The sequence below is a fragment of the Oreochromis aureus genome, linkage group 3 (genome assembly GCF_013358895.1).
Source record: "Oreochromis aureus strain Israel breed Guangdong linkage group 3, ZZ_aureus, whole genome shotgun sequence".
Lineage (NCBI taxonomy): Eukaryota > Metazoa > Chordata > Actinopteri > Cichliformes > Cichlidae > Oreochromis > Oreochromis aureus.
The window spans coordinates 91337852-91409940 of NC_052944.1; the positions used below are offsets into that span (position 1 = coordinate 91337852).

Sequence of the window (72089 nt, forward strand, 5' to 3'; positions counted from 1 at the left end):
ATCAGGTTTGATGCAGAACACCTGATTGTTCTGTAAATAGTTTGAAATGTTTGTTTAAAAAACGCCTTGGCAGCATTTTTAGGTAAACAGCTGCAAAAAACTTTGTTGTTTGCAAAACTCAGTAACTTTTTTGAAGAAGTAACTATATAATTAATTAATTGCATTGGTCATTATATACTGTATTTTGCAGACAGAGAGTTACAGGACTCTCTCCCAGACCACAGACTCATACTCATAATACAAGTCAGAGCTTTATAAAATAAATAAATAAATAAATAAATAAAGTTGTGTTTTCAAAATTGGAGTTCAAGTTATTTTTACTTCCAATAGTGTTAACATACTACACAGGTCATGAACAAGATTTTTTTAAATTTTCATTGTAAGTGGGCTAAAGCAGTTAATTAAAAGTAGTCTAACATAAATGTAAATGCTGTAATTTCATTATTTTAATAAACCTGAACTTAAACCTAAAAATGTAACTTGGATGGATTCGATGCTGGCGTGACCACAGTGCACACGTCTGCTGTCGCTCACAGTGATCCAAGGGATCGCTCAGGGAGTTTGTGTGTTCGCTCAGACACATGAAAAATTAGAGGGAACATTGCTTGTCTTTCTTCAATGGCTTTGTCTCTAAAAAGATTACACTTTTTGAGTGGATGTGGTTTTTTGTGGATTGGGCACTGGCGATCCGGTTCCTCCATTTTCTTTGGACTGAGAATATTCTGGTCCGGCTCTACCGTAATGTCCATTTTGTGTGCTGACACCGTAGGTTTGCGACTATATGACCTCAGTTTTTCTGTGGGAGAAGGGACGTGGGTGTTGGCCTTGGACATAGCAAAGCTTGGGTCATTCCTCATTTTCGCTTGCCGCTGGACAAATTGTGTGAAAACTGAGAAAGGAGGAAATGACACACTACGAGTCTCCTTGCACTGTGTTCCTACAGTTGTCCACCTTTCCTGTAGGTTGAAGTGAAGTTTATCCACTATTTGCCTGACTCCTCTGGCTGTGTCCAGGTAAGCAAGTCCTGGGAGTGCACCATCTTGTTTAGCACACTGTAGCTCCAATAAGATGTCACTAAGTTCTTGCAGCTTAACATTGTCTTGTGAGTTTGGGAAAGTCCTCTACCTTTTTTAAGAGTGCGTCCTCAATAGCCTCAGGTGAGCCGTAGCACTCTTCAAGGCGTTGCCAGACCATCTTCGCACCTGCAGCAGGATTGAGGGTGTGTACAGCACGAATCCGCTTAGCCTGTTCGGATGATGTTGGACCCAACCATTTCGTTAGCAAGTCAAATTTCTCTCCTGGAGACAAATTTAAGCCTTTGGTTGCGCTGATGAATGAAGTTTTCCATGCCCAATAGTTTTCAGGTTTGTCATCAAATTGCAAAAGACCTGTGCTGACTAGTTCTTTGTGAATTAGGTATTTTGCAAACTGTTGCGTTTCACTTGATTCAGGTATGCAGTTGTTAAGGTTGGGGGTGTGCTTTGTGGAGTTGGACCAGTACATGTCAACTACACATGTGTTCACTGTTTGCTCCTGTTTCCTTTCTCTGTTTACAGGTGGTGGTTTCGTTTGAGTGTTGGTCATAAAGGGATTAGTTATTTGTGTACTGTCTTGTACATCTACTTCATTTTCATTCCCTTTAGGAAGCTGTGCTGGGTCGTGCTGAGTGTCTGGGAAGAGTAGTTCACATTGTTGTTGAACATATCCGTTAGTGCGGTGCACTGTACTGGTAGGCTCAACTTCCTCACAAAGTTCTCTATAGAGCTCCCCGCTTTGAATCTCTGCTTCTTCATAGGCTGAGGCCTCTGCTTCAGCTGCGGCTATTGCTTTTTGGCACTGGAGGACATGTAGATGAGCATCCAGTTCAGCTCTCTGTTTCATTGCATTGGCTTCCTTTTCAGCGAAGGCCAGTTGAGCTCGTGCTGCTTGAGCTTTGGCGTAGGCCCTTGCAGCTGCAGAAGCTGTTGATGAGGACGTCCGTTGAGACTGCCTTGTCGGCTGAGACTGTTGCTGCATTGTAATTGGTTGAGTGGCGACGTCTGGTTGCTGTTCACCACCGGCTGCTTCGTCTAGCTCTTCAGCAGCGTAGTCTTTTAGATAATTTCTTCCTGAGCATAGACTCATGTTGCTTAAAGTAGCTCTGTATGCTTGAATCCGCTGAGTAGGCGTCTTTTTACTGTGCTGCCCTCACGACACGTGACCATGTGAAGCTAGACAGCCAGCGAACAAAATAGACGAGATCTTCCACACAAGGCTTGCTTTTCTTGCTTTTAATGAAGATCCTTTAAAGCCTTATCTCTCTCAAGGCTTCTCCTTGCTATTTCTTATTTGTAAAAAGATGAATGTTTTCCAAGGTACAAGTGTGTAGGGCACTTTTAGCGTGTACATGAGCTTATTCACTGTTTTAATACTTCCGAAGCACTTCTCACAGCATTCAGGGAGAAAATATGTCAAAGATAGGTTAATGATCAGAGCGCTCCCTCGCTCCCATTTCCACACATACAATACAAAGATCACTTGCGATAACGATGTCTCACTCTGAGCAAATTTCGAACCCACACATTTTAACTGTTTTTAGCATGAATTACTATAATATTTCCAAGTTAAGCTGCACAGCTTTTGCATTGTCATCATTTTTCATCAATTCTTTAATATCATGTGTTAACCATTTAATCTTGTTAACATGAGACTTTCGCTCTTTCTGCAAAGTTTCCATTTTAAAAGCAAGTGCTTTAGCCGTCAATTTTACAGATCCTTTTTCTTCCAGTTCATGTTCTTTTATTTCACTCATCGTCACTTTTTCAAATGCATCAAAACAACATTATATTCCACAGCTTCAAAGATAGATCACAGCTGTCGCGTGTTCAGAATATTGAGGATGAGAACAAAACAATGAAGTCCAGAAGAGCTTGGTCAAACAATGATTTTAATGAACACACGCAGCGTGGGGAGATGTACCCTGCAACATCAGCTGTAGATCTCCGCCCAAAAATACACAAGACAATCGTTTTATAGCATCAGGGTTTGTTTTCTGACGGCCACTCATACATCGTCACATGGATGAGTTTCAAAACCACAAATGTTCTGTTAGCAACCTTTAACACAGTTAGAAAAGAACATTCTCTTCCATCTCCACGTCTGCTGCCCTCAGGTGAATGTATGGCTATTCACCCTATGCAGCGAGCTTAACATAAGAGGAGATGGTTCCAGGAACGACAGGACACATCGCTTTGCCTTTTGTCTTTCACTGAAGACCGTTTTTTCCTCTTTTAATTTGTAAGACTGTGAACATACAGTAAAATAATATGCAAGCGTCAGTATCGACATATATGCAACCAAAAACAGAAGTTAGCAACATAGCTTTTCTTATGCTTTGCCTTCACCATAAACATCTTTCTTTACACGTTCAAATACCCTTTTAAGTAACATGAAAGTAACAAATCTTACAGAAAATAAAGCTACACATTGATTACTTACAGATTATGGTTCAACAAACTCCCCAACGATGTAAACTGGGCTTAAAGTTGTGCAGGCTGTTTTCTGCTCCATGCGTTTTCTCCCACTGCCTGTGCGAACTTTTTCTGCTGCTTACAACACATCACCAAAGGGGGCAGTGTAGCGCACACCAAACAACCAAAGAAGAAGCTACAAAAATCAAGGGGTAATACTGCCCACTGGTGGGACAACTGAGAAATGCCCCAGCCAAAGAAACCCAATAAAGCAACAACACAGGGGCAGAATACTCCCCGCCTGACATCCGTGGAATGTCATACTCAACTAACATGTAAAAAGCAAGTGACATACAATGAAACAAAGTTTCCGCTTTTAAGTACAAGCCTTAGACACCAATAGCACAACCTCACTTATAGGCCTTATGTAGCACCTTTGTTCACCCTTGCGGAAAATCTTCACCTCTATTTTCCTTACAAGCCCATCCTCACTGGGAAAGGTTTTGGTGATAAGTCCAAGTGGCCAGTTGTTCCTATGTTCAAGTGTCTCTCTTAAAAGAACAACATCACCTGTTTGTAGGCTAGGCTTTACTGCTTTCCATTTGCGGCGGTCCTGAAGTCCTGAGATGTATTCTTTTTTCCATCGTCTCCAGAAGACATCAGCGAGGTATTGTACGCGCCTCCATTGAGCTTTGAACAGATCACTGTTTCCAAACTGCCCTGGTGGGATTGGTGGGGTCGCAACCTTTTGCGTGAGCAGCATGGCAGGGGTAAGGATGACTGGGTTATCTGGATCTGCAGAAACTGCTGTTAACGGACGAGCATTCACTATTGCAGTGACTTCAGCCATTAAGGTCACCAGGATTTCATGGGTAAGTTTTGCATTCCTGTGTTCTAGGAGCATTGCATCAAGGATTTTGCGCGTGACCCCAATCATGCGCTCCCAGGAGCCAGCCATGTGCGACGCATGTGGGGGGTTGAAAAGCCATTTGCAGCCAGAGTCTTCCAGAAAGCTGTTTAGTTTGCTGTTGTAGCAGCCCTGTTTGTCAATTTGCAGCTCTTTGCAGGCACTCACAAAATTTGTCCCACAATCGGACCTAAGAAGTTTGACTGCACCTCTGATGGCAAAAAAACGACGCAGGGCATTGATGAATGACGACGTGTCCATTGATTCTATAACTTCAATGTGAATGGCCCGTGTGCTCATGCACGTAAATATGACTGCCCATCGCTTTGCGTCCGCTTGCCCACCACGCGTTTTTCTGACAGTGACAGGCCAGGGCCCGAACACATCAAGCCCTACATGTGTAAACGGAGGGTCAGTGGACAGCCTATCCTCTGGTAGCTCAGCCATAATCTGTTCCTGCTGTCTGCCTCTTAGTTTTCGACATGTCACGCAGCTGAATATCATTTTGCTTATTGCTCTTTTTCCTCCCACAATCCAAAAGCCTGCAGCTCTGACTGCCCCTTCAGTAAAATGTCTGCCCTGATGGCATACTTTCACATGGAAGTGTCTTATAATGAGTTGGGAAAGGTGGTGTTTGGATGGGATGAGAATAGGATTTGTTTCATCCGAAGTCAACTGTGCTCGCCTTAGTCTCCCACCCACTCTGAGCATTCCATCTGTGTCGAGAAATGGGTTCAGTTTGCTAAGTGGGCTTGACCTCTTGAGTGGCATACTCTTTTCAAGCTGTCTTATGTCATCTGCATAGACTTCTCTTTGGACGGTGCGAATGACAAAGATCTTAGCTTGATCAAGCTGCTTTTCAGTTAAATGCTCACTACAGCTGTGCCAGCCCTGGCAGGAGCCTTCTATGTTCTGCTTAAAGGACTGAACAATGTGTCGGAGTTTAGATATAGCTTTCAGTAGTACATTCCAACTTGAAAACCTTTCGAATCTGGCACTACCGAGAACATCCTTTGCAAGAGTGGTAACACAAGTAGTTACCTCATGACGCAGTTCGTTGTCAGTCTCTGGGTCTACAAGATCAAATGACTCTGCCTGAGATTGACCTGTTTCTGACTTGGTAAGGAATGCGGGTCCACTGAGCCATGTGGAGGTAGAAAGCTGCTCAGCAGGTAATGCGCGCGTGGCATGATCAGCAGGATTTAAGTGAGTGGGCACATAATGCCACTGGTGAGCTTGTGTAGATCGCCTAATGCGTTCCACTCTGTTGTGCACATAGACATAAAAACGCCTTGTTGTGTTGAAGATGTAACCGAGGACTACTTTGGAGTCTGAATAGAAGCTCACCTCATCAACTGTGATGTCCAGCTCGTCCACGACTAACTCCGCCACCTCGACAGCCAGGACCGCTGCACAGAGCTCAAGTCTGGGTATGGTAATGTCTGGTTTTGGGGCAAGCCGTGCCTTGCCAAGAAGGAAGCCCACTTCATTATGACCATCTCTGTCTGTGAGTTTAAGGTAGGCAACAGCAGCCACTGCCTTGGTAGAGGCGTCGCAGAAAACATGGATTTCCTTGGTTACTGCTGCAGAGAGTGGTATTGAGGTGAACATTCTGGGAATCTCAAGTTGTTGTAGATGTTTGAGGGAGTGTTTCCACTGTTGCCACTGTTGTAATTTGTCTTTAGGGAGTTCAGTGTCCCATTCACTAATGTCAGTGGAAATGTCTCTGAGTATGACCCTGCCCTCTACGATGACAGGGACAGCAAAGCCAAGTGGGTCATACACACTATTAACGACTGACAATACTCCACGCTTAGTGAAGGGCTTCTCATTGATGATTATCTGGAACCTGAACAAGTCTGTAGACAGGTCCCAGCCCAAGCCCAAGCTTCGCATGGGTGTCTGCCCAAGGTCAAGGCCCTGCATGTCAGCTGCAAGGTCCTCACTTGGAAAGGCGTTTGTGATGGTAGGACAGTTGGATGAGATTTTATGCAGGCGTATGTTACACTGAGCCAGCATCTTCTGAGCCCCACAGAGAATGTTGATGGCCTCATCAGCGGAAGGAAATGATTTTAGTCCATCATCCACATAAAAGTGGCGTTCAATGAACTCTCTTACATCATTGCCGTGTTCTTTTTCTCCCTCCATCGCTGTTCGTTTCAGTCCATAAATGGCCACTGATGGGGAGGGGCAGTTCCCGAACACGTGGACTCTCATCCTGAATTCCTGTACTTCTCCATCCAGATCATGGTTTTTAAACCACAAGAAGCGGAGGTAGTTGCGGTGGTCTTCTCTGACAACAAAATTGTAAAACATTTGCTCCACATCGGCCATGACTGCGTATGGGTCGGACCTGAAACGCATCAGCACTCCCACAAGAGTATTATTGAGATCTGGGCCTTTTAGTAGCACATCATTGAGAGAAACATTGTTGTATTGCGCACTTGAATCAAAAACCACCCTAATTTTTCCTGGCTTCTGAGGGTGGTAAATGCCAAAACTAGGGAGATACCAGCATTCTTGCTCTGGAGCTAGAGCTGGAGCTGGTTCAGCGTGGCCCTTACTGAAAGTTTTGTCTAAAAACTCAATGTAATGGTCTTTCATTTCAGGTTTCTTTTTCAGCGTTTTGCGGAGCGACATTAAGCGACTGAGGGCTTGGTCCCTATTGTTGGGTAAACGCTGTCTGGGGGAGCGGAATGGGAGTGGAGCTACCCAATTGTTCGCCTCATCTTTAGTAAAGTCTCTGTGCATAATTTCCAGGAACAAGGCATCTTCTACTGAAAGAGCCGTTTTGTCATCATCTACTGTTTGCTGGAAAATGTGTCTGCCTAATTCCGCTTGTGTCTTCTGGAATGTAGGACAGCTTTCTGTGTATTTGTCTTTGATATAGATTTTGTTTTCACAGGGGCTAAAGAAGGTAGGACGCCCGTTACTCAGAATGTCTGTCTTAAAAGAGTTTACTGTGGGCTTGTGGGCCCCCGAGAGGCAGACATCACCTACAACCACCCATCCCAGATCGAGGCGTTGGGCATAAGGTGCACTGTTTGGACCATTTACCTGACTGCGAACCTTGTGAGCTTGGATGATGTCCCGGCCCAAGAGGAGGAGAATGTCCGCGGCTGGGTCCAGAGGAGGGATCTGTGGAGCGAAAAGCGTGTAGATGAGGGTGAGCCGACACAGCCTCCTTGGTGGGTATCTCATCTCTATTGTCTGGAATGTGATCACATTCTGTCAGTGTGGGCAGCAACATGGACACTTCTCCATTTACATCCTGAATAACGAAATTAGTTGCTCTGCGTCCTCCAGCCTCTGATAAACCTGCACATGTTTTCATGGTGTATGGGAGCATAGTGCCTTTCACATTAAACATGTCGAAGAAAGCAGACCTGGCTAAGGATGAGTTGCTTTGATCATCCAACATGGCGTACATCCTCCTTTTCTCTTCAGGGTTTGTGCGGGGATACACGTCGACTAAACAAATCTTAGAGCAGGATTTGCCATTTAGACCTGGGCCACACACCTCTGTGCAAGCAGTTGTGGTTACAGGGCTTGAAGGGTCAGACTCCCCGCCATGGCTTTGAGGCGGGAGGTTAGAGTCCTTGGTTGCCCATGGAGGTGGACCAGCATGCATGGCAGACACGTGAGCATCACTATTACATTCCGAGCATTGGATAATGGCTTTGCAATCTTTAGCTCGGTGACCTGTGGAAGAACAACACTTATAACAAATAGCATGTTCTTTGAGGATGCTTTTCCTTTCATCTAGTGTTTTTGACCTAAAACCCCTGCATTTGGCAAGTGAATGGGGCTTGTGGTGAATAGGACATTGTCTGTCTGGGTTGAGAACTGATGTTTGAGCCGTGACGTTTGTTTGACTAATATCTGTTCTGTTCACTGCAACCAGACCTCTGTAATTAGTTGGTTTCAACCATGGCTTATCAGGTTTTGGAGCCACTATGTTTGAACTTTGTAACATAAAGCTAGGATCTGTTTTCATTTCTGCATAGTCATTTATGAACTGAACAAAATATGAGAAAGGTGGGTAAACTGCACCATTGTCCTTTTGTATTTTGTCCCTGTTTCACCCAGGACTCCTGGAGTCCGTGAGGGGAGCTTTTCCACTATCGGGTTTATCCCCCTTGGGGTGTCCAGAAAGCTAAGGCCGGGCAGATAATTTTCACTTTGTGCATACTCTAACTCCAACAGGAGATCTGCAAGCTCCTGCAATAAGTGAGTGTCCTTATTAGATATTTTTGGAAAAGACTGTAAGCGTTGGAAAAGTGACGCTTCGACTACCTCTGGAGAACCAAAACTTTTATCTAGACGTTGCCACAAACGCTGAAGACCTGCGTGTGGGTTGTTCACATGGAATGCCCTGATCCTCAGAGCATGTTGTAGTGACTCCCCGCTGAGCCACTTGGTGAGGAGGTCAAGCTCTTCGCTGGACTTGAGGTTGAGGCCTTCTATGGCGTTGCGGAAGATGGACTTCCAGGACAAGTAGGACTCAGGACGGTTGTCGAAAACCTTGAATCCTGCTGTCAGCAGATCACGGCGTGCTAGATAGGCTGTGAAATCTGAGAGTTCAGTCTGTGGAAGCATTGAAGGTTTAGGCTGGGTTGAAATGACAGTTTTTCTGTGTATAGGAGGGGACTTTGGTTGCTCCTGATCTACAAAACCAGCGAGACGTTCACCTGAAGAGGAGTCAACTGGTGGTTGACTCTGTCGTAGATGCTGAGCGTCGTTATTACCGACCAGTTGTCCTGTGTCAGGCTTTCCGTCTTCATTAACTACCAAGCTGCGGTTAGCGAAGTGAGCGTTCACATAATCTTGAGCGCGTCTGATGGAAGGAGGCGTCTTAGAGGAGACTCCTTGTTCTGTGAGGTCGACGGCGTCATGCTCCTCATCGGCTGCCGCTTCCAGGACATGAGCTGCGGCGAGTGCTGCTTCAGCCTCACCCTCCTTCTTCAGAGCGTTTAGTGTTGCCTCGATGCGTGCCTTCTCAACCTCCATGTCGATCTGGCGTTTGGCGTACTGTGCTCTGGTGCGGGCGGCTTCTGCTTCTGCTCTGGCTCGGGCTGCAGCTTGACTGGTGGATGAACGACGCGAAGAGCGTGAAGAGCGTGAGTGGCACTCTGACCGGACCACCATCTGGGAGAGAGGCGGTGAAGCTTCAGGCTGAGACATCTTGGGTGCTTGTTAGGTAGATAATCTTCTTACTCTGCTGCCCTCAGGTGAATGTATGGCTATTCACCCTATGCAGCGAGCTTAACATAAGAGGAGATGGTTCCAGGAACGACAGGACACATCGCTTTGCCTTTTGTCTTTCACTGAAGACCGTTTTTTCCTCTTTTAATTTGTAAGACTGTGAACATACAGTAAAATAATATGCAAGCGTCAGTATCGACATATATGCAACCAAAAACAGAAGTTAGCAACATAGCTTTTCTTATGCTTTGCCTTCACCATAAACATCTTTCTTTACACGTTCAAATACCCTTTTAAGTAACATGAAAGTAACAAATCTTACAGAAAATAAAGCTACACATTGATTACTTACAGATTATGGTTCAGCAAACTCCCCAACGATGTAAACTGGGCTTAAAGTTGTGCAGGCTGTTTTCTGCTCCATGCGTTTTCTCCCACTGCCTGTGCGAACTTTTTCTGCTGCTTACAACACATCACCAAAGGGGGCAGTGTAGCGCACACCAAACAACCAAAGAAGAAGCTACAAAAATCAAGGGGTAATACTGCCCACTGATGGGACAACTGAGAAATGCCCCAGCCAAAGAAACCCAATAAAGCAACAACACAGGGGCAGAATACCACGGCAGGTGCTTCCTGTCGCTGCCAGACGGTCGCTTATCGTCTGGAACATCAGGCACACATTCTCTAACAAACTGTTCTTTTGCAGGCACAATTTTGCAGTCACAAGCAAAATATGATTCAACTTTCACCTATAAATGAGTTTACCTACGGTGTGTGTGTATATGTCGACCTCACTCAAACTCTGTCTTGTGAGAAGAGAGGCCAATTTTCATGTACCTAATAACCTAACTAAAACTATATATATGTAATATGTTGAATAAATGTTTTAATCAAGAACCTCTATTAAAAGCTTAATCAAAAGATATAAATGAATAAAAGATAATAATGAACAACCTGGTTCTTCAAATAGCATCCTCCAAACAGCTCCTCAAAATAACTTGCACTTAGACTCTGCTGTAGTTTCACTTTCACAAGCACGCTCTGCAAAAGCATGCGTTTCCTGTCAGGACTTTGGCATGAGCTATACTCAGAGTTGAGCCTTTCTTTTATAACCCAACATAATCAGCATATACACATTTAAGATTATAAAAAGCATTCAAAAGCATTTAAGATTATAAGTTGAACTCAACAGTTTAAAGTGGTTATCACTGCACCTGTAATAAAGGTTAATATGATGCCAGTATGTTTAAACATCTGAATGCAATATCAATGCTGTAGATTATGTTATTAATGCAATTGTAATGATGATGATTATGAACAATAGCAGTAAAATATTTCCCTGATCCCCACACAGCCTATACTTTCCGTCCATGCAAACCAATGCACAGCAGCGTCACAGGCTGTCAAAACCAGAGCAGCGTCCTCCAGCTTGCCAAATCAAACACATGCACACACACAAATGCATATCAAACTAATGTCCCCAATGGACAAGCGGTGACACTTACAAACTGTGTTCAAAACATCCAATAATACACACAGTGAATCCGCGTGTCCTACACCTTCTGAAGTGTATGTTGCGCTGCGTTCCACCGTGCCTGTGTGACAGTGCCGTTTCCAATTACTCATTTGAGAACTTTGTCCGCCCATCTGAAAGCTCCGTGACTCCAAAACGAATATCCAAAATCCTCACTCTACACCTGAGCCATAGATCACACCCTCCACCTCAATATACACCACAGTTTTCTCTGGTATGTAAATGAGATCAGGAGGAAATCATTATTATTATTATTTAATAAATGCTTACATTAATGTGGGCGTATTTGTTTTCATATCAGAAATATTAGTTGAGTGTTTTTAGTATAAAATGGTGAAAGTCCCTCTTTTTGCTCCTCCCCTCACCTGTGGATGGACGGTGCTGTTACCGTGGTGACAGCTGTGAGCTTGGATGTGTTTCAGTCCTGCCTGGTTATCACTGCAGGAATCTTTACTTTCACATTTATTACAGTTAATAACTCTGTTTGATTTTTCTGACTCATGTATTATTAACTAAACGTATCCTGATACACACAGAGATGGATGAGCAGAGGTCACATGATGAAAGAAAAAACATGGAGTCTTTTGTTTATTTAGATATTTATTGATGGATGCAAACAAACCCTGACACTGAACCATCGTCTAGCTTTCACAGAACAAACCTGATCACATGACCTGTGAAGCTGACGCAGACCCAAACAGTGAAAAGCTCCATGGCAACAACAACAAACAGCCTCACATATGTTAACAGAGGCTGTTAGAAGCACAGAGTCTTTACAGTCTTTCTCCTGTTTGGACACAGATCTCTGCACATCTTCATCACAGTTACTCACAGATGTGCAGAGTGTGTGGATATCAAAGCTAAGTTTCCACCATGTTTGTAGTCTGTACTGGGACTCATGGAGCATCTCTCTATGAGCACTCAGTGCTTTAAACAGTGAGTCCTAGTTTAACCAGCAGCCTTCACACCACACATCACACAGACATGGAAACTTCAAACCCTCACACTGAAGACACCATAATAAATAAATAGATTGTGATGAAGATGAATAACTGGAACAGTTTTCTGTGGTTTATTCTGTTCCTGTCATAAATAAGAGTCTGGCAGCACTTTGCTCTCCTTCCACATGTTTAAGGAGGAAGTGAAGAAGAGTGAGTGAGTCGTCTTCCTCTGTGGGTCCAACATCAGGCAGCAGCCACATATTTTTAAAAACCCAGCACACTGCTTCAGAAACACTGAGTCGAGGTTACCAGAGTCATGTGATCAGTGAGGTCTGAAGCTGGTTCAGGACCACTGTAGCTAAACAATGCTAACATGTGTGACTGTATTGGAACAAACAGCTACTGAAGTTACAATTCAGTGAAACTGACATTGATCCTAGACCAGGGGTGGGCAATCTTAGTCCACGAGGGCCGGTGTCCCTGCAGGTTTTAGATGTGTCTTCGAACCAACACAGCTGATTTAAATGGCTAAATTTGCTCCTCAACATGTCCTGAAGTTCTGCAGAGGCCTGGTAACGAACTAATCATGTGATTTTAGGTGTGTTGACCCAAGGTGAGATCTAAAACCTGCAGGACACCGGCCCTCATGGACTGAGATTGCCCACCCCTGTCCTAGACAGTCGGCTACATCACTGGCAGCCTCTGGCTTTTCCTCACAGGAGGCTCGGCTGGCAATCAAACAACTAACTAACCAACATATGGATCCTGGAATAATGGGAGCTTCCATCTTTAAAGGACTGAAGAGGAAGAAGTTTACAAGGAATCATTTAGAACAGTTTCAAACATCAACTGATTGAATCCATGAATCTGAAAACGTGTTTCTGAGTGAAATAGACTAACATGTACAGACTGAACTGTTCAACAGTCAGAGTTTCTCTCTAACAGAAGGACACTCTTTACACTCAACTCAGCACAGAGACACTGAACCATATTGGATTCCTGAAGCCTTTACAGTAGCCCAGAGTCCAAACCCAGGATAAAGAGTTTGAGTGAATGTGGTGTTGAAGGTGTGGAGGTGGATCAGAGTGTCAGAGGAGAATCTGTAGAAGGACAGAGTGCCAGCAGGACAGTCCACATACACTGCTACTCTGTTAGAGACAGAGGAGGAGGAGGGGGATGTTAGTCTGTTATTGTGCCTGACAAACTGAGGAGCACCATTAAAGCACTAAAGACTCTACGACTGATCATTGTGTCCAAACACACAGTTATTACTGCCTCCTTTCCTTCTGATTATTCTGTAACTCACTGATATATAAACACCTCCTCTCCACTCGACCTCCCAGTAACAGCGACCAGTCAGACCATTTCTACACAGCAGCTGTTCAACATCAAACCTGTCTGGATGATTAGGATATAACTAAACCTCCTCCTCCTCTCCTTTTAGAGAGAAAGAAACAGAGAGAGAGAGTGCAGGACAGACAGACAGGTGACAGTCTCAGGTGTACACACTGCTACAAAACAGCACAAGAGAAGGAGGATTTAGTGTTTGTGTTATTACGAGTGCTAAACAAGAAGAGTTCCCAGATGGTCCAGTGGACACATGTGTGACTCCTGTGATTAAAGCATCTTTCTTTCAGCTTAACGAGTGAACCGTCAGCTCGTTCAAACACACGTTAAAGTCCGTTTGGCTCGACACCACCGAACAGAGGCAGCAATATAACATAGCTAACATTAACATTAAAACGAGACGCCAGAAACAACAACATAAAGAAAGTTATCACACCAGTACCTCCTCTTTAACTCCAACCACCCTCTGGCACACAGATTTGGAGTAATCAGGACCCTACAACAAAGAAAATGTTCACTCAGAGTTCATGTGGACTCTGAACCGTCTCACAGTCAAACCATCAATCTGGAGTCCTGATATGAGATCCTGACATGAGAAACCAAGCAGGAAAGAGAAGGGAGAAGGAGAAATTGCGACCGCCTTCGTCAAGAGCAAGAGAGAGAAAAAAAGAAATTCTCAATTAAATCAAAGACTATAAATAACACATAATTGTGATGAAAGGATGAAAATCAGGTTTTAGTCACTTTGAGTGTAAATGTCACGGTCCCCGTGCCTCACCGGCTGATTCCGCGTTAGGCAACATGTCTTTGTTTTTGTTCTCTCTCTCTCCCTCTCCCTCTTTCCCCTGCCGCGGCAGTGCTCACTGCGGGCTCCGCCCCTGGCCCACGCACCTGTGCTCTTCATCACACCTGTCGCTGTTTACTGCAATCAGAAGGGTCTTTTAAGATGGCAGACCTACACTACTCGTCGCTGGAACGTTGAGCCACCCGTGTTAGTGCTTCAGCAATCTGCCTAAGTCTGTGAGTTTCTCTGCGAGCTAGAGCTAATCGGATTTTTCTGTGTGTGTGTGTGCGCGTAGATTCCCCCCGGACCCGTCCCTGTACCCCCGAGTGAGCGAGAGGAGCGACTGGAGGAAAAGGAGTGGGATTGTTGGCTGAGAGAGCGGAGTGTGGTTTTGGACCCTTTCCCTTCCCCTCGCACCCTGGAGCCCCGGACCCCTTCCCCAAGCACCTTGTATATATATTCACCCAGTGACACCACTGTAAATAAACGCAGTTTCTGCAAGAGTCTCCTGGTCTGCGCCTGAGTCCGTTTACAAAACCGTGTCAGTAAAAAGGAAACAAACTGCATCCATTTGTGCATCTTGCACCAGGATCCTCCTCGTCTCTCCGACAGTCAGGAAGTTCAGTTCTGCTCTGTTCTCATGAAGCAGCAGGAAGATGTGAGGCTCAGAGTGAGGACCGAGTATAGACTGATGGCACACACTCAGCCTTTTGTCACTGCATGCACAGCTTTGAGTCATGTGACACTCGTGCACTCATGTTGATCACACCTCTCATTGCAGATAAGTGAACTCTCCCAGGGGCAATGATCACACACAGTGGTGTGACAAAGGCTTTTCACTCAGTCATTTCTTACTGTTTTTAATCACACAAATGTTCATGTTAGACAAAGATAACACAAGTAAATACATCCTGCAGTTTGAAATGATGATGTCATTGATTAAGGCACAAAGGTTATCCCAACCTACCTGAGCTGTGTGCAAGAATAACTGCCTTTCTGCTTAAATCATGAATTAACTGTGATTAACCACATTTTTTTTTAAAGCTGAGTTCAGTTTCACAAACACACTCAGCCTGATTGCTAGAAGACCTGTTGGATCAACAGACTTATCAACTTCTACAGAACCCTTGTGAGAAAGTGAACAGGCTGAAAGATGTCAAAAAGCAACACATAATGCCACCATCTACACAATCAGCTGACAGAGTCACAGCTGTCAGTCTGGACAGGGTTAAAAGCCATTTCTAAGGCTTTGGGACTCTGTTGAACCATGGTGAGAGCCATTAGACACAAATGCTGAAAGTGTGGAACAGTGGGGAACCTTCCCAGGAGCGAGTGGCCACCAAAATGACTCCAAGAGCACATCGACATCCAGGAGCTCACCAAGAGCCCAGAACAGAAAGAAAGAACTGCAGGCCTCAGTTAAGATCATCATTGAACAATAAAAAAAAGAATCCATGGGGGAGTCCAAGGAGAAAACCACTGCAGACCAAGAAGAACACAAAGAATGGTCTCACATTGTCCAACAACATGTTGATGATCCCAAAGACATTTGTGAAAGACTCTGTGGACTGATGAGACAAAAGCTTTCTGACAGGTTTGAGTCCTGTTACATCTGAAACTAACACAGCATTTCAAAAAAGGACCCTCATACCATCATGGCAGCAAAAATACTCACAAATACCACAACAACTACACACAATTCAATTCAATTTTATTTATATAGCGTCACATCTCAACAAAAGTCGTGTCGGCGCTTTATATTGTACAGTAGATACACATGTGACAAATGTACGATAACAGATCATTAAGTGTCGGCGGGGTGCAGCGTGGATGTTACTGTATTTTACTTAAGCTTAATAATCAGAATAATGCTCTGATCACTTCAAATAAATGAACTCATACATATGTTGTTCTCCACCTTTTTCTTTTTTTTAATGCCTGTCCTGTTTGGTTTGCCATCAGAATTATTGTCTAAAGGCGAAGAAAGATGCCCAACGGATTTACTTTACCAAATGGACCATCCCAGCCTTGCCGTAATGGTCCATCTGATTCACCTTTTATTGTTTATTTTATTTTATTTTCACTTGCTAAATACGTGACAGACTGGGGAAAAGAAAAGGGAGAAAGAAAGAGGGAAAGAAAAACAGCGGGGAAGAGAAATGTTGATAAAGGGCAAAAACCAAAAACCAACAAAACAAACAGACAAAAAAAATACATATATCAATCACCTGGATCACCTGTTGAGAAAGAAAAAAGAGAAAACAAGCCAAAAAAAGAGAGAGAGCAATATAATAAACAACATCATCACGATGATCTATGTGAATATAACAATACATACCAAATATTAAATATTATTTTGCAGCACGTAAGATCGACAGCGCACAGTGTGCTTTGAGGTAGGAGCCAAAAAGGGTGTAGTTTGTGTGTGTGAGCACCTGTGAGCATGAGCGCGCTTGTATTTAAAAGGTTCCTTCATGTAATGATCGGCTAGAGGGTGTGGGGGGCCACTGCCCCGTCCTCCAGGGCATGAAGCAGGTATGGAGGAGATCAAGGCTCCACACATCCAGAGGCCCCCAGAACACAAGAGACCAAGGAAGACCAACAGAGGGGCAGCCGCGCCACTATCCCAGAAAGAGCTGAGGAGAGTCCCAGATGAGGGGTCACTCAGCAGCCACGGAGCAGAAGCCAGGGGGGGTTGCAGTGACGTGCCCGTGAGCTCTGCCGGCAGCCAGCTGTGCCAGAGTGACCGAGCCCCAGGCCGAGAGGCCGAGGGCACCCCGCCCTTGAAGGGGCCCGAGCGAGCTCCAGGCTCCAGACCCTGACAAGCAGCCACCAGGAGTGAGCCAGTGCGTACCTGGATGCGTACCCATCCCGTCTCCATCTTTTCCTTAACCAGACCAGACCCTGCAGGATTCACCTGAGTCTCCCAGTCCTGGACCGAGTTTGTAACCAGGAGGATCCCAGGCCTGATTATTGTTGATGTATCATAAATATTCTTGTTTTATTTTCATTAAATAAGTATGTGTAAAAATATGTGGATTCATGCTTGTTTGCTTGTTCATGTTTGTTTGAAATGAGATGGACCTTGTTTCCTTCTTTCCTTCCTTTTTGTGACCTCTGTGCTTCATCTGCTGCTCTTCACTCTGTTACTTTGGACTAATTTCATTCACACGACACGTTTGATCTCAGACTCAAAGAAGGAGCAGCATCCTCTCTCCAACCTGTTTCTCCATCTTCTACAACACCTGATTCATTCCAGTTTCTCTGCTTTCACTTTGATTCATGTCAACATGAAGCCTGAACGTCTGTGATGAACACACTATAGGCATCATTGACATATTTCATCATTTAAAAACACTTCCTGTCACTGTGGTGGTTACAGTGACATCATGCAGTTTGTGTTTTGACCTCCAGGGAGCGACAAATCAGCACAGACAAAGAGCTCCATTCAAACTTTGCTGCCATCAGTAATAATTCTTCAAATATAATCATCAGTGTCTGAGCAGTTATGATATCAAGGACAATCTAGACATGTGTGACAATACTGAACATGTCACATGACACACCTTAAACATCATGTGATCCACTCTCAGTGTTGCGACTTCCATCCACAAATAAAGATGCTGCCGGCTGAGTTGGTTTTGAGCTGTGACTCGTCTCCAATAAGCCAAATTGAGCCCCACTTGAGTTTGTCTATTTATTTCAAAACAAAAAATAACAGACTTTTCGCTTTCATTCAAACCAAATAGTGCATCTATGAACTTATATCATTGAGAACAGGACTGAAAGGTGACGTCAAATGACATGCAAAAACCCACTCACCCAACTTCTCGGTTGAGAACGCCAGCATCAGGTAAATACACGTGAACACATCCCCATGCAGGACAATTTAAACACCTGCGCCACCATAACAAATAAAAACATAAACATTCTCTTTGGCTTTTAGTCTCAATCCTCTAATTTCATTCATGACTGGTTGAAATAAGCTTTGAAGAAACATCAGTTTAGTGCTGACATATTCAAACGCTGCAGGAAGAAGAACAACAAAGTGATGACGGATGTTTGTGTTTCAAACAGGAAAACCTACAGAAATAAATCACAACCTGCCAGAGGTTGGGGAATTTCCGAGGTTTAATGAATGCAGCACAGTGTTTCGATGCTCCCGAGTGTTCTCAAAAGCCGCATTAGGCTCAACGTTTACTTTCACTTCCTGAAAGTGGAGCTTTTTGTTGGTGTCTGTGTGTGAAGAAACAGTAAGTTTGCTTTGTTTCCTCCTTTAACAGTTTGTCTTTAGGAACTTTACTGTTTCTTCAGCTCATGTTTGCTTCCTTCACACAACAAACTGTGTGTGTTTTTATTTCCGGTCTGTCATTTAAATTCAGTGTGTAATGGTTTCTTGGCTAACTTTAGCTGTGTGCAGCTTAGTTCCAGCACAAATCTGCCGCTCCACAGTTCATGGTAACGGACTCAAAGCTGGACCAACGAGGCCGAGTGTGTCCACCATTCTGAGCTACGTTCCTGTTTGTGTACTTACAGGCTGTATCCCAATTCAGGGTCTGCAGCCTTAAAGTGGCCTTGTGCGGCCCTTGTGGCCTTAACGATCCACAAGGGCCCCATACTCAAAGACCGCTAAGGCCGGAAGTGCGAGGCTTGTGAAATGGGACGGTTTAGATTTTTAGAAGAGCTTGATTTTTCTTAGCCCCTTATTTAAGTTATGTCTTGTTTAATGAACCTCACTTTTAGAGATTTTATGATCCCCCTTGTCTCCTTTATTTCTGTTCCTTGTTTTTCTTGTTTTTCTGTTTTTTTCTCATTCTTTTTTATTGTTATTCATTTATTTATTTTATTTTTGTATTGGTTATTCATTTTTTATATTATTATTATTATTATTATTATGTAGACGTGTGTGTATAAATGTGTGTGCTTGCATATGTATGTATGTATGTATGTTTACTTTCAGTCATTGTCAATTTCATTGATTTTATTGTGGTGTACCAACTGTACTGTGGCAATGATGTGTATTCCTCTGATTGGGAGAAAAGAATAGGGAGGTGCGATTCTGTTCTGAATGATTCAATATGTCGCTTGTCTCTTTGAGATTGTCATTGTTATTGTTCTAAATAAAGTTCATTTAGAAAAATAATAAATGGGACGGTCTAGCCTCCCTCGCGCTGCTCAGGTTGCCTAGCAACCATGATACTAAGCACTGGAAGCCTTGCATACAGCATTGTTTGAAAGAGATGAAGGAGAAAAACTTATGTTCGTTTTTGTTTGTTTGTTTTTATATGGGCTTTGTTTGATTTGATCAGTATCTGAGGCTGAGACCACGGGACTGTAAAATATGATTGTTGGGCTTCATTTCTGTACTGAACAGTCATTTTAAGACTAGCTAGTAAATAACAATTAGCTAATGTTGTTCATGAGACTAAAGTCATCTCACTTTGGTAATGCAAATATAATATGGCCAATATTATAGTTATTATTAGATTATTATGATATATTACAGCAGTGAACTTGAACTCTGTGTCAAATACTGAGCTTCAGTAAAGATTCAAGTTGCATTTATTTACGATTCTTATCACCTTAAATCTTCACTCAAAGACAGGTTTATTTGACAGTGTACAAGTAGATATAACGGACAAATATTGTTATTTTTTTATGTTGGCATTGCTGAATTTGGCTCAATGCTTACATATATGTGTAAAAAGAAAATGTACGAGCTGTGATAACTGTTTCTGATAGAATGAAGAGTAGACTGATTTGCTAAATATTCCTTTATTGGGTGAGAAAATCAGACCATGTCATAACTGCTTTAAGTCATACAGAATAGATATCAGAGCCTTAAACAGGCTGACTTCTGCTAAATGGGTCAAACTGGACAGAAAGTCTACAAACACATAACATCCTTATAGAATATGATGTAACACTATAAATCAACTTACCTCAGACTATATAAAGCATATAAACAATTACTGCAATATGATGCAACAAACACAGCAGTACTACTAATCCAAAATACTCAAAGCTTCATAGAACTGAAACAAACATTTATTTTTAGCTCCATTCTGCTGCTGATACATACTTTAGGTTTCTGAATATTAAACTTGTTGCTGCCTTTCATAGTGTGTAACTTGAAGGCCCTGAGTACTTTCTCCCACACTGAAAACACTGGGATGATAAAATTATTTGAACATTACCTCATAAGACTGATTCTGGACAGACAATTAGTTATTTTAATTTTTCTAGTAGTCCTTCACAAACAGGGAACAGTCTGTCTATTCTCTCCATCTATTACGAGTGCTAAACAAGAAGAGTTCCCAGATGGTCCAGTGGACACATGTGTGACTCCTGTGATTAAAGCATCTTTCTTTCAGCTTAACGAGTGAACCGTCAGCTCGTTCAAACACACGTTAAAGTCCGTTTGGCTCGACACCACCAAGCAGTGGCAGCAATATAACATAGTTAACATTAAAACGAGACGCCAGAAACAACAACATAAAGAAAGTTATCACACCAGTACCTCCTCTTTAACCCCAACCACCCTCTGGCCCAGACTTGGAGTAATCAGGACCCTGCAACGACAAAAAATGTTCACTCAGAGTTCATGTGGACTCTGAACCGGCTCACAGTCAAACCATCAATCTGGAGTCCTGATATGAGATCCTGCTTCAGGTGCTTAAGTTTGACTCTGAAGTTTGTTAATGAAGGATCAGAGTTCACGTTTGTTCTCCAAAATTAATGGAGGATATTTAAACTGGATTAAACTGAATTATATAATCAATTCCCTTTTCGCCCCTGTGGTCTATCCCCAAGCTGGGGTCTTCTACCAGAGGCCTGGGAGCTTGAGGGTCCTGCACAGTATCTTAGCTGTTCCTAGGACTGTGCTCTTCTGCACAGAGATTCAATTCAATTCAATTTTATTTTATTTATATAGCGCCAAATCACAACAACAGTCGCCTCAAGGTGCTTTATATTGTACAGTAGATCATACAATAATAGATACAGGGAAAAACCCAACAATCATATGACCCCCTATGAGCAAGCACTTTGGCGACAGTGGGAAGGAAAAACTCGCTTTTAACAGGAAAAAACCTCCAGCAGAACCAGGCTCAGGGAGGGGCGGGGCCATCTGCTGCAACCGGTTCGGTTAGGAGAAGGAAAACAGGATAAAGATATGCCGTGGAAAAGAGACAGAGATTAATAACAAGTATGATTCAGTGCAGAGAGGTCTATTAACACATAGGGAGTGAGAAAGGTGACTGGAAGGGAAAAACTCAATGCATCATGGAAATCCCCCGGCAGCCTACGTCTATTGCAGCATAACTAAGGGAGGATTCAGTTTGAAATATAATCTTAAAAGAAGAAATGGTGTCTGTCTCCCGAATCCAAACTGGAAGCTGGTTCCACAGAAGAGGGGCCTGAAAACTGAAGGCTCTGCCTCCCATTCTACTTTCAAATACTCTAGGAACAACAGGTAAGCCTGAAGTGCGAGAATGAAGTGCTCTTATGGGGTACTATGGTATTACAAGGTCATTAAGATAATTGGGCCTGATTATTTAAGACCTTGTATGCGAGGAGCAGGACTCGAATTGGGGGAGCTCTCTGATGTTGTTCCTGGGATCTGCTGGAGTCACTGCACCTAGTGCTCCGATTACCACTGGGAGCACTGTAAACTCCACCCTCCACATATTCTCGAGCTCTTCTCTGAGCCCTTGGTATTTCTCGAGCTTCTTGTGTTTTTTCTTCCTGATGGCTCTTTCATTGCTACACTGCTACATCTACCACTATGGCTGTCTTCTTATGTTTGTCTGCCACCACGATGTCCAGTTGGTTAACAACCACCATTTTGGGCACTCCGTCTCTGGGCTGGGGCCCTGGCCGGGCCTCGGGGGCTTGGGTCCTGGTTGGTGTGTTGCCGGGGTTGTGGGCGGGTGGGTGTATGGGGGCCCGGCCCTGGCGCAGGGTGCCGCCGGTGTATCGAGCCACCTGGGAGGCTCTTCAGCTGGTGGGGGAGGCTGTTACATCTTGCAGGAGCTTTCCTCTCTTCAGAAACTCTCTCTGCAGGAGGGGGAGATACAGGAGAGGTGGAGGAAGATCTCATCCTGGGCGTCTATTGTCTTGTGTAGTCTGGAAGATGAGTGGATGATGGGGTGGGTGCAGTTTTCTCTGTGGTTGGGTCAGGTGGACTGTCCCGGGCTCTGTGGGGCCGGGCGGCGCTGCTGCACTGGGCCCCGGTCCGGATGGGCCTGGGCCCCCTTTCCCTGGCGGGTCGCAGAGTATGGGGGTGCCTACTGGGGTCAGCGGGGAGCTGGCCCCAGGGAGGGGTCACTGCCCTCCTTCCTTCCCTCCCCATCTCCAGCTGCCTCCCTCTTCCCGCTCCACCACAATCACCCACACATGCAGGGCCTTGGGGTAGGGGTGTGTCACCAGGGTGCAGGGGAGGCATCCCCCCGCCCCCCTGTCCCCTTCTGGCTGCCTCTGCCTCAATTTTATCTCACAACAGGTTTGGAGTCTTCTCACACCTCCGTTCTCTGCGGCCTGCTGGAGCGGGGGGGCTAGGAGGAGGAGTTGGCCGTCTGACTGGGGTCTGGAATGTGGGACCTCCCTGCTGCTGCGGAGTCGGGGCGGTCTGCTTCTCCCCACTGCAGGGAAAAGGGTAACACCACCTGGGTCTGGGTGCAGTTTCCCCCTCCAGGGGCAAGGGTACCTAGACCCGGTTCTTAGAGTACGCTTGGGGAGTGTGATTGTGTGTGCAGTGTCTCTTTATGTCTGTCTCCACGTTGGTTGAGTGTGGAGTAATTGTATATGAGAGCATGAGGGTGGGAATAGATGTTTGTATCTGTGTGTGCCTGTTTGTCTGTGTCTATATGCCAGGTTGGGTATCAGACGCCACCTCTCTGGGGACATCTCAGGCCCTCCAAGGTTTGGAGGCCTATCTCCCCCCACCACTTCCCCTGCCGGTGGCGGACGCCCTCAGACATCGGTGCGTTGGTGGTTCTTTGTGTCCGGGGGTGGGCGTCCAGGTACACACCTGCTCACTCCTTGGTGGCTGCTTGTCGGGGCCTGGAGCCTGGGGCTCGCTCGGGCCACTTCGGAGGTGGGGTGCCCTCGGCCTCTCGGCCTGGGGCTCGGTCAATCAGGCACAGTTGGCTGCCGGCGGAGCTCACGGGCACGTCACTGCAATCCCCCCTGGCTTCTGCTCCGCGGCTGCTGAGTGACCCCTCATCTGGGACTCTCCTCAGCTCTTTCTGGGATAGTGACGCGGCTGCCCCTCTGTTGGTCTTCCTTGGTCTCTTGTGTTCTGGGGGCCTCTGGATGTCTGGAGTTTTGATCTCCTCCATACCTGCTTCATGCCCTGGAGGTCGGGGCAGTGGCCCACCACACCCTCTAGCAGATCATTACATGAAGGAACCTTTTAAAAACAAGCGCGTCCATGCTCACAGGTGTACACACGGGTGATCACACACACAAACCACACCCTTTTTGGCTCCTACCTCAAAGCACACTGTGCGCTGTCGATCTCACGTGCTGCACAATAATGTTTAATATTTAGTATTTACTGTCATATTCCCATATATCATTGTGATGTTGTTTATTCTATTACTCTCGTTTTCTTCTGCTTGTTTTCTTTTTTCTTTCTCAACAGGTGATCCAGGTGATCGATATGTATTTTTTGTCTGCTTATTCTGTTGGTTTTTGTTTTTTGCCTTTTTTTCCCTGTCCCTCTTCTCAGCTGTTTTTCTTTCCCTCTTTCTTTCTCCCCTTTCTTTCCCCCCAGTCATGTCTGTCCCGTATTCAGCAAGTGAAAATAAAATAAACAATAAAAGGTGAATCAAATGTACCATTACGGCAAGGCTGGGATGGTCAATTTGGTAAAGTAAATCCGTTGGGCATCTTTCTTCGCCTTTAGACAATAATTCTGATGGCAAAAGAACCAAACGGGACAGGCAAAAAAAAAAAAAACTGGATTGTCTGAGGGGCATCTTTACACAGCCTGCACCTGGGGTCTGAGCACAAGATCCCCTGTGGATCTTGTTCTCCGAGCTTGTTCTTGTGCTGCCATGATTAGTGCGTCTGTCCTTCAGTCCAGCTTTGTCAAGCCACTGGTAGAATTTCTGGATGTCAGCCACTTCTTCTTTCTGCCAGTGGTACATACCATGCAGGGGTTTGTCCTTCCATGATGGTTCCTCCTCTTTCTCCTCTATCTTGGGTTTCTGCTGCTTGAGGTATTCACTGAGCACGCGGTTGGTTGGGGCCATCTACCTGATGTATTCGTGGATGTTCATTGTCTCATCCTGGACCCTGGTGCTGGCACTCACTGGTCCCCAACCTCCTTCTTTCCGCTTAACATACAGCCTCAGGGTCCCCAGCCACCTCCTCTAGCTTATCCGGGGGAACACCAAGGCGTTCCCAGGCCAGCCGAGAGATATAATCTCTCCAGCGTGTCCTGGATCTGCGCCGGGGCCTCCACCTGGTGGGACATGCCCAGAACACCTCACCCAGGAGGCACCCAGGAGGCATCCTTGTCAGATGGCCGAACCACCTCAGCTGGCTCCTTTCGATGTGGAGGAGCAGTGGCTCTACTCTGAGCCCCTCCCAGATGGCTGAACTTCTCACAATATCTCTAAGGGAGAGGCGAGCCACCCTTTGGAGCTCTTGCAATGGTTGTATAGGGATCGAATGGCCCATAGCAATGGCCCAGACACCCCATACTCCCGCAGCACCTCTCACAGAAAGTTTTGTTATTTTGTTTTTGGGTTTTTTTTGTTTCAGTATTTAATTTATTTTGTTTGCTTTTTTGCCTGTTTTTTTAATGTTATTTATCTTTTATAATTTGTCTTCCAGCATTAGATTGACAAACCCTTTATTTCATGTTCAGTGTAACTCTTACCTCTACAGTCGTGGCCAAAAGTTTTGAGAATCACATAACAATTGGAAATTGGAAAAGTTGCTGCTTAAGTTCTTATAATAGCAATTTGCAAATACTCCAGAATGTTATGAAGAGTGATCAGATAAATTGCGTAGTCCTTCTTTGCCATGATTTTAACTTAATCCCACAAAACCTTTCCACTGTATTTCATTGCTGTCATTCAAGGACCTGCTGAGATCATTTCAGTATTCGTCTTGTTAACTCAGGTGAGAATGTTGTCGAGCACAAGGCTGGAGATCATTATGTAAGGCTGATTGGGTTAGAATGGCAGACTTGACATGTTAAAAGGAGGGTGATGCTTGAAATTATTGTTCTTCCGTTGTTAACCATGGTGACGTGCAAAGAAACACGTGTAGCCATCATTGCGTTGCATAAAAATGGCTTCACAGGCAAGGATATTGTGGCTACTAAGATTGCACCTAAATCAACAATTTATAGGATCATCAAAAACTTCAAGGAAAGAGGTTCAAGTCTTGATAAGAAGGCTTCAGGGCATCCAAGAATGTCCACTCCAGGAATTGCAGCAGGCAGGTGTGAGCGCATCTGCACGCACAGTGAGGTGAAGACTTTTGGAAGATGGCCTGGTGTCAAGAAGGGCAGCAAAGAAGCCACTTCTCTCCAAAAAAACCATCAGGGACAGATTGATCCTCTGCAGAAAGTATGGTGAATGGACTGCTGAGGACTGGGGCAAAGTCATATTCTCCGATGAAGCCTCTTTCTGATTGTTTGGGGCATCTGTAACAAGGCTTGTCTGGAGAAGAAAAGGTGAGCGCTACATGCCAACAGTAAAGCATCCTGAGACCATTCATGTGTGGGGTTGCTTCTTATCCAAGGGAGTGGGCTCACTCACAATTTTGCCCAAAAACACAGCTATGAATAAAGAATTGTACCAAAACACCCTCCAACAGCAACTTCTTCCAACAATCCAACAACAGTTTGGTGAAGAACAATGCATTTTCCAGCACGGTGGAGCACCGTGCCATAAGGCAAAAGTGATAACTAAGTGGCTCGGGGAACAAAATGTTGAAATTTTGGGTCCATGGCCTGGAAACTCCCCAGACCTTATTCCCATTGAGAACTGTGATCAATATTCAAGAGACGGGTGGACAAACAAAAACCCACTAATTCTGACAAACTCCAAGAAGGGATTATGACAGAATGGGTTGCTATCAGTCAGGATTTGGCCCAGAAGTTGATTGAGAGCATGCCCGGTCGAATTGCAGAGGTCCTGAAAAAGAAGGGCCAACACTGCAAATACTGACTCTTTGCATAAATGTCATGTAATTGTCGATAAAATGTATGGAGTGCTTGTCATTATATTTAAGTACATCACAGAAACAACTGAAAGAAAGATCTAAACGCAGTTTAGCAGCAAACTTTGTGAAAACTAATATTTGTGTCATTCTCAAAACTTTTGGCCACGACTGTAGTCTTCGGCTTATTTTCTGTTTTACTTCAAAGGTTGTGTTTCTCCCACATATTGTGTTAGTTTTACTTCCTTGTTTGTGATTAGGTAATCACACACCTCCATGTGATTACTGTTACTTGTTGTACAGATCATCGTTGTCTTCCCCTTCTGTTCCCAAGGAGAAGAAATCATGTAACATACAGTAAAAAATCCAAACAACAGATATCATGTGGACACACTGACCCCAATTCACTTGATTCCTGCAGCTAAAAATATTCTTTGTTTTATTTATAGGTTAACCATGGCGATGCACACAGATGACATTGGGAGAGACATGCAGGGTAAAAAAGTAAGTCACCATATAATTATCATATCTATAAACTGAACTGTGGTCCTCAGCTGTTTCCAGTTAATACTAATTTAGAGTTATTATTATTACTGGCCTGACTGCTTTATAAAAAAAACAGTTTGTTGAAGTGATCTGATTACATGACTTTCCTTTAAATTATTTTGTCTTTTAGATTTACCCTGTGACTGAATATTCTAAGTCACAACGCATCGCACTGCTGATCAATATAATAAATTTTGATAATCCGGAATCAAACCGAGATGGAGCTGAGAAAGATACGCAGGCTATGCTCAATCTGTTCCATTATCTGGGATATGAGGTGGTGGATTATCAGGACTTGACTGCACAGGTAGCGTCTGCAGACAGAAAGTGTTATTTCATTTCCAGTTAGCGTAATTTTTCAAACTGAGTAAAACATCTCATTTATGTTCAATTTTTCTGTTTACAGGAGATTGATGAGGCTCTAATTAATTTCTCCAAGCATCCAAAGCTCTTTAATACAGACAGTGTGTTTGTGGTTCTCATGTCTCATGGAGACTTGGGAACTATCTGTGGCTCTGACCTGAAGGACTTTGAAACTGACAAAATTTATGAGCGCTTAAACACAAAGAACTGTCCTGCACTAATGAACAAACCAAAGGTCATCATCATTCAGGCCTGTAGAGGAGGTGATTATCATCTAGCCTGATATGCACCAAAAAGATGCTGAACATTACTGTACACATGTTTTTATTACTTTGTTATTATTACCAGTTGTAATAGTAGTGGTGGTGGTATGAAATCTTTTGTTTAGTTGGTCTTATTTAGGTCAGTATCTGTTTTTCAAGATAGACCTGCGTTTAAAAAAAGACATGCTCAACAATACAGACACATAATCAAAAGCCATTTGCAAGACTGAGTACAGATACAGAGACTACAAAAATATAAAATTTTGAAATATTCCAGTAAAATTAGAGAATGTAGCATCATACCTTTTGTAGCTTACTTAGATTTGATCTTGTACTGTGAACTTACACCTACTAGTTTCTGCAGAAGAAACTAATGTTTTACTAGATGTGATGTTGTTGAATACACATAATGCAGTGATTTTTTTGCTTTTAGTATGATGACAGAGCACCTGAAGATGAAGTGGCAAAGTTTATGTGGACACATCTTGTTTGTTTTAGGGAATGATGGAGTGGTGAAGGTATCTGGAAGTAGACAAGTGATGGCCACAGAATACATCAAATCCTCATCAAAAAATGTTTCCAAAGGTGATATCGTACATGTAGAAAAGGACTTCATCGGTTTTTATTCCAGCACTCGTTGTAGGTTCTCAAGCTCCTTGCTTTCTTCATGCTATTCTTACTATTCTTTAATAACAAACATCATTACCACGTACAAAATTTATGTTTCTGTTTGCATGCAGACACCTTTTCATATAGAAATCCAAAATATGGTTCTCGTTTTATCCATTACATTTGTGATGTGATCTCCACATATTGTCATATGGATGATATTGAAGAACTGTTTAAAAAGGTAAGTTTGCCAATATTTAATCTTGTCATCAAAGTTTTTATTAACCAGAATTTATTCGTAATTTTTGAAAAAAAATTGAGGCATTCATTCTTAGTCCGACCCACAAGTGAACAGGTATGAAAATTACTTATCTGCATGTTTGAGTTGTCCAAAGATGAGATGTCCTATTAATACTAGTCCATTTCATCCCATGTGAGAGATGCCGATCCTCCATTCAATGGGGCTAAACATTGTGTAAAACATCATGTTACAGAAACCATTTAGTCTTGGTAACCTGAAAATTAAATCACTAGCAAGCTCTCTATATCTGAGACAGACTTTGTATTGCTACTTGGTTCATTCTGACCTCAAGCGAGCTAAACTCAGTGACTCAAGGTGTTTCGCTTGTTTCTAAAAATAATGGAACAAATTGCTCCATCACTGTGTGACTGGAAAACATATTTTCTTTAATGTGGGCTCAAAGGTCATGCGACGCTTTGAAGATTCCCCTGAACATAAGCAGATGCCAACCAAAGAGAGAGTCACTTTGACAAAAGACTTCTACCTGCTTCCAGGTAAGTCTCACAGATTCAGTGAACTTTGAATGTTGAAGTGATCTGTTTTTAAGTTATTTATTTCAATTGTATTTAAATAGCTCGAGGCACTTAATGCTGTAAGGTAAAAATTCTACAATAATACAGAGAAAACCCCAATTATTATATGAACACCTATGAGTAAGCACTTGGGTGACAGTGGGAAGGAAAAACTCCCTTTTAACATGAAGAAACCTCATACAGAAACAGGCTCAGGAAGGGGCTGCGATCTGCTGTGACCGGTTAGGGATCAGGGGATGGAAAAAGACACACGGAAAAAGACTGTAGAAGAGAGCCAAATGTGAATAAAATCAAATAACTAAATGTAAAGAGGTGTATAAACACACTGAGTGAAAGTAAGTGAGAAAAGGAGAAATGCTCAGTGCATCATGGGAAGCCTCCATGATTCAGGATCATCTGATTAAGCCCTAGCTATAAGCTTTGTTGAAAAGGAAAGTCTTAAACTTAGTCTTAAAAGTAGATGGGGACCACAGAAAAGAGGTCTGAAAGCTAGAGGCACTGCATCCCATTCTACTTTTAAATACGCTAGGAATTACAAGTAAGCCTGCAGCTTGAGAGTGAAGTGCAGTGGTTTGAATGATAACCAATAGACTCCAATTTGTCCGTGTTAATAAGGTGTCTTCATACACAAAAATGTATCATGGAGTTCCACAGGGTTGCAAGGAATGCAATGCAAGGAATGATTCTGAATACTATATGCATGCTTCGAGTAACATTAGAAATCACAGCATAAATGTTCATCTGCTATACAGATGACACCCAACTTTATCTATCCATAAAGCTAGATAACGCACACCAATTATCTGACTTCAGAAATGTCTTAAAGATATAAAGAGCTGGATGACCTCTAACATTCTGCTTCTTAATTCAGACAAAAGTGAGGTTATTGTATTCGGCCTAAGAAAATCTTAGAAATATGGTATCTTACCAGATTCTTACTCTTGATGGCATTACCCTGGCTTCCAGTAACATTGTGAGGAACCCTGGAATTATTTTTTTCCAGGATATGTCCTTCATAGTGCATATTAAACAAATATTTAGGTGTGCTTTCAGGTCCCTCTTCTGCATTTCTATACTTATGGTTGGATCAGGTGACCCTTAGTATTCCCTTAGATTGCAAAAGGTCTAGGGTGCTGGGGCCTTCCCATGATGCAGTATTTCTTCTTCTCACTTACTGTCACTCGCCACATGTTTATAAACCACTCTGCACTTACTTTTCAGTCATTATTAATTAGTGCCTCTCTTCCACAGCATTTCTTTTGTCCTGTCTCTCTCCCCACACTCCGAACTGGTTACACCAGATGACCACCCCTCCATGTGCCTGATGTTTTGTTTTGTTTTCATTCCCACTGATGCCAAAGTGTTTGCTCATATCCGGTCATCTCATTGTTGGGTCGTATCTGCATTATTGTAAGGATTACAATACAATATAAAGCACCTTGAGGTGACTGTTGTTGTGATTTGGTGCTATATAATTAAAATTTAATTGAACTGAACTGCAAATAGAACCAAGTGAGAGCACCACCCCACACCATTCACTGGTGATTTGATTGTGAAATGGATTTGCACTGTCTTATAGTTTGGATGCTCTAATAGTGAAGGGAACTATGAAACTGCATGCAGTCATGATGGGGAGCATGATGAAAGTTACTTGAGAAAACAATAATCATAGAAAGAATTAGTTTAAGAATAATACAGGCAATACAATCTTCAATACTTGTGGTGGACCAGAGCCTTTCTACTGCTATAGTAAAATAAAATTTAACATCCAAGTATTTCTAGCCTCTTTATCATGTTCCCTGGATTTGGACACTCGTAATGATTATCTTTATGAAATACTGAAAAGGACAGACAGATACAGGGTATTCTTCTCGTTTGGTGTAAATTCCGTCTTTTAGAACTTTTTGAATTTGCTATTGTTTTCAAAATGCTGATTTTTGAGGACATCAACTTTGAATTGCTAATCAAGCCTAGTAAAAGTTTTAAAAGACCAATTCTGACTTAAGCCCCATTTGCAGGAATCAAACACCTGTCCCCTGGAGAGCAGCATCGATGTGTGAGAGAGGAATCTCTCAGGTATGAAAAGACTACATGAAAAACGAGGAATGGCTGGGAGCATTTTCTCTTCTGTTAACTCAGCCTATTTGTTTATTCATGCAGTATTTCATGAGTGTTATATTAAGAATCACACATTCTGCAGAAACACTGAACATAAACCTACATTTGTCAAAAAAATTAAATGAACACTTCAGCATTAAGTCAGTTAAACTTCTGGGCTAAAGATCTGATCGGCTAACTAGTTAGTTAGCTAGTTATGTGTGTATATATGTGCATGCATGGACGGAAGGGACATGTCCCCACCAATATCCAGCGATTATGGAATTGTCCCCACCAATAATTTGATCTCTTCGAGTAAAGAAATACAAACCCGATAGAAAGAAAAAAAAGGTCTGTCAATGTCTCATTCGCCCAGCGGTGCAGAATGAGTTAAATTACGTTCTCTACTGGAGTCCTACCTCATGTGACAAATATGGCCAATGTGATTGGCTGTGCCTTTCAGGGAGCTTTGTTTAGTTTTAGCAGCGGCAATCCTGCCAGGGGGAGAGGAGGATGGCAGCAAAAAGGAAGAACCTGGTTATAAGAAAGTATTTTTCAAAGAAACCTGTAAGTCACTTAAAGTCAAGTTCACTCATAAAATGTGCCCGTCATAATAACGTTACAGGCAATACCAGGCCATACATGCCAACCCTCCCGATTTTTCCGGGAGAATCCCGAATTTCAGTGCCCCTCCCGAAAGTCTCCCGGAGCAACCATTCTCCCCAATTTCTCCCGATTTTCCACCCGGACAACAAAATTGAAAAACCATATCCTAGATTGGCCCAGCCAATTCCAGTTTCCAACAATGGCTACTACTACTGCAGCTACTTAGTATTACTCTTATTACTCTTTCTGGGTCGCGAAATAAACTTTTAACATATTTTCATGCGAGAATGTAGCTGTGTAAACTTCAAATAACTTAAACATGTTATTGTTTGGCCTTTTTCGGTGTTTTATTTGTCCGTGAGTAAATTGGTTTGGCTGAGATTAAAGTTATTGAGGTAAGGACAGGAAGAAAGTGGAAGGCTGAGAAGGCAGTTGAGGTGGCAGTGTCACGCCTAAGGCAGGAAACACTGGTGGGGGTCTTAGCAACAGGGGGAGCAGGCTTGGGGTACTTCCCAAAGGCCCAGCACAGCAGGGCACAGGGAAAGGAGAGACACCAGCTACTCCAGGAAGAGGTCCGAGCAGGTGTGGAGGAGGAGCGAGTAAGTAGAGCTGTAGGCCTTAAGCAGCAGGGAGCATGGACAAGGTGGGAGAGCACCTTGCAGCACAAGGTCACCTGGGCAAACATCATGCAGGCAGACTTCCACCGGATCCGATTACTAGTGCAGGCAGTATACGACACTCTGCCAAGCCCAGCAAACCTCCATCTGTGGGGAAAGAGCGAGACACCTGTCTGTCCCCTGTGCTCTGGAAGAGGGACCCTAGAACACCTCCTTAGCAGCTGCCCAAGGGCCCTGGCCGATGGTCGGTATCGTTGGCGGCACGACCAGGTGCTCAGAGTAGTTGCTGAAAAGATTGCCTCAGCAATCAGCACCAGCAAGCATCATCATGCTCCGAGGAAGGCAATTTCTTTCATTAAGGCTAGAGAGAAACCCCAGGTGCGCCCACATTTAACAACCGGCCTGCTCTACACAGCCTCTGATTGGCAGCTACAGGCTGACTTGGGTAAGCAGCTAAAGTTCCCTCAGAACATTGCAAAAACATCCCTCCGGCCAGACATGATAATTATTTCTGAGGCCTCAAAACAGCTGATCATGCTGGAACTCACAGTGCCCTGGGAAGAGCGGATCGAGGAGGCCAATGAAAGGAAACGAGGAAAGTACCAGGAACTAGTGCAGGAGTGCAGGGGAAGGGGCTGGAAGACTTTCTATGAGCCCATAGAAGTGGGTTGTAGGGGCTTTGCAGGACGATCACTCTGCAAAGTCCTAGGCCGGCTGGGCGTGGCTGGGAAGCCAAGAAGAGGGCCATCCAGGCTGTGAGTGAAGCGGCAGAGAAAGCCACAAGGTGGCTGTGGATCAAGAGGGCTGATCCGTGGGTAGCTACTGGTACGCAAGTCGGGCCTGATCACCCCGGCTGGGTCGCCTGGGCGGGGTGTATGATGTTGTGAGACCCGAAACACCTGATGACCCCAGGATACATCACTGAAGATGCGTACCAGTGCATCCAGGAGATGTGTCTTTATAGTATAGTTAGATTAGATTAGATTAAATAAAACTTTATTAATCCCTCGGGAGGGTTCCTCCGGGGTTTTCACACAGCTGAATAAATGTCAAACAGAAAACTGATTAAACAGAAGTGTGAGATGGTCGAGAATATATGCAAGCGTCCAGTTATATTTTATTTTATTTAGACAGCAAGGAGCAGACGGCAGAGGTGACGTTATTGTGAAGGCTAGACCCCCCCAATTTCACAGTCGCTCATTTCCGGTCTACCCGGCTTTCGGAGGACCTGGCCCACTTAGACTGCGAAGGCCGGGTGGATGCAGCCTCTGAATTTGGACACCCCCGGCCTGTTTCCGTGACATTTAACTTATTTTTTTCCCATAAGTAAACACTGTAAAGAACCCTTTGAATGTCTCCTTAATTCTGAGGTCTCAAGGTTGGCAAGTATGTGCTAGGCTTTGGTCCACATCAGTCTAAAACTGTATGTAACCATGAAAAAAGTGTTGCCATGTCCACTAGGACAGTATAGTATAGACAGTATAGTATAGACTCCTTCACATAGTGGACACTGAGTTGTTGTGAGGGGCACCAGTAATCTATGTGTGTTGCTGTAACAGTAGTTCATGTTTAGAATAAAAAGTCCCAGCTCACTGACTTGATCGGGGCAATAGTGCCTAAAATGTTGCATCATTTTGCTGAGAGATCTTTTACTTTGTGGTAATCTTAGATGAGTAGTTTTATGGACAAAAACCACCAGGTCATTCAGTGTTCCCTTAGTGCTACTGTGTAAGAGATGTTGGTGTACTATAACTGAAGTAATGTTGTTAAGTCCTTAAAGTCATATTCTTTTATTGTTATGACTCTATTTGAAACTTTTTTATTTTTGTATGATACCTGATTTATATGGAATATGGCTGAAGTAAACTAAAGTCTAAAATCAGTCATTTGTTTAATAGTATTTTAACATTATATAGTTCACATATAAAACTATGAATTGTAATTTTAAATGGTTTAAAATCATGTAGAATAGCATATATAGGCAAGTATATTTCTCTTTTTTTTTTATCAAGAAGCAAAGACAAAAAGGAAAAAAAAGAAACAGGGCAGGGTTTGGTAGTTGAATCATCTGTCCCCACCAATGCCAAAACCAAATCTACGCCCTTGATATATATATATATATATATATATAGATATATATATATATATATATATATATACACAGGGAGTGCAGAATTATTAGGCAAGTTGTATTTTTGAGGAATAATTTTATTATTGAACAACAACCATGTTCTCAATGAACCCAAAAACTCATTAATATCAAAGCTGAATGTTTTTGGAAGTAGTTTTAGTTTGTTTTAGTTTTAGCTATTTTAGGGGATATCTGTGTGTGCAGGTGACTATCACTGTGCATAATTATTAGGCAACTTAACAAAAACAAATATATACCCATTTCAATTATTTATTTTACCAGTGAAACCAATATAACGTCTCCACATTCACAAATATACATTTCTGACATTCAAAAACAAAACAAAAACAAATCGGCGACCAATATAGCCACCTTTCTTTGCAAGGACACTCAAAAGCCTGCCATCCATGGATTCTGTCAGTGTTTTGATCTGTTCACCATCAACATTGCGTGCAGCAGCAACCACAGCCTCCCAGACACTGTTCAGAGAGGTGTACTGTTTTCCCTCCTTGTAAATCTCACATTTGATGATGGACCACAGGTTCTCAGTGGGGTTCAGATCAGGTGAACAAGGAGGCCATGTCATTAGTTTTTCTTCTTTATACCCTTTCTTGCCAGCCACGCTGTGGAGTACTTGGACGGCGTGTGATGGAGCATTGTCCTGCATGAAAATCATGTTTTTCTTGAAGGATGCAGATTTCTTCCTGTACCACTGCTTGAAGAAGGTATCTTCCAGAAACTGGCAGTAGGACTGGGAGTTGAGCTTGACTCCATCCTCAACCCGAAAAGGCCCCACAAGCTCATCTTTGATGATACCAGCCCAAACCAGTACTCCACCTCCACCTTGCTGGCGTCTGAGTCGGACTGGAGCTCTCTGCCCTTTACCAATCCAGCCACGGGCCCATCCATCTGGCCCATCAAGACTCACTCTCATTTCATCAGTCCATAAAACCTTAGAAAAATCAGTCTTGAGATATTTCTTGGCCCAGTCTTGACGTTTCAGCTTGTGTGTCTTGTTCAGTGGTGGTCGCCTTTCAGCCTTTCTTACCTTGGCCATGTCTCTGAGTATTGCACACCTTGTGCTTTTGGGCACTCCAGTGATGTTGCAGCTCTGAAATATGGCCAAACTGGTGGCAAGTGGCATCTTGGCAGCTGCACGCTTGACTTTTCTCAGTTCATGGGCAGTTATTTTGCACCTTGGTTTTTCCACACGCTTCTTGCGACCCTGTTGACTATTTTGAATGAAACGTTTGATTGTTCGATGATCACGCTTCAGAAGCTTTGCAATTTTAAGACTGCTGCATCCCTCTGCAAGATATCTCACTATTTTTGACTTTTCTGAGCCTGTCAAGTCCTTCTTTTGACCCATTTTGCCAAAGGAAAGGAAGTTGCCTAATAATTATGCACACCTGATATAGGGTGTTGATGTCAATAGACCACACCCCTTCTCATTACAGAGATGCACATCACCTAATATGCTTAATTGGTAGTAGGCATGTATGTATGTGTGTGTGTGTGTGTGTGTACCACCGTAGCTGTTTATATATAAACATATATAAACAAAATCACGTCTTTTTTAGATTAGTAATTGCTTTTGTACATAATTTCATATTGTCGTTGATAATATTATTAATTAAAGCAACAAAATACAATAATGAATACATTAAACTTGTTTTAACACCATTTTACAGGAACCAGGCAGATCTCCAGTATGTGAAGAATTTTCAGCTTCAAAATGACAAAGTGAGACATGTCAGAGTTTTGCTCTATGGCCCAGTCGGTGCTGGGAAGTCCAGCTTCATCAATTCTGTCAGCAATGTCTTACGAAGAAGAATAACCTGTCCAGCTTTGACCAACGCAACAAATGAAGGAAGTTTCACCAAAAAAGTAACTTCCTTTTATTTACACTGACTTGATGTATGGAAATGTAACAAGTGAAACTGTAACTTGTGGTAAAATATTAGCCTAAACACCATGTTAAAGATTTAATAAGTAATTAAAACATTTTGATTATGTTTAAAACAAATTGTATCTCTTCCCAAGTTGTTTGTAAACTTTTTTTTTTGCCTTTCAGTATGAAACCCACAAGATTAAGAAAGACGGAGGGCAGTTTTACCCATTTGTCTTCAATGACCTGATGGGTTTGGAAGAAGGGAGTGGACGAGGAGTGAGAGTGGAAGACATCAAACTGGCCATGATGGGACATGTGAAGGAGGGTTATAAGGTACAATCATCAAACTGTGAACTTTGTTTATTCTTTAAATAAAACTCTCAAATGTTCTTCAAGTTATTTTGTGAGAGAAAAAATAAATGAATTTATTCACATAAAAGAATACAGATTTGCATCGTCTTTTTCCTTCATGTTCTTAATGACATTCTTGTTATAGTATACAATGAGTGTGGGTTTATTCTTTTGGATTTTTGGAACCTATTGCAGTTCAACACCTGGTCTCCATTGTCCATGTCTGATTGTTACTACAACCCTTCACCTTCTCCAGAGGACAGAGTTCATGTTGTGGTTTGTGTCCACTCTGGTAACACGACAGAAATTAACAGCTCAGTGTTACAGAAGATGAAAGCCATCAGAGAGGCAGCCAGCGACTTGGGTAAGAGGGGACTGAGTGTGTAACAGACTTACAGTACATTTAAAGAACATCTTGGTTATTTATTCTAACACTTTAATTGTAAAAGAAAACACATGCATGTGCATGAAAAACATGGCTGAAGTTCTGCATTAGACTTGGTTGTCTTAAAACTTCTGGTAAGAGAAGTTTTATAACTATACCTGGAAGACATTTCACTGAATGATTCACAGGCTTTTGAGTGGTATTTGTTCAAATTGTATGCATAGTCAAAGTTCCTGTCAAGTTAACCCCAGACTTATCAGAATAAATCTCATATTGCAGGTATTCCACAGTTAGCTGTTCTTACCAAATTTGATGAGGCCTGTCCTGAAACTGACAAGGACCTGAAGAATGTGTACAAAAGCAAGCTCGTGAAGAGAAAGGTGAATTTTGGCTGGGTAAATGAAACATTTCAAACCTGAACTCAGATTTTACAGTAATTTATTGTTTCTATAAAACTCAGATGGGAGATCTGAGCTCAAAACTGGGGATCCCGCTTAACTTCATCCTTCCTGTGAAGAACTACAGTGAAGAAATACAACTGAATGACGACATCGACACTTTGATCCTGAGGGCACTGAGAATGATGATTGACTTTACTTTCTCTAAGTTTTACTTTGTAGCACCTCCAGCTCCACCACGTCCTCCTAGTAAGTTATATCATAAATTTAACAACATAATTTCTACAATTAATTTGCACATGCATTTGCACATACCTGTCTAATGCGTATTTCATTTTGTTTGTTTTTATTTTCTAGCACCTCCACGTTTTCCTAGTAAGTTTCATTTTAGAACATTGGTTACTGTTATTTGCAGATTATTTTGAATAAAACTGATTTCTCCTGTTTACAAATACAGTTGGACTCTTGGTGGCGCTGTCACTTGGTGTTCGCTCGCTTTGTGGTAGAGTATCACTTCCTGTTCTTGCTCAAACACAGTGCTGTTTCTTAGTAGCTTTTCTGCTTAGCAATTTAATTTAAATCTTTTGACACATCCCTTTTTCATAGTATAATCTTAACGTGCTTCATCTGAATCACCCTTTCTGTGTACTCACTACCTAATTTATAGCCAAAGTATTCACTCACTGTCTCTTTACTGTTTTGCTAGCTTAGCTTAGCTCGTAGCCGACTCGTTGGCACCATGGCTACTTCACCTGTCCCTCCTGCACTTTCCTGCTCATTGTGTCAGATGTTTAGTTACTCCTCGGCCTCCTTTAGCAGTAATGATACTTGTAACAAATGTAGCATATTTGCAGCTCTGGAGGCCAGGATTACTGAATTGGAGACTCGGCTTCGCACCCTTCATTCACCCGTAGCTAGCCAGGCCCCTGCAGCTGGTGCAGCCGAAGATAGCGTAGGCCCCGCTAGCTGTTCCCCGTCAGACCCCAAGCAGCTGGGGAAAGAGGGCAGCTGGGTGACGGTGAGGAGGAAGCATAGTCTTAAACAGAAGCCCCAGGTACACCACCAACCTGTTCATGTATCTAACCGTTTTTCCCCACTCGGTGACACACCCGCCGGGGGTCAAACTCTGGTAATTGGTGATTCTGTTCTCAGACATGTGAAGCTAGAGACACCGGCAACTATAGTCAATTGTCTTCCAGGGGCCAGAGCAGGCGACATTGAAGGAAATTTAAAACTGCTGGCTAAAGGTAAACGTAAATACAGTAAGATCATAATTCACATCGGCAGTAATGACACACGGTTACGCCAATCGGAGGTCACTAAAATACCTGACTCCGTGGTATAATTCTCAAACACGTAGCCTAAAGCAGATAATTCGTAAGCTGGAGAGGAAATGGCGTGTCACAAATTTAGAGGATCATCATTTAGCCTGGAGAAATAGTTCGCTGCTTTATAAGAAAGCCCTCCGCAAAGCCAGAACATCTTACTATTCGTCACTGATTGAAGAAAATAAGAACAACCCCAGGTTTCTCTTCAGCACTGTAGCCAGGCTGACAAAAAGTCAGAGCTCTACTGAGCCAACCATCCCTTTAACGTTAACTAGTAATGACTTCATGAACTTCTTCACAAATAACATTTTTATCATTAGAGAAAAAATTACCAATAATCATCCCACAGATGTAATATTATCTACAGCTACTTTTAGTACCATTGATGTTAAGTTAGACTCTTTTTCTCCAATTGATCTTTCTGAGTTAATTTCAATAATTAATTCCTCCAAACCATCAACGTGTCTTTTAGACCCGATTCCTACAAAACTGCTCAAAGAAATCCTGCCATTAATTAATTCATCAATCTTAAATATGATCAACCTGTCTCTAATAATGGGCTATGTACCACAGGCCTTCAAGGTGGCTGTAGTTAAACATTTACTTAAAAAGCCATCTCTAGACCCAGCAGTCTTAGCTAATTATAGGCCAATCTCTAACCTTCCTTTCATATCAAAATTCCTTGAAAGAGTAGTTGTCAAACAGCTAACAGATCATCTGCAGAGGAATGGCTTATCTGAAGAGTTTCAGTCAGGTTTCAGAGCTCATCACAGCACAGAAACAGCTTTAGTGAAGGTTACAAATGATCTTCTTATGGCCTCTGACAGTGGACTCATCTCTGTGCTTGTCCTGCTAGACCTTAGTGCTGCGTTTGATACTGTTGATCATAATATCCTATTAGAGCGATTAGAACATGCTGTAGGTATTACAGGTACTGCGCTGCAGTGGTTTGTATCATATCTATCTAATAGACTCCAGTTTGTACATGTAAATGGAGAGTCCTCTTCACACACTAAGGTCAATTATGGTGTTCCACAGGGTTCAGTGCTAGGACCAATTCTGTTTACAGTATACATGCTTCCCCTAGGCAGCATCATTAGAAGACATAGCATAAATTTTCACTGCTATGCAGATGACACGCAGCTCTATCTATCCATGAAGCCAGGTAACACACACCAATTAGTTAAACTGCAGGAATGTCTTAAAGACATAAAGACCTGGATGGCCGCTAACTTTCTGCTTCTTAATTCAGATAAAACTGAGGTTATTGTATTCGGCCCTGAAAATCTTAGAAATATGGTATCTAACCAGATTCTTACTCTGGATGGCATTACCTTGGCCTCCAGTAATGCTGTGAGGAACCTTGGAGTCATTTTTGACCAGGACATGTCCTTCAATGCACATATTAAACAAATATGTAAGACTGCTTTCTTCCATTTGCGCAACATCTCTAAAATTAGAAATATCCTGTCTCAAAGTGACGCTAAAAAAACAGTTCATGCATTCATTACTTCCAGGCTGGACTACTTTAATTCTTTATTATCAGGATGTCCTAAAAACTCGCTGAAAAGTCTTCAGCTAATCCAAAATGCTGCAGCAAGAGTCCTGACAGGGACTAGAAAGAGAGAGCATATTTCTCCTGTTTTGGCTTCCTTCATTGGCTTCCTGTTAAATCCAGAATTGAATTCAAAATCCTGCTCCTCACATACAAGGTCTTAAATAATCAGGCCCCATCTTATCTTAATGACCTTGTAGTACCATATCACCCTATTAGAGCACTTCGCTCTCGCTCTGCAGGCCTACTTGTTGTTCCTAGAGTATTTAAAAGTAGAATGGGAGGGAGAGCCTTCAGTTTTCAGGCCCCTCTTCTGTGGAACCAGCTTCCAGTTTGGATTCGGGAGACAGACACTATCTCTACTTTCAAGATTAGGCTTAAAACTTTCCTTTTGCTAAAGCATATAGTTAGGGCTGGACCAGGTGACCCTGAATCCTCCCTTAGTTATGCTGCAATAGACGTGGCTGCCGGGATTCCCATGATGCATTGAGTTTTTCCTTTCCAGTCACCTTTCTCACTCACTATGTGTTAATAGACCTCTCTGCATTGAATCATATCTGTTATTAATCTCTGTCTCTCTTCCACAGCATGTCTTTCATCCTGTTTTCCTTCTTTCACCCCAACCGGTCACAGCAGATGGCCGCCCCTCTCTGAGCCTGGTTCTGCCGGAGGTTTCTTCCTGTTAAAAGGGAGTTTTTCCTTCCCACTGTCGCCAAAGTGCTTGCTCATAGGGGGTCATATGATTGTTGGGTTTTTCTCTGTATTTATTATTGTGCTATCTACTGTACAATATAAAGCGCCTTGAGGCAACTTTTGTTGTGATTTGGCGCTATATAAATAAAATTGAATTGAATTGAAAAAGTTGCATCTTTTTATGTTCTAAAATGTTTTTCAATTTATTTTCAGGTTTGAAAACTCCATGGAGACAAATATCTTGGGGGTAAATCTACAGTTTCCAGTCTTGTGAGCAGGACTGAGGATATCAGTTGCTGACTTAGACCCATTTTCTTCTGTTTAACTCAGCTAATGCTGAAAGGCTGTACTAATAAGTAATAAGAACAATTATTCAGTTTAAGGACATTGTTGCATTGCTTCTATTTAAATGGGTTCCCTTCACCGACCATTTTATTTTATGAAAAATGCAAAAGAGATGTTTGATTTGCTCACATGAACAGGTTATCAGATGTTGCACACATTGCTCAGCCAACCACTGTCTCATTGTTATTCGCTACATCTCATGAACAATTTTCACAGGCACATTATTAGTTAAAAATGTGTCTTTCACAGGTTCTACTGACATGCTTTAAATAGTCTTTGACCTTACACTGGATGTTAATGCTTTTGTTAAAAATGTAATATACTAGAATGTAGTTCAAACATCCTGTTTTCCTCAGGATGAATTACTGTGGCTTCCGTAATCGTCTAACTTTTTTCATATAGCACCATCATGAGGTCAATATTTAACTTGCATTGGAAAAGTGATGATTTTTACTATCCCTTATGTCATTCAGAAAATGTTATCATGCTATTCTGATGACAGGCATTATCAAACATCACCGGAAACATCCCATAACTAGCATTTTGCTCATTGAACAGCTGTGTTTAAAAAAGCAGCCTCACAGAGCTGTTAGAATGTTTTAACCCCATCAGTCATGTTAAAACTACATCTACAATATATTAAACTTGTTTTAACCCCATTTGCAGGAACCAGGCAGATCTGCAGTACGTGAAGAATTTTCAGCTTCAAAATGACCAAGTGAGACATGTCAGAGTTTTGCTCTATGGCCCAGTCGGTGCTGGGAAGTCCAGCTTCATCAATTCTGTCAGCAGTGTCTTACGGAGAAGAATAACCTGTCCAGCTTTGACCAACGCAACAAATGAAGGAAGTTTCACCAAAAAAGTAACTTCCTTTTATTTACACTGACTCAATGTATGGAAATGTAACAAGTGAAACTGTAACTTATGGTAAAACAATAGCCTAAACACCATGTTAAAGATTTAAGTAATTAAAACATTTTGATTAGGTTTAAAACAAATCGTATCTCCTCCCAAGTTGTTTGTAAACTTTTTATTGTTTTTCAGTATACAGCCCACAAGATTAAGAAGGATGCAGGGCAGTTTTACCCATTTGTCTTCAATGACCTGATGGGTTTGGAAGAAGGGAGTGGACGAGGAGTGAGAGTGGAAGACATCAAACTGGCCATGATAGGACATGTGAAGGAGGGTTATAAGGTACAATCATCAAATTGTGAACTTTGTTTACTCTTTAAGTAAAACTCAAATTTTCTTCAAGTTATTTTGTGAGAGAAAAAATAAATGAATTTATTCACATAAAAAATTAGAGATTTGCATAGCCTTTTTTCCTTCATGTTCTTAATGAGATTCTTGTTATAGTATACAATGAGTGTGGGTTCACTCTTTTGGATTTTTGTAACATATTGCAGTTCAACCCCTGGTCTCCATTGTCCACGTCTGATTGTTACTACAACCCTTCACCTTCTCCAGAGGACAGAGTTCATGTTGTGGTTTGTGTCTACTCTGGTAACACGACAGAAATTAACAGCTCAGTGTTACAGAAGATGAAAGCCATCAGAGAGACAGCCAGCGACTTGGGTAAGAGGGGACTGAGTGTGGAACAGACTTACAGTGCATTTAAAGAACATCTTGGTTATTTATTCTAACACTTTATTTGTAAAAGAAAACAAATGCATGTGCATGAAAAACATGGCTGAAGTTCTGCATTAGACTTGGTTGGCTCAAAACATCTGATAAGAGAAGTTTCATAACTATACCTGGAAGACATTTCACTGAATGATTCACAGGCTTTTGAGTGGCATTTGTTCAAATTGTATGCATAGTCAAAGTTCCTGTCAAGTTAACCGCCGACTTATCAGAATAAATCTCATATTGCAGGTATTCCACAGTTAGCTGTTCTTACCAAATTTGACGAGGCCTGTCCTGAAACTGAAGAGGACCTGAAGAATACGTACAAAAGCAAGCTCGTGAAGAGAAAGGTGAATTTTAGCTGGGTAAATGAAACATTTCAAACCTGAACTCAGATTTTACAGTAATTTATTGTTTCTATAAAACTCAGATGGGAGATCTGAGCTCAAAACTGGGGATCCCACTTAACTTCATCTTTCCTGTGAAGAACTACAGAGAAGAAATACAACTGAATGACGACGTCGACACTTTGATCCTGAGCGCACTGAGAATGACGATTGACCTGGGAGAAGACTTCATTGACTCTAAATTATAAACTGCCTCATTCCTGACAGTTTCAGACATACACAGTGATGTAATACACTCGATGAATAATACATAATCCCAGTACAATAAGAGTCACTTTTTCCACACAGACTGATGTTAATTACCAGATAAAATAAAAATCAAGAAGTTGTTACTGAAAGCTGATATGACTGAGTGTGATTAAACTGAAAAGAAACACAAGTTGCATCTCTCTTCTTTCATTACTTATTTTTGACTAACATTACCGAAATGTATTGATGAACATTTTCAATCAAATCAAATAAAGCTGTCATTGTCTTTGAAGATAAATTTCACACATGCACTCCAGCCATGAGCTTGTGTAGCCATCACCCAATTCTGCATGTTAGAATGCAAATGTGCACTGAAGAATAAATAAATGTCCCATACATTTGCTTTAAACCTTGTATGGTATTTAAGTCTGTTTTATCCTTTTTTAAGTGTTTACCAAAATAAGAATTATAGAATTAATAAATATTAATGAATGAGTTTTCTTTCATTTTTTGTAAAGAACATACAACGATCAGGCATAACATTATGACCACCTGCCTAATTGGTCCCCTCAGACCCAACCGTGACTTCTCTTCGTGACTGACTCACCGCTCCCAACTCCTGGTGACACAAAACACACACACAGTTCAGCAGGAAACCCACAGCAGCGTGGTCTTCACTTACTCAAACGGAAGTCTGTACTTAACAGTGCGTTCACACCGAACGCGATAGATGCAACCAGAGTGTCAGGTTTACATGTAAAGTCAATGGAGAAGCACGATGACATGCAACTGGAGGTCCCGCGAAAATTCAGAAGCAGATTTGCGTCACAAAGACGCGTCACTCGCGCGAATAAAAATATGTGTGTCAGTTTGTGTGGTGCATTTTGTGCATTCAAACGTATCGCATCTACCACTCGAGTTGGAAAAATCTGAACTCCAGCGTCAAGTCGCACCGCGACAACCAATCAGGAGCCTGGTGACGTGATGCTCTGACCTAGGTCAGAGGGGCAGGTCCAGCCAAAGCCCTTCATACTTCATTCAATATGGAGGAATAAAAAGAACCTAGCTTGGAGGAAGATACGTGTGTTAAGTCTAATTGTTGAATGTTGTCATTGTGTTTCTTAAATTTGTAAAGTTTTAGTTCAAGCAGTAGGATCAAAGCCACTCCTTTGATCCTGACCACCTCTCCAGCCACTCTGTGTTGGGGGAGGTTTTATTGCAGATACATTCTATCTGGAAGACACATAGTGCCTTGTCTTTGTAACCAAGAGGGGTCTTTCGAGGGGAGGTGCTTTTGCTGTGATGTGTATTGTAACAGTTTGTCAATAAATAGCTGTGAGGGAAGCTGCTCTTTGAAGGATTTGGGTTTGGAGTCAGGTGAGGAACGTGAGCTCCAAGAGCTGGTTCTGACCCAAAACTTCCCTCGTTAGCGAGTTGGAAAAGCCGGTTGAAGACGTTCTGTTATGTCTTGTGTTTTTCATGATGAATAAGTCTCTAAACTAGCGGGCATGTGGAAACACAGACTCAACAACGTGAACCTGGTCAGTTCATTCATTTCTCTTTTGACATTTTTGACCCGGGGAAGCCGCACAAAAGCTAGCAAGCCCGCCTACTGTCCCGCTATTTTCCCACTGATGTACAAATACCTTTCTGCTTTTATGTTGTCATATAAGAATACATTTTTTTGTTAATTAATAAACAATATACAATGGCCCCGCTGTTCATCCATCACTGCCTCGCTTTTTCGCAGAGTTTTTTATTACACAGCATTGCATTCTGCAGCCTGATTGACAAATCTCCTCCGTGTCGTGTCTCCTGTGCTTGCCAAATTTATCATGTATGGTTTTTCATAACCATCACACCCAATAGAAAAAAACAGCACAAAAACACTCATAACTATGACCCTCATTCGGAAATAGACACCAGCACCGGGAGGGAAAAAGGCGCACGAAAGTGGCAGGCAGATGAAGACAAAATGTGGCATAATAATACTTTTACGTTTTGAAATCTACAAAGGTTTGTACTTTGAGAATCAGCATGTGAGAACTGTGAGTAATGCTCATGTATGTGTGGAAAAAAGTGTATAAAGTGCGTGGCGAGGGGCTAGTTATTCTGAGAACCCCTGCTGCAATAAATGAGGGACCACTGTATATACTTTCTCTATGATTATTGTTTCCAACCTGTTAACATTTAATATTGTCTTAATAGAACCAACTGATTCTTCAGCAGAGCATCCCCTGTTGCTTCTCCTGGCTCCCCAGTCCCTGGTCCCTCAGCTCCTGCTGCTGCACCTACAGGTATGCAATTGTAGCATCAGATGTACAACAAGCACTGATAGCTTTTTACTTGCTTGAATTCCCTTGTGATCACCTTTACTAAATATCTACAACCAATCTGTTTATATCCTGTTTTTTCAATGTTGAAAATGAAAATCTAGTAGCAGCCTTCTCATTACTTTGTGTTGTTTTGTGCTGTGTTTTACAGGCCCACAGAGGAGGACAGCTCCGAGGCAGATGGGGGACGGGTCCCAGGACGGTCTATCGGCGGTGGAGCTGGCCATCCTGGAGTCCCTGAAGAGGACACAAGTCTCCAACGGAGCATTTCCTCCTCAGCCTTGTTCCTGCTCTAGAGAGCATGCCGCCTCACACGAGAGAATTGGTGAAATTTCAAATTTATAAATTAGTTTTTGAAGACAGCACAGCTGTGTTAAATTTGGAAACATTGGACCCTAATGATCAGTAGCTTTCTGATGAGGTAGCAGCTCTCCAGGGTAGAAACAATGTTCCTATTTTTCTCCTCCTTCTCCCTGAGGCTCTTCCACTTTAAGCTGGGTCCTTTATTCCTGTCTCTCTGTAAATAGTAATATTTTATATATTTATGTCTTCTTTTTTTTACCTGTCCCATTTGGCTCTTTTTCCATCAGAATTATTGTCTAAAGGCAAAGAAAGATGCCCAACAGATTTACTTTACCAAATGGACCAACCCAGCCTTGCCTTATTGGTCTATTTGATTTGACTTTTATTGTTTATTTTATTTTCACTTGCTAAGTACAGGACATACTTGACTGAGAAAAAGAAAGTGGAGAAAGAAAGAGGGAAAGAAAAACAGAGGGGAAGAGGGACGGGGATAAAGGGCAAAAAACAAAAACCAACAAAATAAGCAGACAAAAATACATATATCAATCACCTGGATCACCTGTTGAGAAAGAAAAAAGAGAAAACAAGCAGAAAAAAAGAGCAATATAATAAACAACATCATTACGATGATCTATGTGAATATAACAGTAAATACTAAATATTAAACATTATTGTGCAGCAGCACGTAAGATCGACGGTGCACAGTGTGCTTTAAGGTAGGAGCCAAAAAGGGTGTAGTTTGTGTGTGTGAGCACCCGTGTGTACACCTGTGAGCATGAGCACGCTTGTATTTAAAAGGTTCCTTCATGTAATGATCTGCTAGAGGGTGTGGGGGGCCACAGTCCCGTCCTCCAGGGCATGAAGCAGGTATGGAGGAAATCAAGACTCCAGACATCCAGAGGCCCCCAGAACACAAGAGACCAAGGAAGACCAACAGAGGGGCAGCCGCGCCACTATCCCAGAAAGAGCTGAGGAGAGTCCCAGATGAGGGGTCACTCAGCAGCCATGAGCAGAAGCCAGGGGGTTGCAGTGACGTGCCCGTGAGCTCCGCCAGCAGCCAGCTGTGCCAGAGTGACCGAGCCCCAGGCCGAGAGGCTGAGGGCACTCCACCCCCGAAGTGGCCCGAGCGAGCTCCAGGCTCCAGGCCCCAACAAGCAGCCACCAAGGAGTGAGCCGTTGTGTACCTGGACGCCCATCCCCAGACACCACCAACGTACCGATGTCTGAGAGCGTCTGCCACTGGCAGCGGGAGTGGTGGGGGGAGATGGGCCTCCATACCTTGGAGGGCCTGAGATGTCCCCAGAGAGGTGGCATCTGATACCCGACCTGACATATGGACACAGACATACAGGCACACACAGATACAAACATCCATTCCCACCCTCATGCTCTCATAAGCAATTACTCAACACTCACCCAACATGGAGACAGACATAAAGAGACACTGTATTCAATTCAATTCAATTCAATTTTATTTATATAGCGCCAAATCACAACAAAAGTCGCCTGAAGGCGCTTTATATTGTACAGTAGATCGCACAATAATAAATACAGAGAAAAAACCAACAATCATATGACCCCCTATGAGCAAGCACTTTGGCGACAGTGGAAAGGAAAAACTCCCTTTTAACAGGAAGAAACCTCCGGCAGAACCAGGCTCAGGGAGGGGCGGGGCCATCTGCTGCAACCGGTTGGGGTGAGAGAAGGAAGACAGGATGAAAGACATACTGTGGAAGAGAGACAGAGATTAATAACAGATATGATTCGATGCAGAGAGGTCTATTAACACATAGTGAGTGAGAAAGGTGACTGGAAGGGAAAAACTCAATGCATCATGGGAATCCCCGGCAGCCTACGTCTATTGCAGCATATCTAAGGGAGGATTCAGGGTCACCTGGTCCAGCCCTAACTATATACTTTAGCAAAAAGGAAAGGTTTAAGCCTAATCTTGAAAGTAGAGATAGTGTCTGTCTCCCGAATCCAAACTGGAAGCTGGTTCCACAGAAGAGGGGCCTGAAAACTGAAGGCTCTGCCTCCCATTCTACTTTTAAATACTCTAGGAACAACAAGTAGGCCTGCAGAGCGAGAGCGAAGTGCTCTAATAGGGTGATATGGCACTACAAGGTCATTAAGATAAGATGGGGCCTGATTATTTAAGACCTTGTATGTGAGGAGCAGGATTTTGAATTCAATTCTGGATTTAACAGGAAGCTAATGAAGGGAAGCCAATACTGGAGAAATATGCTCTCTCTTTCTAGTCCCTGTCAGTACCCTTGCTGCAGCATTTTGGATCAGCTGAAGGCTTTTCAGCGAGTTTTTAGGACATCCTGATAATAATGAATTACAGTAGTCCAGCCTGGAAGTAATAAATGCATGAACTAGTTTTTCAGCGTCACTCTGAGACAGGATATTTCTAATTTTAGAGATGTTGCGCAAATGGAAGAAAGCAGTCTTACATATTTGTTTAATATGTGCATTGAAGGACATGTCCTGGTCAAAAATGACTCCAAGGTTCCTCACAGCATTACTGGAGGCCAAGGTAATGCCATCCAGAGTAAGAATCTGCTTAGATACCATATTTCTAAGATTTTCAGGGCCGAGTACAATAACCTCACTTTTATCTGAATTAAGAAGCAGAAAGTTAGCGGCCATCCAGGTCTTTATGTCTTTAAGACATTCCTGCAGTTTAACTAATTGGTGTGTGTTACCTGGCTTCATGGATAGATAGAGCTGCGTGTCATCTGCATAGCAGTGAAAATTTATGCTATGTCTTCTAATGATGCTGCCTAAGGGAAGCATGTATAATGTAAATAGAATTGGTCCTAGCACTGAACCCTGTGGAACACCATAATTGACCTTAGTGTGTGAAGAGGACTCTCCATTTACATGTACAAATTGGAGTCTATTAGATAGATATGATACAAACCACTGCAGTGCAGTACCTGTAATACCTACAGCATGTTCTAATCGCTCTAATAGGATATTATGGTCGACAGTATCGAACGCAGCACTGAAGTATAGCAGGACAAGCACAGAGATGAGTCCACTGTCAGAGGCCATAAGAAGATCATTTGTAACCTTCACTAAAGCTGTTTCTGTGCTGTGATGAGCTCTGAAACCTGACTGAAACTCTTCAAATAAGCCATTCCTCTGCAGATGATCTGTTAGCTGTTTGACAACTACTCTTTCAAGGATTTTTGATATGAAAGGAAGGGTGGAGATTGGCCTATAATTAGCTAAGACAGCTGGGTCTAGAGATGGCTTTTTAAGTAAAGGTTTAACTACAGCCACCTTGAAGGCCTGTGGTACATAGCTGGTTATTAGAGATAGGTTGATCATATTTAAGATTGAAGCATTAATTAATGGCAGGACTTTTTTGAGCAGTTTTCTAGGAATGGGGTCTAAAAGACACGTTGATGGTTTGGAGGAAGTAATTATTGAAGTTAACTCAGAAAGATCAATTGGAGAAAAAAAGTCCTGCCATCAATTAATTCTTCAATAAGAGACATAAGAGCAAGAAGTCCATTACAGAACTGTATAAAAAGAGTACGGTACTTTGTGATCTGGTGGACGGTTGATTCCCTTCTTTATTACCACCTTTTACCCTCTGTTTGGATCACAGCCCACTGCAGTGGCTCCACCGCATGAGAGATGCCAAGTCCTAGATCACATTGTGATATCTCAGCAGTCCTGCATTTAAGGCCAGCGGGGACACTCTTCGTCTAATTGTCTGCTACACTCCGGTAAATCTGCCTCAACGTTTTCTAAGTGTTAATATTTTGTCTCCCTGTGCTGCATTCTCCATACCTAAGGACCAATACTGCCACTCTCTCATAACGCTTTATCACCGTCCCACTGAATCTATCTGATGTCCGCCATTACCTGCCCGAAATCAGAAGTGACGTTATTTTTGTGCAAAATGTTTTTTCCTATAGGGCATTTACAAAGCTATACTGTTGTTTTAAAAATTAATCTTTGAGTTTATGCCTTTTTGCATAGTTTCTGGGTTGCTTAGCACTCAAATTACACTGTTGAAAATTGTAAAAACACAAAAATGATTTTCAATTTTTTTTTATAGTTTATCGCACTTTTTTGCTATTTATGTACTTACTGTGGACTTAATGCATACATATTTTTTTTAAATTTGATATGTAATGAAGGCATGTTTAAGGGGAGTTATGATTGCATATACTTCATCAAAATCTAAAGAAAAATGCAAAACAAGACAGCAAATGGAAAAGAAAATTAAAAAACTAGAGGAACTAGTATTCAAAAATAGAGACCCATTGATAGAGAAAGAATTGCTAATACTAAAAGCACAATATAATAAAGAATCGGCAGATAGAGCAGCTTCAAACATTTTGAGATTAAATCAGTCTTTTTATGAACAAGGAGAAAAACCTGGAAAAATATTGGCATGGCAAATTAAACAATTGGAAGTGCAGAAAAATATAATGTCGATTGTCAACAGCAAAGGGGAAATGATAATGGATCTGATTGAAATCAACAAGGAGTTTAGAAACCATTATGAAAAACTTTATGAATCTCAGGATAGATCAGATCAAAACTCCAGAAATGCATTTTTGGATAAAATACATATTCCTACTATTGCTGACGAAGTAAAAAAACAATTAGATGCAGAAATCACCAAAGAGGAAATAAGCAGGGCAATTAACAATATGAGATCAGGTAAAAAAGCTGGACCAGATGGATTCCCAACAGATTTTTATAAAAAATTTAAAAGTAAATTAATGAAACCATTATTGGAAATGTATCAGGAATCATTTAGCAAAGGAAATCTTCCTAAATCAATAACAGGCTCAGTAATCATTTTGTTACCTAAACCAGGAAAACCGAGTAATAAATGTGAAAATTTGAGGCCGATAAGCTTACTTAATTCTGATTTTAAGGTGTTGGGTAAAATATTAGCTACACGTCTGCAAGATACTCTCCCCTCAGTAATTCATAGAGATCAAAACGGTTTTATATTGGGACGACAAGGTCTACATAATGTAAAAAGAGTCTTTAACATTATAGAGGGACTAAACAATTCTTCAGAGAGGGCCTTACTCTCACTGGATGCCGAAAAAGCATTTGATAGGGTCGAGTGGCCCTATCTTTTTGATGTTCTGACTAGATTTGGTTACGGAGATGTGTTTCAAAGATGGATACAATTATTACATTCAAATCCAACTGCTGAAATCTTGACAAACGAAAATATCTCTAAACCAATAAGGGTGAAACGGGGATGTCCACAAGGCTCACCGATAAGTCCACTGTTATTTATATTAGCTATGGAACCCTTTGCTATAGCCGTACGTTCGAGTTTATCATTGACAGGAATTATGGTAAATGGAGTAGAACAAAGGATCTAGCTGTACGCAGACGATGTAATAGTATATCTTTCAAAAATAAAAGAATCTATACCTGTTTTGCTCAGATTGATAGGGGAGTTTGGTCATATATCAGGGTATGTCATTAACAAATCTAAATCATCCGTTTTATTACTAAATGAAGAAGAAAGGAAAAACCCACCCATAGTAACATCTCATTTTAAGACAGTAAAGGAATTTATGTGTTTAGGAAAAATGATTTCGTCCAAATTAAGTGAGATCGTGGAAAATAACTATGAAAGACTTTCTAGAGAAATAACAGAGATAGTGGACAGATGCATATCTCTACCAGTTTCTTTAATTGGTCGGATTAACATATACAAAATGAGTATACTGCCAAAGGTGCTTTATGCGTATCAGAACATCCCCCTGCCGCCTCCTGTTGATTGGTTTAGCAGGATCAAAAAGCTTGTTCTCGGTTTCTTATGGAAAAATGGGAGACCCAGGATAAGATTGTCATTGCTACATCTACCATACAACGAGGGTGGTGTCATGTGTCCAAATATTGAGTGGTATTACTGGGCATGTCAAATCAGGTCTATAAGATACTATTTTGACTTAAATAACGCCCCACAATGGACAGAGATGGAAAGTATTAATTTACATCCATCTTTACCTTTATATTTTTTCTCAGACACAGCAGTAAACTTGATTAAAAAGGCAAAAAATCCAATAGTAAAGAACATGGTCAAAGTGCTGTATGATGTAAAAAGATATATGAAGGAACCTGATGTATTGTCACAGTTTACACCGATGTGGGGAAGCCAGGATTTCAGACCAGGAAGAGAGGATAAAGTTTTTAGACAATGGTCAATTACAGGACTCCAAAAAATCCAAGATTTGTATACAACAGATTCTCAAGATATGATGTCCTTTGATATGCTTAGACATACTGTTAAGAGATTTTATTTAATCAACTGCTTAATGTTTTTCCCCAAACAGGCTTGTGAATGTACAATGATGTTCACATATTTTATACTACATGTATCTTGTCACTACACATGCACATGAGCCCTTGCTGACTTCTAAGAAAGACACGTAACCCTATTCTGCCGTTGGAAACAGGAACCAACTGGCTTCTGTTTCCCTTAAGATAGGCTGGACCAGTTCCTGTTGTGACAGTTGAACTATATGTTTTATGCTTATCACCTTGTAAGGAGTTGTATGTTATCTCTTCCTACATGTGTCTGTGACGTAAACATGCTTGAGTATAAATAAAGCTGACTACAACGCCTCGGTGTGAGTATCATCCGATCACTCACCCGTGCACGTAGCGCTGCGAACTAACTCTGACTGTCTTTGTATTCTTTCAATGTGTTTTATAATGTCTTACCACTGACATTTAATTGGTCCTTCGAGCCGGAATGTTGATTGATATTATTATATCATCTAACTATTCACAGACGGAGCCACTGGATCCTGACGTCGTGACTACCTGCACTGCAACCACCGCTTCTAGCGAAGCGAGGAAAAGCCCAGAGTTGTAAAGTCGCCTATTGGCCAGTATCTTATACAGGTCCACGACGCCAGGACCCGGTGACGCCGGAAAAAAGAACACAGCGCAACATTGAAGGTGAATATAAAGCAGCCAGAAACACTTTGCGTTGAATAATCGATTTTTAGCCTGACACTGCTCAAAGTAGAAGGGTCCTGTGTGGACCAAAAGGACAGACGTGTCCTATTGTAAAACGTCCTGTGTGGACCGGGCCCTGTGTGGACCCGCACGTAAACGCTCGCCTGTGTAAGACGGGATAATTCGCCCTGTGTGGGCCCATTCCGCAACAAAAGTAAAGGTTGGTAGCTCGTGGTTTCATTTCACTCCGGGAGTGAAAGGTAACGAGAGCGTCAAATAAAAATAGGATTTTTTCTAAACGCGCTGTATGTTCCCTGAGGAGTAAGTGCTTCATTGAATAGGAACTCTAGGTTCCTGCACTACTCCTAGTGTTTTCCTGTGAGTACTGAATGGTGAGGAAGAGAAAGGTTGCGCATCAACGCATAAAATTAAGTCCGCCCTGAATTTAGTTCAGGGTAGAAGGCTGACTTAATAACCTTCTCTGACTCTAGTACCAGAACGTCTCACAGTGTGTGCTGGCAGTATTAATAAATCAATAAAATAGTATTAATAAATAAAATATAAATATTGTATCGACTAAATAAAATTAGAAATGGGAAATAAATCCACAAAACTCACTGCTGACGAGCAGTGGTTAGAGAAAAATGTCCAGGCGCTGGACAAATTAGTGCATGTAAATGGAGGGATCCCCCCCCAAAAAAATTTTAATGTCCCACATGGGAGGGAAAATGTAGCCCCTCCGCATTGACTTTGTAATATTTTAAAGCATGGAAAGAGGAATGAAGTGGAATAAACAAAAGGTTAAATTAAAATAGAGTTTATCTAATGTATTCAAATTAATAATAGGAAGGATAACAACCTGTGTACTAGTATTAACAATGAAACATAGTTGGCATGATGACCGTGCCTAATGAATAGAATGCAAAAATCCAGATAATTCACACGAAAATATATCAAATAAAAAAGAGAGATGCATAAGGTATATTAAGGCTGTGTTATTTCCAGCCAAGGAAAGTGTGAAAAGGTAAATGTCTCCAGCTTGGGAGGGGGTGAAACTGCAGATCACCCCCAGCCCTTGATGGATACATAATAAAATATATATATATGAAATATAAAATAATAAACTATTGTATATTAGTAGTAAAGTAGTGTATTGTAATATACTATTGCTGTTATAAAAAGGAAAAACAATACAATGATAACATTAATAATGACATACTATTAATAAGAAGAGGCATCTCAGCCTGTTATGATGTGAGGTGGATAATTGTTGAAAGTAGTCTGAATCAAGCTTAAGGTTTGCTCAAACTCAGTATAATAATATATGAGATTTTGTTAAGATGAAGAGCAAACCTATACTAACAACTAATAAGCCAAACCCTGTATACAAAAGCTAAAGCTACAGGTTTGAGAAGTTGAATCAAATATGTGGACACTACCAAGCTAATGAGCAAAGTTACACACTTTTTATATTGTATTAATTTTTTGTTTTTCAGAGCAGAAGCTGCATGATATTAAAAGCTCACACATGCAGCAGTCTGTGAGCTCAGTTTTTTCCTCACACTTCTGCTTTGTTTCTGACAGCAGTTCTTTTTCTTTTTGTTTGTTTGTTTTGTTGGTTTGAAAAACAAATTTGTGATCATACTTGTGGATCACAGTGACACGAAATGATTAGGCACATGATTTACTGATGCCTAGTTTTAGAGCTGGGAGCTATGAGCTGTAAGCAATGCAAAGTTTTTCCCAACTTAGAAGTTTGACATATGTAACATGTGTGAGATACATGAATTCTTTTAAAACAAAATAGAAATTGTCTAAAATGCCTTAAGTAATATGTAGTGCTGTATCTACAAAGGGAAAAAAGAAGAAGCATTCAGTAACTTGGAAATAGCCTTTCTATTTACATGCAGATGGAAGTGCAGGTTACATGAAAGCTGTTTTAACACAGGCATTTGGAGATAAACAACGTCCACTTGCATTTTATTCTTGCAAACTAGACTCAGTGGCCTCAGGCCTACCAACCTGTGTACAAGCCTGTGCAGCAGCAGCAGAAGCAGTTAAAAAGTCGGCAGACATCATACTCGGCCACCCGTTAATAGTCAAGGTCCCACATGCAGTGACCTCAATTCTATTACAAGCCAACCTATCATATTTGACACATGCCAGACAGCTGTCATATGTAGGAATATTATTGTCACAGTCACACATAAATATAGAGAAATGTGGTCAGTTGAACCCAAGCACCCTACTTCCTGCGGAAACAGATGGTGACACGCATAGTTGCCTACATAAACTTGATGAGGAAACGAAACCAAGAGCAGATATATATAGCTCACCGCAAACAACCTTTACAGATATTTTTGTAGATGGCTCTGCTAGCAAAGATAAAACTGGAGGAAACTGTGTGGGTTACGCAGTAACCACAATTGATACTGTCATCGAGGCACGACCTCTAACTTCCACACATTCGGCACAAAGTGCGGAACTAACAGCAGTTATCCGTGCCTGCGAACTACATAAAGATAAAGATATTAACATTCACACAGACAGTCAGTATGTCTTTGCTGCAGTACACCATTTCGCAAAAATATGGCAAAACAGGGGCATGATCACCTCCACAGGGGCACCAGTACAACATGGTAGTCTTCTGAAAAAATTACTAGAAGTAATCACATTACCCAGAAAATTAGCACTGTGCAAATGTGCTGCACATCAAAAAGATGACTCTTACATCACTAAAGGAAATAACTTTGCAGATAACGCAGCAAAAGAGGCTGCACAGCAAAAAACGAATGTTCTTACATTAACCTCGTGCTCCCTGATACCAATAGAAGTCCTTAAAAACGAACAAAAGGCGGCACCACAAAATGAAAAATCCTCGTGGTTAAAAGATGGCGCAATTCTGAAAGATGATATTATGACGTGTAATGGGAAACCTATTTTACCTAAATCCCTACATAAAACAGCAGCATTAGTGACACATGGGCATTGCCATTTGTCAACAGCAGGGATGGAAGATATTCTTTCTAAACAATTATACTCAAAAAAATTTTTTTTTTGAAAACTCAGCTAAAGCATATATAAGAACATGCATGATTTGCCAAAAACATAATGAACAGGGAAACCTTAGACCAAAAAGAGGTAACTTTCCCACACCACCTTATCCTTTTCATACAATCCACATGGATTTTATTGAATTAAATGAATGTCAAGGCTCAAAATACGCTCTAGTGATTATAGACGTATTCCCAAAATGGCCAGAGGTTTACCCAGTGAGGAAAAGCTCAGTTGCAAAAAGTGAACCTTTAGACAAATCTGTCAGAGAAACAGCTCTGGCAGAATGGATGGCAAAACTACTAGGATATTGTTTTGAACAATAAACTGCCGAGTGATATCTCTCCAGTGTCTTGCAGGTTGAAACCAGGTGATTGGATCCTGATTAAAGTACTCCAAAGAAGGAACTGGAGCTCACCAAAGTGGGAGAGTCCTTATCAAGTCCTAATCACCACACCAACTGCCTGTAAAATAGCAGAAAGACCATCCTGGATTCATCAAAGCCACTGTAAGAAAGTGAGTGACAATCCAGACATTTAGATGCCGACACCCCTAACTCCTGGTGATCTATTGGTGAAGGGAGGGCTGATCGGGTACACCCCGCCCTCTTGCTTCTTGCCGGTAGTCTACTCATCAGAGGTCACAGGTGTGTCTGGTCATCATGAAGACGATCGTCCTCCTAGTGGCTAGTATTGCACTCCTAGTGAGTTTATTAACACTCACCCAAAGGAAAGAAGATGAACAACACCACTAATTGTAATCAGATCGCTGCAAAAGGAGAAGGTGCCCCTGTGAACACATCCAACCGCTCTAACGGCACTTACTGGGTGCAAGGAATGGCCTGGCTATGTGGACAACGTGCTTATTTCATACTACCCCCAGGCTGGACTGGAGTCTGCGCTCCCATCTTCATATCAGATCACACGTTCAAAATAACTGTGAGAAACACCACGATGCCTCGAAGACGACGACGAGACATCTCCGCAGTGCAACTATATGACCCCATCTATGGCAGTGATGTGCCAGAGGAATTTAAGCTTTGGACCACCGGACCAAAGGTCCTCCACTCACTTTTTCCATGGGTGGGCACCGGAAAGAACATGTTAAGAATTGAAACTTTGGACTACCGCTTTGGACTGTTCCTGAATGCCTCGTGCAAAATCAACAATCAACAAAATGAAGAGCCCTCAGCCTGACAAGGGCCTTGGAGGACCTGAAGACCCTAAATGAAAAAATGAAAGAACATTCGGGAATCGATACTTCGATGTGGGACAGCTGGATGGACATGTTCGGGAAGTACCGTACTTTGGTGTCATCAGTTCTAGTGTCCATGGCTGTATTTGCAGCAATACTCACTCTATGTGGATGTTGTTGTATTCCCTGCATTAGAGCATTAATCAACAGACTCATAGCAACTGCCATCACACCACATGTTACGTTTCACCAAGAGACGATGATGTTGCTTACACATCAGGACCGAAACACAGACTTTGAAGAAGAAGAAAATTTTTAATTATTGTCAACAAAGTGAAAACAAACCTAAATGTTGACCATATTAATTTTGCTAAATGATACTCTGGTTGAAAATGTATACACAAGTGACTAGAAGTTGAAGTAGGTAGAAAATATTTGAACAACAGCAGGGAATGTTAAGAGATTTTATTTAATCAACTGCTTAATGTTTTTCCCCAAACAGGCTTGTGAATGTACAATGATGTTCACATATTTTATACTACATGTATCTTGTCACTACACATGCACATGAGCCCTTGCTGACTTCTAAGAAAGACACGTAACCCTATTCTGCCGTTGGAAACAGGAACCAACTGGCTTCTGTTTCCCTTAAGATAGGCTGGACCAGTTCCTGTTGTGACAGTTGAACTATATGTTTTATGCTTATCACCTTGTAAGGAGTTGTATGTTATCTCTTCCTACATGTGTCTGTGACGTAAACATGCTTGAGTATAAATAAAGCTGACTACAACGCCTCGGTGTGAGTATCATCCGATCACTCACCCGTGCACGTAGCGCTGCGAACTAACTCTGACTGTCTTTGTATTCTTTCAATGTGTTTTATAATGTCTTACCACTGACACATTCATATAATATAGATAGAAAGCAATTTTTCAAATATCTCCAAATTAGAAGTTACATTCGAGCAAAACAAAATAATACCTGCACCAAACCACCAAAATCAGAATTGGAAGACATAATTAGCAAAAGCTGCTCAAAAAAAGGGGCAATATCAGAAATATATAAATTAATAAGGTCCAAAGCATCTGAAAATTCGTTAGGAAGGTTGAACACCTGGAAAAATGATTTAAAAAAGGACATATCCATGGAACAATGGGAATTGGTTTGCACAAAAGCTCATAAACAAACAATTAATTCTAGACTAAGGTTGTTGCAATACAAATGGTTAATGCGAATATAAATTACTCCGGAAAAATTAAATAAGTACAACTCTAATAGTCCAGACACTTGTAATAAATGTAATGAAGATAAAGGTAATTTTTGGCATTGTATTTGGGATTGCAGGAAGATAGGATCATTTTGGGTTGCAGTAACACAAACTATGAAACAAATATTATCCGAAGAGGTTGTTTTGGATCCTGGCTTCCTTATTTTGGGATTGTACCCAGAAAACATGATGTACACAAAAAGTGACAGAATGTTTATTGATATGGGTTTATTACAAGCAAAAAGATTAATTGCACTAAAATGGAAAGAAACAAGGGAACCGAGTATCACACAGTGCATAAAACAAATGATGGTGGCTTTGCCATTGGAGCGGATAACATGTATACTGAAAAGGAAATTGGATGTTTTTGAGAAGGTATGGAGACCATTTGTGAACTTTGTAGAAGGATTTGTATTATCTGAGGAGGACGAGGACTGAGGACAATGACATTTGATTTGGGATAATGACAAATTAGGCCTTTAATGGAGTGATAAATTTGACTACTTTTTTGTTTTTCTTTTTGTTGTCTGGAGGAGTGTATGTTCATGTAGTATTTACAGTGTTGGACTGTTTGGAAATCACTAAAATGTAAAAAATAATAAAGATATTGTTGGAAAAAAAAATTTGATATGTAATGGTTGTATTGATGTATAGCTACTTGAAATAAAAATATACAGATAAGCTCTGGTGGACTTTGTTCTAGGTTTATTATTTTCATTTCACACTTAAAGCACATGTGTAGCTTTAACCTTGGACTCCCAACACGTAAAATAGCGACGGTTTGTCACATCGTCAGTAAGTTATGCATTGGGATGAGAATATGTTGGTTGTACAGGCACTGCTGACGTTCCTTGGCCTGGAGCAAATTTTCTCATAATAACCTCTCCAATGTATGCAGCTTAAAAATCATGGACATTAAAGTCTTAGTCAGGCACTCCACCAGCCTGTCAGTCTGAGGGTGGTTAACAAGGTTAACAACCTTACACTGCCAATAAAATCAGTCAGTCAGAATACTTTATTAGTCACAAAGGAAACTATATGGGTTACAGTTGCTCCAAGACAATAACGGTAACAGACTAAACTATATCTAAACAATACAATATGTTAAAGATTTTAAAAATTTAAGAAATAGAACTAATATATTCAAATCGCTCAATTATAAAATGTCAAGGAATGATTTCCTGTCTTCAGTGGTGCTTTTTGTTAATCTCAGCCTCTCACTGAGCATGCTCCTCTGACTAGCCAGCACGTCACAGAGTAGGTGGGAGGCATTATCCAGCATTGTCCTTATCTTGGACAACATCTGCCTCTCAGACACTACCCTAAAGGAGTCCAGCTCCATCCCCACAAAATTATAGGCCTTGCGGATCAGTTTATTTAGTCTGTTGGCGTCTGCAACCCTCAACCTGCTGCCACAGCATACAACAGCATAGAGGATAGCACTGGCCACAACAGACTCATAGAAAATCCTTAGCATTGTTCAATGGATGTTGTAAAATGGTAAATGGCCTGCATTGTATAGTGCTTTACTTAGTCCCTAAGGACCCCAAAGCGCTTTACACTACATTCAGTCATTCACCCATTCATACACACATTCACACACTGGTGATGGCAAGCTACATTGTAGCCACAGCTGCCCTGGGGCGCACTGACAGAGGCAAGGCTGCTGGACACTGGCGCCACCGGGCCCTCTGACCACCACCAGTAGGACCTCAGCTGCTTCTGGCCCTTCCTGAAAAGTGCAGTAGTGGTTTTAACACAGTCCAGTTTATTGTAAGTGTGTACTCCAAGGTACTTATAGTTCTCCACAATGTCCACATTGACCCCCTGGATTGAAACAGGGGTCAAGGTCTTCCTAAAGTCCACAATCACTTCATTGGTCTTTACCAGGTTGAGCTGCAGATAATTCTGCTCACACCACATGACAAAGGAGTCGACCACAGCCCGGTAATCTGTCTCATCACAATCACTGATGCATCCAACTACCGCAGAGTCATCAGAAAACTTCTGAAGGTGGCAGGTCTCTGTGCATTGCTGCAGCCAGTGGAAAGAGTTTGTAGGTGCATTGTGTTTGGCACTTGGAGGGAAAAGCAACTAGACTTCTTTAAGATCTTTAAGACATTTCAGCCCTACTTTGGAGAGGCTTCTTCAGTTATAAGATCAAATGGTGGAGAGTCGCAGATATTAAGCCCTTGTGGGAGTTGTCCCTTAAGAGGGTTCGTTGACCCATGTTGATCATGTGCCTCATCACATGAGCCGAGGTGTGAAAAAGTGTGGGTCATAATCACTAGACGTTTCCAGTGAAACCATTGTGAGACTCTGTCTCACTCTGTCTTTTGAGTTATTGAGATCAACTGGCACAAGATGTGAGTGGGCGTTAATGCATCATGAGATCTCATTAAGAGTTTAGAGGTGAAACATCTTCAAGAAACTTAAAGAAGTCCAGTCACTTTTCTTTCCAAGCTCCTTAGATTACTACAATCTGGATGACTGACAACCTGCACAGACATACATCCACTGTCTCTGCTGCTTTGGGGTTGATTTCGTGCAAAGATGATCCACATTTTTCCATGTTGTGGAAAAGTTTGATCGTGAGAGTTCTCAAACAACTGCATTGCTGCTTTCATCGACTGACTTTTGCAAGTGAAATGAGATAAAAACTGTTTATCATTAACTTTTACAACTCCTAGCCAGTTGATGTCTGAACTTTGGAATGAAACACACCCTTAGTTACAAGAAATAACACCACTGATTCTTCTAATGGAGGCTCACACTTGTCTTTAGACTAAACTAGCAGCTTCCTCTGAGTGAGTCCAGCTACAGGAGAGAAAAGTGGAAAACTCCAACACTGCTGCTTCAAGCTGCTGACGCTCCACACACTGAATGTGAGTTTGAGCAAAAACACGACTCAAAGGAAGTTTCAGTGAAGGTCGTAGAGGAGGGAGGGGAGCCAGGACTGACGGTAGTTCCTGTCTGCTGTTTTCAGCTTCACTCACAGAATCAATGGCTTCCAGATCAGAGAAGGACCTGTTTATCATTAACTTTTACAGCTTCTGGCAGGGTGATATCTGAACTTTGGACTGAAAAACACCTTGAGTTACAGGAACCTTGGTTGTTATAACTCAGAATCAGTGTTGGGACTAACGCGTTATTAAGTAACGCGTTACAGTAACTACGTTATTATTGTGGTAACGAGCACGGTAACTAGTTATTATGCCAAAACCAGGAACGCGTTACTCGTTACTAGGATTTAGATAGGCTCGTTACTCGTTACTTCGTGTGGTGGATATCGCGGAGCTTCCACAGATTCAGTAAAATTAACAAGTGGTGGAAGCCAGCAGGTGGATAAAGGAAAAGGGAGGCAAGAGGAGAGACCCGAGGCGGCCGCCGGTCCGCGTGTCAGGTGAACTGAACTTCAGGTAAGAAGTTATGACCTGCAGTCTATCTGGGTCAGATATAAACCAAGTTTAGGTGGAGTTTATTTTCGGTATGCTGACATTTTCGTACTGCGTGCTAGCTAGCATGACGGAGTTTCTATACAGCTGGGTGGGTGCTATGTTACTGATGTTGAACTTTATTTTGTTCATACGGTTAATTATTAGAGTTGCCAACCGTCCCCTAAAAACAGAATCGTCTGGTTTTCAGAGAAAATATTACGCTTTTAGTATACTGAAGTGAAAAGGAACACAGTTTGTCCCGGACTTCAGCTACAATGAAAAAGACACGAAGCTGAAGCTGCACAGCTGCCTCTTCTTCTCTCATTCTCTCCGTTTCTACTTCAATCACGAAACTGATCAATGATCAGCTGATCGGCTTTTCTCTCTTGTTTATTTATCGCCCACTTTGCGCCAGAAACAGGAAACCAGCGGATGTCGCGTTAAACAACAGCAGCACGTTTAAGCTTGATCAGCTGTTGTTAGAATTTATTTAATATTAATTTCTAGTATCAGCTGATGTTTGCTGGAGCCACAGCTGTAAAGCTGCTGGTCATGATATCGGTTTGGTTATCTGGTGAGAGGAAACATGCAGATGAAACCAGGAGATGTCCTTACTGAATCATCAGAGCTGAACAGGTGATGTAGAAACAGGTTTACCTTTTAGGTGACATGAATGAGTTGAAGGGAAGTTATGAACTGTTTCTGAGAAACAAATAACACCAGGATCCTTTTCTACATAGCTGACAGCTGGTAACTGTGCAGGGGCGGGTCTAGCAAAGTGTTGCCAGGGGGGCAGGTAGGGCATTAACAGGGAAAGGGGGGACAAGGAAATACTTTTCTTTATTATTCTCATTTAAAATGTCTCGCTTTAAAAAAAATAATTATCTGAGTCTTACAACAAACAATTGATAGATTGATACATATATACCATCAGAACAGTGTACATCACTGTCACAACAGTGTTTATTTTCATTCAAAGGCTTTATGATTTTTCCTATAATGGTGGGCGGTCTCTAGTCAAAATGCCTGGGACGATTTTTTGTCCCAGTCCAGCTCTGTATGCAGCTCATCTGCAGTCTGGTGTTACCTACATCTTCCTATTCAGAAGGCAGAATTTCCAAGTTCTGAGTACAATCAAAAGCACCACGACTGCAGTTTTTGTGTTGGACGTAAAAGCAGGCTAGAATCATGGCGGCGGTCAACGACGGTCCAGGCGTGGGATTTCTCTCGTGGAAATGTGCACATTATTTTTTCCTTTCTATTGGTAGGTGGCACAGTGCACTTGTGGCAAGTAAGCAAGCTAGAAGACTAGCAATCTTGCTGGGTATCCAGTTACGGAAGCAACACATTAACAAGAGAATTCTGAGTAAAACCAAAGTTACTTTCCCTAGTAACTAGTTACTTTGAAAGTAACGAGTAACTTGAAGTAACTGAGTTACTTTTTTAGAGAAGTAACTAGTAATGTAACTAAGATACTAATTTAAAGTAACTTACCCAACACTGCTCAGAATCAAACTCATCTCTATCCCAAACTAACAGCTTCCTCTGAGTGAGTCCAGCTACAGGAGAGAAAAGTGGAAAACTCCAACACTGCTGCTTCAAGCTGCTGACGCTCCACACACTGAATGTGAGTTTGAGCAAAAACACGACTCAAAGGAAGTTTCAGTGAAGGTAGTAGAGGAGGGAGGGGAGCCAGGACTGACTGTACTTGCTGTCTGCTGTTTTCAGCTTCACTCACAGACTCAATGGCTTCCAGATCAGAGGAGGATCTCTGCTGTCCGGTCTGTCAGGAGGTCTTCAGAGATCCTGTTCTTCTGTCATGTAGCCACAGCTTCTGTAAAGACTGTCTGAAGAGATGGTGGAGAAAAAAACGGACACACGAGTGTCCAGTTTGTAAGAGAAGATCTTCAAAGGAAGAACTACCTTCAAACCTGGCTTTAAAGAACTTGTGTGAGTCGTTTTTACAGGAAAGAGATCAGAGAGATTCAGAGGCTCTCTGCAGTCTGCACTCTGAGGAACTCAAACTCTTCTGTCTGGACCATCAGCAGCCAGTGTGTGTCGTCTGCAGAGACTCAGAAAAACACACCAATCACAGATTCAGACCCATCGATGAAGCTGCACAACAACACAAGAAGGAACTTCAGGAAACTCTGGAGCCCTTAAAGAAGAAGTTAAAGGTTTCTGAAGAAGTTCAAGTGAAGTTTGATCAAACAGCAGAACACATTAAGGTCCAGGCCCGACACAAAGAGAGGCAGATTAAGGAGCAGTTTAAGAAGCTTCACCAGTTTCTAGCAGAGGAAGAGGAGGCCAGGCTGGCTGCACTGAGGGAGGAAGAGGAGCAGAAGAGTGGGATGATGAAGGAGAAGATGGAGGCTCTGAGCAGAGAGATAGCAGCTCTTGCAGACACAGTCAGAGCCACAGAGGAGGAGCTGAGAGCTGAAGACGTCTCATTCCTGCACAACTACAAGGCTGCAGTGGAAAGAGTCCAGCGCTGCCCCCTGCTGGATGATCCACAGCTGCCCTCAGGAGCTCTGATAGACCAGGCCAAACACCTGGGCAACCTGACCTTCAACATCTGGAACAACATGAAGGACATGGTCTCCTACACTCCTCTCATTCTGGACCCAAACACTGCTCATCCAGAACTCATCCTGTCTGAAGATCTGACCAGTGTGAGACGAGGAGGAGTGAGGGAGCGGGTTCCTGCTAATCTAGAGAGGTTTGATTTGTACTTCTCTGTCCTGGGCTCTGAGGGCTTTTACTCAGGGACTCACAGCTGGGATGTTGAGGTTGGAGACAGTACATGCTGGGAACTGGGTGTGTTAGCAGAGTTTGTGAGGAAGGGAAACATACGGTCTGGATTATGGAGAATAGGTTTCTATGAAGGTGAATACTCAGCACGTTCACCATCAACTGGATTCAATGTTCTCTCATTCCAGAAGAAGTTCCAGAGGATCAGAGTGAATCTGGACTGGAACAGAGGAAAGCTGTCGTTCTCTGATCCTGATACTAACACACACATACACACCTTCACACACACTTTCACTCACAGGATGTTTCCATACATTAACACTGTTGATGAAGTGAAGGTGTTGCCGTTGAAGGTGTCAGTGTCAGTGGAGCAGATGAGTTGAGGATGATGATGTTTCTAATGTTGTTTCCTGTCAGTGAATTGAAGCTGTTAAACTGCAGCTGTCTGTCCTCCTGCTGCCTCGTTGTTCCAAAGCTCTTTGTTTCTCTTTTAGTTCTCACTGTTTCTTTCTGTTTCTGCTGTCCACCTTTTCACATGGAAAATCATTTCACTGTTTCTCACTGAATGACTCCCCAAACTAGATTTGAAATTCTATCAAGTTTCTAATCATTACAAGTGATTCATGTTTCTATTTGATGTGTGTAAATGGAGATGATTTAGTTTGCTGGGATATGGACTGACATGTGTTGAATGGGAGGAGCAGTTTGTTGTTGTCTTCTTGTCTGTTTATGACAACAATAAATATATTGTTGAAACAATGATTCATGTTTAACTCCATATATGAAATGTTTCTGATATTTGAATTCTGTTTGATTAAAGACTTTCTTCATGACACAAATGAGATTTCAGTGTATTAATAGAACTAAATAAGCTCAGAGTTGAAAGGCTGAAGTATTATGTACGTGCTTCACTGTCAGTATCTTCAGGGGGATTCAAAGGGAAACATCAAACTGCTGTAATGAGATAAACTATTGTGAAGGCGTGTAGAGAAAAATATCGGAGCTTTATTTAGTATCAAAGCGGAGCGTGTCGTCCAGCTGGAGGAACGCCTGCAACTGATTCACATGGAAACGTCAGAAGGAAGTTTGTAATGACGGAGCTCGTTTCATCAGCTCGTTTTTCCTTCATTTACAGCAGAAGAACTGAAAGTGTGTGTGTGGATTCAGAGCGCTCGCTGTCAGGAAAAGTAACGGAGGGGAAGAGATTTAAAGGAGCAAAGCGCTGTTTCTAGAGCCTTAAAGAGAAATCACATTTCCAGTCTGAATCATCTACATAAATCTGCATTCACAATCACTTCCTGTGTGCTTTAATTCAACGTCTGAGGACAAAATCAATCTCATGTTCTCTTCTTTTCGGCCTGTTGACAGTTTGTTCATCACATCATCACACTACTGAAACACTGTCACCTGGACAAACATTATTGTGAAAATGCAGGAACAACAGCAACATGGAGACATCAGACACATCAGTAAAATATGGTCACACACACCATCAGGGGTGGAAGTAACGAATTACAAATATTACGTTACTGTAATTAAGTAGATTTTTTTGGGTACTTGTACTTTCATGAGTAATTTTTCAAGTGTATAATTTTACTCATACTTGAGTACAATTGACACCATGTAATCTACTTATAAACTACTTATAAAATCAAAAAAAGCTACTGAGTACTCCCACAATTTGAATTAATATTCAAACCTTTCATCATTTCATCTTTCAATAAGGCTGTGCCATCACCAATTTAAGATGTAAGCAAAGAATAAACTCCGCTGCACCAGCAACCACAGGTGTCTACAGGTACTACACAGTGGAGTATAAACTAATTTATAGACTGAAGATTTGGAGACAACAAAGCCAAAATGGAGACAGAAGACAACACTGTCAACCGGACGAGTGCCCGTGGCCATACATGGAGGAATTTTTCATGTACAGAGGGAGAAAAGGAGACAGCGTCCAGATGCAGTGCAAACTTTGATCTCCACAGTGATATCAGCTTGAGACTAAATGAAGGGAGGGGGTGCAGGGGAGTCAGTGATGCTGCTCGGTTTGCAGTCCTGAATATGACGGCACAAGCAGGATTCACTGCACTGTTAATGTTAGCTATGTTATATTGCTGCCTCTGTTCGGTGGTGTCGAGCCAAACGGACTTTAACGTGTGTTTGAACGAGCTGACGGTTCACTCGTTAAGCTGAAAGAAAGATGCTTTAATCACAGGAGTCACACATGTGTCCACTGCACCATCTGGGAACTCTTCTTGTTTAGCACTCGTAATAACACAAACACTAAATCCTCCTTCTCTTGTGCTGTTTTGTAGCAGTGTGTACACCTGAGACTGTCACCTGTCTGTCTGTCCTGCTCTCTCTCTGTTTCTTTCTCTCTGATTGTGGAATAAAAGTATGAACATGTATTTATAAGTTACACTTGTGTTTGAATCCTGCAGCTTATCACACATTTGATTTCCATGTGTGACAACTGCAAGTGTCCAGAGTGAGGACAGACTGAGGGACCCACTGCTGCACATCATCTGTGAGGCTTTGAACCCCTGATGATCCACCAGGACAAACTCAGCAGTGTGTGAGGAAGAGGAGGAGGAAGAGCCAGCAGCAGCTGACAGATGGAGAGAATAGACCAGGGGTAGGCAACCTTTCTGATGGCGAGTGCCATTTAAAATTTCCTCAGAAGTCAGTGTGCCATATGATTGCATTAGCAATAAATTTAATAACGCTCTATATTAACAGTTACACATTATATAGAACCACTTTATAGAATTATATTTGTTTGAAAATGTTGGCAGCTATCAGCGAATAGTTATCAGCTATATTGAAACAAAAAAAAGACACTTTTTATCCATAACAAGAACTCCATAACAGCAAATGAACTGTACAACAGAAAATACAAATGCTATTTATGGTCTCCTCACAACAATGATAAGAAAAATAAACTGGACCAATATGGCATGTTTGTTAATACAGAGACACACATGTTAATGTGATCTCGGGTCTCCCACTCAGAGACACAGCTCTCAGAGTGTCCAGCATTCAGACGGCTACCTGAGGACACTCATGTGAGAGAAAATCTGCTCACACAGATATGTAGAGCCAAATACTGTCAATAAGGCCTCGGCAATGTTCTGAAGACAGTTAAACTTGTCAGGTAGTGATGTCCAGCAGGTGAAAATGCAGCTCCATGAACACACACACAGCTGTGGATTCCAGCTGCTTCGACGTCGCATTAACTGGCGAGACAAATTAGCTGCTCATTAAAGCTTTCTGGTTTAATCAGAAAATAAAACATTGGTCCATACACCTGAAAGTCCCAAAAATGCATTATGTCTCGAGTCTACGGATGTATCCGTGTATTTCCGTGGTACTGATGCTGTGCTGAGCGGAAAGCTCCTGAAGCTTTTGAAATGTCGGAATGTGGAAAGCTGACAACGTCCCTCCCATCAGTAGGCTAAGTTATTCTGAGCCAATTACAAGTTGAATCTGGTAGTTGGGGTTGTTAGCTAAGATACTGTCATTAAGAAGAGGCACAACTAATGTGTCTATGCGAGCTGATTTGCGATGTCCACTGCTGGCGCGGCCATTTATTCTTGATGCACCTTCTCAGATTAATTCACTGCATGTCGTGCCCAAGGCTGGACTGGGACAAAAAAACGGCCCGGGCATTTTGACTAAAGACCGGCCCACCAGGTATTAAAGCCATAAAGCCTTTGAATGAAAACAAACGCTGTTGTGACAGTGATGTACAGTCTTGTTGTTATATGTATGATTTCTATTCATTTTACGTCATTTAAAAACTTTGGTTGTAAGCTATTTAATAACAGCCAGACATTTTAAATCAGAATAAGAAAGTATTTCCTTGTGCCCCCCTTTCCCTGTTAATGCCCTACCTGGCCCCCTGGCAAAACTTTGCTAGACCCGCCCCTGCACAGTTACCAGCTGTCAGCTATGTAGAAAAGGATGCTGGTTTTATTTGTCTCTCAGAAACAGTTCATAACTTCCCTTCAACTCATTCATGTCACCTAAAAGGTAAACCTGTTTCTCCATCACCTGTTCAGCTCTGATGATTCAGTAAGGACATCTCCTGGTTTCATCTTCATGTTTCCCTCTCACCAGATATACAAACCAATATCATGACCAGCAGCTTTACAGCTGTGGCTCCAGCAAACATCAGCTGATACTAGAAATTAATATTAAATAAATTCTAACAACAGCTGATCAAGCTTAAACAACCTGCTGTTGTTTAGTGCGACATCCGGCGGTTTCCTCTTTCTGGCGCAAAGTGGGCGATAAACAAACAAGAGAAAAGCCGATCAGCTGATCATTGATCAGTTTCATGATTGAAGTAGAAGCAGGAGAGAATGACAGGAGAAGAAGATGCAGATGTGCAGCGTAACGACAGAATAAATCCAGCTTTCTTTTCATTCTAGCTAAAGTACGGGACAAATTGTGTTCCTTCTCAGCTCAACACGAAACGTGTAATAATTTCTCTGAATGCGGGACGATTCCGTTTGTATGGGACGGTTGGCAACTCCACTAACTAACCTTATGGATAAAATAAAGTTCACTATCAGTAACATCATAGCACCCACCCAGCTGTATAGAAACTCCGTCATGCTAGCTAGCACGCAGTACAAGTTATTGTAACTGACAGTAAAAAGTCAGCACAACGAAAATAAACTCCACCTAAACTTGGTTTATATCTGACCCAGATAGACTGCAGGTCATAACTTCTTACCTGAAGTTCAGTTCACCTGACACTCGGACCAGCGGCCGCCTCGGGTCTCTGCTCCTCCTGCCTCCCCTCTCCCTCATCCACCTGCTGGCCTCCACCACTTGTTAATTTTACTGAATCTGTGGAAGCTCCGCCATAGCCACCACCAAACAACTGAGTTACTTTTACACACCAGCCAGCATCTGGCCAATCCACCACCTCTCATTGTTTATACGGTTACCAAAAAAAAAAAAAAAAAAATATCATCGGGCCACCGAGCAAATGCCTGATGGCCAGTCCAGCTATCGTCGTGCGTGCCATCAGTTAACCCTTCGCGTGCCAACGGTGGCACGCGTGCCTAGGGTTGCCGACCCCTGGAATAGACAGACTGTTCCCTGTTTGTGAAGGACTGCTAGAAAAGTTTAACATAACTAACTGTCTGTCCTGAATCAGTCTTATTAGGTAATGTTCAAATAATGTTATCATTCCAGTGTTTTCAGTGTGGGAGAAAGTACTCAGGGCCTTCAAGTTACACACTATGAAAGGCAGCAACAAGTTTAATATTCAGAAACCTAAAGTATGTATCAGCAGCAGAATGGAGTTGGTCAGCCCTGCTCTAGCAGATTGTGACATGGAGAAACCTTTTGAATACAAGAGCGCTGATCCACACAGCACACGGGTGTTCACTGTTCATAGACATAAACTACATCTTTCTTGGCTGCTACCTCAAAGTACATTGTGCGGCAAAGCTGTGTTGATCAGCAATGAAGGTGTTGATCAAAGCACACTGATGGGTCCGTCTAACACAGACCCACCGCTGGAACGAGACAATTTCACTACACAGCAAAAGCAAGACACAAGTCACCAAAGATCTTTGTGTTACTCGTGCACGAGGGAGACCCGACTGGAGCCAGATGTCGTTCCGCCCACTTGACCCCCGTCAGACTCTCAGCCAGGTTCCCTGTAGCACCCTTTTTATTGTGGTTACATGAATATGCATAATTTCATTAACATATGATATCTTACATAGGCGTACAAGTGAACAAAGGCTACCATCTGTGTGTGTGTGTGTAGGTATCTCTGTGTGTGTGTGGGAGGGGGGGGGGGGGCCTCAAGATGTGACCCCATAAACGACTTCCCAAAACCTGCTGGTCTGGAAGTCCAGCAGTTCATCTAAACAAAAGGCATTTAGGCTATAACAGAGATTATCAAACAAAACTTTCAGTGCACTGTGAAAGTATCAAAATAAAAAGAATAAAAGAAAAGAAAGGCCTTGTTAAGTCATGACATGTGTTCTTCATCTCAGGGGGGTAAATCGTACCAAACCTAATTGGCAGGTTCAATTTTACAACAACAGAAAAATCATCAGCTAGATTTTTTTTTTTTTTTGGCTATGAGTTTAATTCCCAGGTCTGTGCTCTTTGCTCATTTAGGTCACAGACCCAGTTTATTCAGTGTTTCCTTTTTTTTACCATAAAACATATCATCATGTATTTCACAAAACACATTTGTTCTGACATATTCAGAGTTGTGTATCTGAGTGCAGGATTCACCCGTACATCAAAACCAGGAAACTCAGTGTTTTAGAGTCTCCACTTTAACAGACTCCAACACATCCTATTCACTTGTGCTAGAATTCAGTCACCTTTCCTTAATCTAATAGCGATCAACTAATTTGCATATCAGCAATTAACCCACCAAGTTGACAGGACAACAGAAATAGATGTTCAAAATATTATCACAAAATTCCTTCATACAGTAAATTACTTGTGCTGCATCAATCAAGCAGAAAGCATCTCCCAATTTACTATATTAAGAACTAAATTTATTGTCTGATCACTGGTTGGTCAAACCAGAATCTTTTTTCCCCGCAAAAATTAAACTGTTGTCCTGTAACCTAGAGAGTTAACTGTCAGCATTGGATAAATTCAGCATTTGATAACAAGCGTCTGTTAAATTGACACTATTTTAACACTGATGAGCAATAACAAGCTGATTTTCATTGCATGTGTGTTTGTAATTAGGCAGGTTTAATGGATGTCTGTGGAGCTGCATCTCCAGCAGGGCATGTTCTTAAAGCTGCCTTTCCTACACATTTCTCTGCTATAATTTGATCATTTTTTAACTAATTTGCTATTAGTTCACTGGTCTTTGCATCACTTTTCATTACACTAAGTGACTTGGACAAGATGATAAACAGAATCACATGCTCAAGATGCTGTCTAATCTTCATGAGCTCTCTTGTATTTGTAAGTGTTAGTAGAGTTAATACATCTTTGGTTCGTGTGTGTGATTTTGTATATGTTTCTTTTTTGCAGTGTTTCAGATTCCTTCTCAATTTTCCAACTTAAGCAGTCAGTTTTCTTTTCCCCAGGCTTGCTAACCCAATTTTGATTTCCCACATTAAACAACAGCATTCCTCTGTGTTCTCACCTACTGTTCTCACTCCATTGTCCTCTCCCACTTCAACAGTCCAATAGCCG

The 72089-nt window shown here is 42.0% G+C and overlaps 2 protein-coding genes across 5 annotated transcripts; both read left to right on the forward strand.

The window, feature by feature from the left end:
• The first annotated feature begins 18384 nt into the window (after positions 1-18384).
• LOC116328508 lies at positions 18385-43774 on the forward strand. Of its 3 annotated transcripts, none has more exons than XM_039608354.1 (21): positions 18385-18420; positions 26800-26854; positions 27027-27203; positions 27303-27522; positions 28021-28161; positions 28263-28372; positions 28836-28926; positions 30984-31041; positions 36108-36303; positions 36491-36640; positions 36854-37022; positions 37323-37423; positions 37504-37690; positions 37799-37816; positions 37899-37943; positions 41231-41264; positions 42029-42224; positions 42407-42556; positions 42769-42937; positions 43238-43353; positions 43476-43774. In XM_039608354.1, the coding sequence occupies exons 2-21, from the start codon at positions 26807-26809 to the stop codon at positions 43581-43583; spliced, it is 2484 nt and encodes an 827-aa protein (XP_039464288.1). In that variant the 5' UTR covers positions 18385-18420; positions 26800-26806; the 3' UTR covers positions 43584-43774. The 3 variants fall into 3 exon arrangements, with proteins under 3 accessions (XP_039464288.1, XP_039464287.1, XP_039464289.1); XM_039608353.1 differs by having other exon boundaries at positions 43238-43338; positions 43419-43774; XM_039608355.1 differs by having other exon boundaries at positions 43238-43338.
• Positions 43775-61494: 17720 nt separating this feature from the next.
• Positions 61495-65329, forward strand: LOC120438960 (nuclear factor 7, brain-like). Of its 2 annotated transcripts, none has more exons than XM_039609572.1 (2): positions 61495-61586; positions 63867-65329. In XM_039609572.1, exon 2 carries the CDS (start codon positions 63884-63886, stop codon positions 65270-65272), a length of 1389 nt encoding a protein of 462 aa, XP_039465506.1. In that variant the 5' UTR covers positions 61495-61586; positions 63867-63883; the 3' UTR covers positions 65273-65329. The 2 variants fall into 2 exon arrangements, with proteins under 2 accessions (XP_039465506.1, XP_039465507.1); XM_039609573.1 differs by lacking the exon at positions 61495-61586 and adding an exon at positions 63681-63765.
• Positions 65330-72089: the final 6760 nt, after the last annotated feature.

Bases quoted from the DNA above. Each gene is read 5' to 3' on its own strand.
- LOC116328508 (XM_039608353.1), top strand. From the start codon at position 26,807: ATGGCGATGCACACAGATGACATTGGGAGAGACATGCAGGGTAAAAAA. The intron at 28,162-28,262 runs GTAGGTTCTCAA...GTTTGCATGCAG, and splicing joins TTTTTATTCCAGCACTCGTT to ACACCTTTTCATATAGAAAT. The intron at 28,927-30,983 runs GTAAGTCTCACA...CCCCATTTGCAG, and splicing joins AGACTTCTACCTGCTTCCAG to GAATCAAACACCTGTCCCCT.
- LOC120438960 (XM_039609572.1), top strand. From the start codon at position 63,884: ATGGCTTCCAGATCAGAGGAGGATCTCTGCTGTCCGGTCTGTCAGGAG.